Source organism: Vicugna pacos, chromosome 5 (genome assembly GCF_048564905.1).
Source record: "Vicugna pacos chromosome 5, VicPac4, whole genome shotgun sequence".
Taxonomy (NCBI): Eukaryota; Metazoa; Chordata; class Mammalia; order Artiodactyla; family Camelidae; genus Vicugna; species Vicugna pacos.
In genome coordinates, this window is record NC_132991.1 from 3181160 (window position 1) to 3253248 (window position 72089).

Consider the following 72089-nt stretch of genomic DNA (forward strand, 5'->3'; position numbering starts at 1 on the left):
TTCGCCCAGCCCTTGACTCCCACACTCAATAACCCAATTCATTCTATCAACACCCATCTCCGAAGCTCACACGTGGAGAGGGCAGAGCAGTGGCCCTTCTCAGGGACCCCCAGCCTCCAGGCTCCATCCACATCCCCCTGGTTATCTCCCCCCTACCAAAACATGACCCCCCACCTCGGGATGGGAAATCTGCTTTCACAAGCTTCCCACCCCTGTCTTTGTGCTGTAAATTTCACATGCTCAGTCTTTCTCTTTCAAAGAGCCAGGCTCATACCATAAAAATCTAGGCTTTCCAGACTGTGTCTCTGCTCCGTGTTTCAGGGGGAAATCAAACCATGACACTCGGTATATTAATCAGCGCTCTCCAGAAAAGAACCAATAGGATGTCTGTGTGTAAAGAGATTTATTATAAGGAATTGGTCCATGTGATTATGGATGCTGACAAGTCCCAAGAGCTGAATGAAGTTAGCAAGCTGCACACCCGGGAATGCTGCTGATGTAGCTCTAGTCCAAATGCCAACAGGCTTGAGACCCAGAAAGCACTCATGTTTCCATCTGAGTCTGAATGAAAGCAGCTGTTTTGCCCCTTTCCTGTTTGCCCATCCCTGTTCCCCCCAACATTGAAAGAACCTAATTATAGGAGCAAGATCGTTAAGCAATTGAAACTAACTCCTGACTTATGTCTCCTCAGTACATATCACGCCTCACCTAAACTGTTGTTCTTTCCCTAGATAAACAGTAAGAATGAAGATTAAGCAGTTAAAGAATGACTAGCTCTTCACCCTCAACGGCCCCCTTAGCAATCCTGCGGGCAGATCACGTGGGCAGGATAACCTCTGAAGAGAGAGTCAGCCAGTCTGCATGTGATGGAGATGATGCAGAACCCGACTTCCTGCCCCGATGGTTCACCCAGATCCTTCCTCCCACTTTTCCTTTAAAAATTGTCACAGCTGAGCAGAATCTTTGGGGTTGGTCTCTGGACACGAGTCCACCTTATCCCCAGATTGCCGGCTCTTCTGGTTAAAGCATCCTTCCTTTCCATTGACACTTGCCTCTCAATTACTGGCTTCTCAGCACCAAACAGCCAGAGTTCAGTAACACAACGTCAGGAAAGAACTGAGGTCCCAGCTCCAGGCAGCAGGGCAGAAGGCATTGACACCGTTGTGCTGTTCAGGTCCTCAGCTGACTGGTACAGCGCCCCCAGGGGGTTGGGCTGGAGGAGCTGCTTTCCTTCGTCTGCCAATTCCAATATTAGTTTCAACTCCCTCAGAGACCCACCCAGAGTAATATTTGACCAAATGTCTGGGCACTCTGTGGCCCGATCAAGTTCATGTATAAAATTAGCCATCACACCAAGTTCCAGGCCCCACATCTGCTTCTAAGCACTGGGGGCTGGGAATGGCACGCGGAAAGCAGCCACTTCGGGGGAATGGCACAAAGAGCTTCAGTAATCTAACATTATCCTGCTGCACGGATGCCCATCTCTGGGATTTTACATGCAGGCTTCCCCCAGCCAGAAATTCCCTCCTTCCTCTTTGTGGTTACCCTAGTCCGACTGACCACTCAAAGCCCAATGTGTACGCTTACTGTCTGAATCCTCCCTCCCCAGAACAGGTGGCAGGTGGGGCTGATGAGGGGTAGTCTCTGCCCAAAGCTGGGGGTGACCTGAAGCCCAGAAGTCAGCGTCTCGCTGGATCCTGATGGCAGGCGGGGTGGGCCAGGGATGTGAAGGCAGGCGAGGAGAGCCCACAGAGGGGCATGGGTACCCACTCAGGGCTTCCCCACTCCACAACACACACTTCTAGGGCCAGAATGCACCCGAGACATCTTTGCCTCCCGCACCCCCTTGGAAGACACACAGACACCACTTGTCAGCTGCCATCAGCTGGAGACCCCTCCTGCCCTGTCAGAGAAAACAGAAAGCACTCATTTGTAGGGCTGGGCCGCAGGTAGTGGTTATCTGCAGTCTGACAGCCCCCTTCCCCGTGAAATGCATAATGCACCCTACGCACTGCTCAGAGGCAGATAAAAATAGCTTTGAATCAAGAGCTAGTTTCCTTATTTCGTCTCCAAGGACAGATCAGAAGGCTGGACCGCATGTGGGCAAATCAGTTTTGACTCTTGACAGGAGGTTCAATGCTTTTCCCCCACAAGCACGGAAAAGCCGGCCAATGTCGATATCTGAAGCTGAGTGAATAGGCTGGAGCTGTGTTTCCTCTTTTCTTGACCCACTCCCAGGCTTCCAGGTCTCTGCTCTCCTTCTGTAGACAGATGGGCTAAGCCCAGACATCAATAGCAGAGAAGTCCACGGGGCCTGCCGGACCATCGCGGCTGTCAATGATGATAAACTAGCTCCACTGGAGACATATCTGCCCGTATCTCTGCCACCCAGAGCAGTAGTTCATTTCACAGGTGGGGAAACCAAGGCTCAGGGAGGCCACGCTATTTGATCGAGGATCCGTGCTAAGTCCAGCTACCCTTAAAGCTTGACGTCTTTTAGGACTCTGCAGATGTGGAACTACAGTCCTGGGTTGGCCTCCGGGCTCCTCCACTTAAAGCTGTGCCATGTGGATCCAGGCTGTTAATCTGTCTGAGCATCAGTTTCTTCATCTATAAAATGAGAATCAAAACTACTTCAGAGCTTTTTGTGACTCCAAGGAGACCGTGTAAAAACCTTTGTAATCTGGACATTGATATGTAGACACACTGTTATTATTCCTTTTTTTTTTTGTCTAAGGATGATGAATATTTAGACACTGGTACCAGGTTTGCAGCTGACCAGTGCCACACCAGGTGCAGACAGAACATAGTTGTTATTCTTACAACTGAGCACTTAAATACAAGGTGCTGCTCACCAAGACTGTAGGAGACATGTGTTATTACTATTCCCACTTTACAGCTGAGGGTTGGGGCACAGGAAGGCTAAGGCCTTGCGCCTAGCCGGGAGGAGGCGAAGTCATCACCGGAACAGGGGCAGCTGGCCCCAGAGCGGGCTCAGTGATGTCCAAGCACGGCGATGGTTACCACGGATGTATTTTCCTGCACTGAAGACTGTTAGGGGAGATGACGCCTTTGCAAGAGCACCTTCGCCTCCCTTCAAATCCTCCCAGAAGTCTATTCTACTTTCTAGTACAATTCTCAGTCTGGAGGGAAAAAAAAAGATCTGATAAAGAAGTCACACCAAGGTGTGTGTGCTGCTGATAATGGCTTAGTGTGTAGCCGGCACTGGGAGGTTTGCATCCAAATCAAAGCCTGGAAGGACCATGTTTAATTCAAAGTGTTTAATCCCGACATGACAAGCAGACAGAGGGTCAGCGCCCAGTCAACTGCCTCTGCAGAGCCAGCCCGCCCCACTTAAGCCCAGAATCTCTCACCAGGGGGCGGGGGATGGGGAGGGAGCAAGGCAGGAAGAAACGGGTTCTGGGTTTAGCTCACTGTTCTGGGCGCTCACCCCCAACAGAGCAAACAGTACACAGGATGTTAAGGGGCAAGTCGAAGTACACCCAGGCCTCATGATACAGGAGAAATAGGGCACAGGAGGATGGGCATGTTCCAGGTCTCAGCTGAGTCCCTGGGACGCACCTCACTAAGTGAGGGTCCTTGCCTTCATGCAGGAAAGAAATCAAGAGCAAGCCACTGTAGAGATAGATTTATTCAGAGAGATGCACACTCCATAAACAGAGTGCAGGATGTCTCAGGAGGCCAGAGAAAGACCATGAAGTGTAGGGTTGTTAGTTTTTATGGGCCGAGTAACAAGTGGGAGGGTTATTCCAACTATTTGGGGGAAGGGGCTGGGAATCCCAGGAGCTGGATCATCACCCACTTTTTGACCTTTTATGGGCAGCCTTGACACTGTCTGGGCACCTGTGGGAGCGCCACTGAGCAGCTATTGTATTACAATGAGTGTACATTGAAGTTCAAGGTCTGCTGGAGTAGAGTCTTCCGCCATCTTGGTGCTGAGTGCTGCCATTCCTTTAATGGCTGTGCCCTGCCCCCATCCCTGCTGCCTCACTCAGACCAGGCCTCTGGTTCCTAATGAAGGCGAGGACATGGGAGGGGCCTGAGCAGGCCTGTCACGACCTGGGGCAGAGCTCCCCATCCCCCAGCAGCTCCTAGCCCCACCCCTCCAGGTCAGCACCACGGAGAGCATCCAGAGATCCCTTCCTCTGTGAGATGGCGGGACTGCCTCTCTCCTGGACGGTTATGAAGGTTAGATGAAGTGCGTGTATAGAGGTAGTGACTGCAGATCACAGGTGTTCTTTGTCCCCTCCACCCCCATGCAGACTCCTCCCCACACACCCATCCTGCCTGCCCCCCATAGGCTCAAACACCTGCTGCTCTCACTGCACCATTGAGGGGGTGCTAGACATTCAGCCCAACAGCCTTCACCCATGCCCTCTTTCTTTTAGCCAGAACAGGTGGGCAGCCCAGGTGCACCCATCCCCTGGCAGGCAGGGCCAAGAACACAGGTGCCCATGGTGGGGGATGAGCAGAGCTGAGCTCAGGATCTAACCTGAGACCCAGGAGAAAGCTGCCTTTTAGCCAGGGAAGAAGCTGGACTTCCCCGAGGAGTGCTGGGACTGGCCATCTTGAGCCATCTTCTTGTTGACAGAGTATTGATGGAGAGAGACAAGCAAGAGGAGGAGGGAGGGGCAGGGACCTCTGAGATGCTGTCTTAGTCATCTCTGGCCACCATCACAAAACTCCACACACTAAGAGGCTGAAACATGTCGACTGAAAAAAAAAAAAAAAAACCACAACCTCAAAGTGGACAATTATGTTTTACTCAGTGGACATACTGAAGACTTAAGCCCAGAAGGCAACCTCTCAGATCACTCTGAGGGACTGCTCTGAAGAGATAAGGGGGTGCCAGGATACATGGGAGTTTTTGCAACAAAAATCAGGTAGTCAGAATATCAGAAGATTACTGTCAATTAAAGAAAAACCAGACATCTCAAGATAATGAATTTAGCACTTTTCTATGTGTGGGGAGGTGCAAGAGTCTGGGCTCATTGAAATCCTTCCTCTGATGTGCACTTAGCTCTCTAGGATCAGTATCCTGTTCTTTCCCATCCTGAGCCCCCTCAGTGTGCCCACTGGGGGAGGCTGCAGTGGCTGATGGCTTGGTGACCACAAAATCCTTTGTTTACTAAGATGGCAGGCGACAGTCTTCATCTACAAACAACAGGAATTGGTTACTTTGTCTGGAGGCTGGAAGGCCAAGGTCAGGGTACCAGCACCAGCAGATTCTGGTGAGAGTTCTCTTCCGAGCCTGCCCTGCTCTCTCTCTGGTGAGGAACGGCTCAGCACTGAGCCCGTATGTTGGGGACTGAAGTCTTGTGTCCCCTCAGAATTCATCTGTCCCAGGTTTTGGCTGAATTTGGGGGTCAGAGGAGGTCATGAGGGTGGGGCCCTCACAATGGGATTAGTGCCCTTATAAGAAGAGACACCAGGGAGCTGGCTCTCTCCCTCTCCCACCACCAGCCCCCTGTTGGCTGCACCTTCCCTCTCTCCTTTCCCCTTGCCTGGTCTGTCCTAGTTTGGGGGAGAGGAAAATTTGGCCCTACAAACTTACCTTTGGGGAAACTTCTCTCTGAATCCGTTTCTGCCTCTTTCTTCTTCTCAATGGGAAACAGGGGAGGGGAAATAGTTTGGGGTGAGTGGGGGGTAATCCTACCAAGAGACAGGAGCAGAGATAAGGAGAAGGAAGGCCAGGTCAGAGCCCAGCACACCTTTATCCCAGACAGTACAGGACGGGAGGACAGCTGAGAAAGGGCAACGAGACAGGGGGATGGGGAGGCCAGGGTGAGCCTGGTTGCCCAGAAGCTGAGAGATGAGGATGTTTAGAGAGAAACAAGCAGAAGCCAGGCTGCTGGGTAGGAGAGAGCAGCACAGAGAGGTTGGACTTGGCAACTTGGGGGCAATGGTGTCCATAACAAGCCCTGGTTCCAGGAAGCAGCAGAAGGAAAAATAATTCCAGTGGGATGATGAATGAATGGGGTGTATGGAAGAAGAAGCAGCCATTGGGGAATCATGGGAAATAAAGCATCAGAGAAGCTGGACGGGTTTCCAGGAGCTGCATGTGCCATGCTGAAGACCTTGGAGCATCACCCCAGGAGACGTCGGCAGGGCTGGGAACGTTGATTTGTCATCTGTCAGCTACTTGCCAGTTGGCTGGGTCTGTCATCTTCATGTTTACACATCATCTCTCATCAAAGAATATTTGCAAGTTACAAATGTTAATCGAGGCTGTCTTTCTTGTTTGTTTTTTGTGGATATACCTTTTTTCTGATTACAAAAATAACATATGCTTAAAAAAAATCCCATGATCAAGTAAAAGCATAAAATAAAACATAAACTACTGTCTCAAACATTCCTTCTAAAATTAACCGTTGCTTGCTGTAGATCCTTCCAGACCTTTTTTTCCCTTCATCTTTACAGTTTTATTTTTAACAAAAATGGAGTGATATCGTTTATACATTGCTTTGCACCTTTTATATGTAACAGTCCCGGACATTTTTCCACCTCAGTGCATGGACATGGTGATCACTTTCAGTGTTTTAATATTTTCATTACCTCTAAAAGAAATCCTGTAGCCTTTACTGATAGCCCCCCTTCGCATCTCCAGCCTCCCCTCCCAGCCCTAAGAAACCACTAATCCACCTTCTATCTCTGTAGAGTTAGCTATTCTGGACTTTCATATCATGTAGAATCATATAGTACATGGCCTTCCACTGAGCAGGTTTTCAAGACTCACCTATGTGTTAGTACTTAATTCCTTATTATGGTGAATAATATTCCTTTGGGTGGATACATCACATTTTGCTTGTCCATTCATCAGTAGATGGACAGCTGGGCTGTTCCCCCTTTTCACACTCGTGAGTAATGCTACTATAAACACTTATGTGCAAGTTTTTGTATGAACGGATGTTATCATATACGTGAAATAGTATCTCACTTTGGTTTTGATTTGCATTTTCCTGATGGCTTTTGCTATTAAGCACCTTGTCATATGCCCATTGGCCATTTGTATATTTTCCTTGGAGAAATGTCCGTTCAAGTCCTTTTCCCCTTTTCAACTGGATTATTTGTCTTTATTGTAATTGAGTTGTAAGTGTTCTCTCTATATAAAGATACAAGTCCCTTAAACATATGACTTTAAATACATTCTCCCATTCTGTAAGTTGTCTTTTCACTTTCTTGCTGGTGTCTTTGAAGCACAGAAGTTTTTCATTTTTTAACATTTTTTATTGATTTATAATCATTTTACAATGTTGTGTCAAATTCCAGTGTTCAGCACAATTTTTCAGTCATTCATGGACATATACACACTCATTGTCACATTTTTTTCTCTGTGATTTATCATAACATTTTGTGTATATTTCCCTGTGCTACACAGTGTAATCTTGTTTATCTATTCTACAATTTTGAAATCCCAGTCTATCCCTTCCCACCCTCCACCCCCCTGGTAACCACAAGTCTGTATTCTCTGTCCATGAGTCTATTTCTGTCTTGTATTTATGCTTTGTTTTTGTTTGTTTGTTTGTTTTTGGTTTTGTTTTTTATATTCCACATATGAGCGATAGAAGTTTTTCATTTTTATAAAATCCAATTTATCTGTTTTTTTCTTTTGTTGACCATGCTTTAATATCTAAGGATATTTTGCCAAGTTATGGAATAACAGAATTATGACAATTTCCTATGCTCTCTTCTAACAGTTTTATAAGGTTTTAGCTCTTACACTCAGCTCTTTGATCCATTTTGAATTATAAAAATCACTTTTTGGGTATGTATATAAAGTGTGAGGTAAGGGTCAACTTCATTCTTTTGCATGTGGCCAGCTAATTGTCCCAGAACCATTTGTTGAAAAGATTATTTTTTCCCCATCAAATGGTTTTGGAACCCTTGTCAAAATCATTTGACCATAGATGAATGGGTTTATTTCTGGATACTCAATTCTGTTTCATTAATCTATGTGTCTGTCCTTACACCAGTAACCCATTGTCTTAATTACCATTGCTTTGTAGTAGGTTTTGAAATTGGGACATGTGAGTCCTTGTATTTTTCTCTCTTTTCTCAAAGTTGTTTGGCTATTTGGGACATCTTATAATTCCATGTGAATTTTAGAAGTATCTTATCAATACCCACAAAGTAAACAGCTGGTATTCTGATAGGGATTTTGCTAACTCTGTAGATCAACTGGGGGAAATATTGTCATCTTAACAATATTAAGTCTTCTGATCCATGAACATGGTATGTTTTTCTGTTTATTTAGATCTTCTTTAATTTCTTTCAACATTTTGTAGTTTTAAGAGTATGAGTTTTGTACTTCTTTTATTAAACTTATTCATAAGCATTTTATTAGGAAGGGTGGCAGCTCAGTGGTAGAGCATGTGCTTAGCATGCGTGAGGTCCTGGGTTCAATCCCCAGTACTTCCATGAAATAAATAAAATCTAATCACCTGCCCCACCCAAACAAGCAAACAAAAATAAACAAACATGAGCATTTTATTCATTTTAATGCTATTATAAATGGAAGTGATTTCTTAATTTCATTTTTTGAATGTTCACTGCAAGAGTATAGAAACACAAATGATTTTTGTATTTGGATCTTATGTTCTGAAACCTTGCTGAACTCATTCATTCTAACAGCTTTTAAGTTGATATCCTATGTTATTTACTATTTTCTAGGAACAGAGAAACATTTACTTCCTATTTTCTAACATTGATGCTGCTTTATTTCCTGTTCCAATTGCCCTGGCTGGACCCTCCAGTATGGTGTTGAATAAAAGTGGCAAGAGCAGATTTCTTTATCTTGTCACTGATCTTGGGGAGAAAGCATCATGTCTTTCCCATTAAGTAGGATACTAGCTGTGGGTTTTTCATAAAGGCTCTTTATCAGGTTGAGGAAGTTCCCTTCTTGTCTTACTTTGATGTTTGTTTTTATGATGAAAGAATATTGGATTTTGTCAAATGTCTTTTCTGTATCTATTGAGATGATCACATGGTCTTTATTTTTTATTCTATTGATATGATCTATCACAGTAATTGCTTTTCACGTGTTGAACCAACCTTGCATTCCTGGGGTAAATCCCACTTGGTCATGGTGTATGTTCTTTTATATGTTGCTACATCCAGTTTGCTAGCATTTTGTTGAGGATATTTGCATCCATATTTATAAGAGATGTTGGTCTGTAGTTTTCTTATGATGTCTCTGTCTGCTTTTGGGATCAGGGTGATGCTGGCCTTGAAATTAGTTCACAACTGTTTCTTTCTTTTCTATTTTTTGGGAAGAGTTTGTGAAGGATTGGTATCAATTTTTCTTTCAATGTTTGGAATTAGAATTCAGTGGTGAAGCCATCTTGATCTTAGCTTTTCTTTGTGGGTAGTTTTAAAATTACTAATTTAACCTTTTCACTTGTTATAGATCAATTCAGATTGTATATTTCTTCTTGAATCAGTTTTGGTAATTTGTGTCTTCCTAGAAATTTGTACATTTCATTTTATCTGACTTTTTTGGCTTACAATCATTTATAGTATTTCTTTATAATCTTTTTTATTTCTGTAGTGTTGATTGAAAAGCTCCTCTTTCATTTCTGATTTTAGTAATGTCTTCTCTCTTTTTTCCTTGTTAGTCTAAGCTAAAGGATCACCAGTTTTGTTTATCTTTTCAAAGAGCCAGCTTTGGTTTTACTGAATTTTTCCATTGTACTTCTAGTCTCTATGTCAATAATTTTCACTCTAATCTTTATCATTTCTCTCCTTGTTTGCTTTAGATTTAGATTGCTTTTCTTTTTTTCATGTCTTAATGTGGAAGATTAGATTATTGATTTGAGTTTTCTTTCTTCTTAATATTAAGCATTTACAGCTCTAAATTTCCCACTAAACACAGCTTTTGCTTCCTCTCATAGATTTTTTTTTTGATATTGTAGCTTCATTTTCATTCATCTCAAAGTATGCTCTGATTTCCCTTTTGATTTTTTTCTTTGGCTCTTTGGTTATTTGGAAGTAAGTTTAAAGTTTCTCAAACTTTTTCCTGATATTTATTTCTAATTTTGTTCCAGTGTAATTGGAGACCACACTTTATATTATTTGTAAGCTTTTAAAATTATTGAGATTTGTTTTATGGCCTATGATCTATCATAGAGAATGTTGCATGTGTACTTGAGAATATATATTCTATTGTTGTTGGGTAGAACATTCTATAGATATCTGTTAGGTCTATTGGGTTTATAGTGTTGTTCAGGTCTTCTATTTCCTAGTTAACTTTTTCTTCAGTCCTATTGAGCTACTATTGAAATACAGCACTGTATAAGTGTATGATGTACAGCATACAGATTTGACTTACATACATCATGAAATGATTACCACAATAAGTTTAGTTAACATCTATCATCTCATATAGATACAAATATTTTTCCTTGTGATGATAACTTTTAGGATTTACTTTTAAGTTCCATAGATAGTATACAGCAGTGTTATCATGTTATACATGATATCTCTAGTACTTATTTATTTTATAAATGGAAGTTTTCACCTGCTGACCACCTTCATCCAATTCTCCTTCCCCCAAGTAACCACAAATCTGGTAACCACAAATCTGATCTCTTTTTCTATGAGTTTCATTTTGTTGCTGTTTTTCTTGCTGTTTGGATTCCATATATAAGCCAGATCATACAGTATTTATCTTTCTGTGTTCAACTTATTTCACTTAAATAAGTCATAATCCCCTGAAGTTCCATCCATGTTGTCACAAATGGCAAGATTTCCTCATTTTTTATCAATGAGTAATATTCAATGTGTACATGTAGCATAATTTCTTTATCCATTCATCCATCAGTGGATACTCAGGTTGTTTCTACATCTTGACTAATGTAAATAAATGATGCTGCTATAAACATGGAGGCACAGAAATCTCTTCCACATAGTGGTTTTGTTTCCTTTGAATATATTCCAGAACTGGAATTGCTGGATCATAGGGTAGTTCTATTTTTTATTATTTGAGTAAACTCCATACTGTTTCCCGTAGTGATTTTCAACAACTTATATTTCCACCAACAGTGCACAAGGGTTTCCTTTCTCCCACATTTGTTATCTCTTGCTTTTTTGATGCTACCCATTCTAACAGGCATGAGGTAATATTTCACTGTGATTTTGATTTGCATTTCCCTGATGATTAGTGAATTTGAGCCTCTTTTTTTGTACTTCTTGTTCTTGTTAACCTTATGTCTAGTTCAGTCCATTGTTGAAAGTGGGTTATTGAAGTCTGCAGCTATTATGTTGAATTTCTGTCTTTATTTCAGTCAATTTTTTCTTTCTGTATTCTGGTGCTCTTTTATTAGGTGCATATATGCTCATAATTGTTACATCTTTCTGATGGATTGACTGTTTTTTCACTATAAAATGTCCCTCCTTATCTCTAGGAATATTTTCTGTTTTAAAGTCTGTTTTGTCTGATATCAGTATAACCACTCTAGCTTTCTTCTGGTTGCTTTTTGGATGACATGTCTCTTTCCATCCTTTTATTCTCACTCTATTTGTGTCTTTAAATCTAAAGTGTGTTTCCTGTAGACAGGCAGCATATGGTTGAATTATATTTTGTTATCCATTTGACCATCTCTGCCTTTTGATTGGATTACTTAATTCATTCACATTTAATGTTATTATCTATATAGTTGGATTGACATCTGTCATTTTTACTTTTTGTTTTCTATATATATCACATCTTTTTTGTTCCCCTATTCATTCTACTGCTTTCTTTGGTATTAAATGAGTATTTTCTGATGTAGCATTTTAATTTCTTTGATAATTTTTTCACCATATTTTTTAGAATTTTTTCTTTTTTTTTTTTAGTGATGGCTCTAGGGTTTACCCTGGGTAGCCTAACTTATCAGAATCAGCTTCAGATTTTCATTGGTTTAATTCCAATGAGCTATATGGAAATTATACTCCTATACAGCTCTATTCTCTCTTCCTCTTTTTTGTGCTATTATTGTCATGTATATTACACCTATTAATGTTCTAGACCCAACAATAAATTGCTATAATTATTACTTTACTATCTGTAGTTACTTCCTTAGCCCAGTGCAACTCAGCTGCCGCCCACCTCCTTTGTACTGTTAATGGCAATATTTTTTTCTATGTGTTATATACTCTACATTATAAACATATTATTTATATAATTGCTTTTTAAATCAGTTAAGAAAGGAAAAGAGAAAAATATGCATGTATACTGTCTTTTATAGTTATGCAATTGTTGTTTCTTTTTCACGTCTGTCTGTCTCTTTTGTACCCTTCTTTTTCCCTCACCCTGACTCTCCTCCTTTGGCCCCCTTTCAGGCATCTTCAGACCTCTTTGTGACATTCAGGACAGGGAGCATCCAGGTCATTCCCCCAGCAGCCATGGATGGGGACACCCACCAGAGCAGGAAAAGCAAGGAAGCCATGGTGAGCTTTCTGCCTTTGGGGTCTGCCTGGAAGGAGTCACAAAAAAAAAGGACATCATGGTTGAGCTTCAACTGCATCAGGACTGGACAAAACATTCTACATACAAGTTCATTATCCTCCCAACTGCCTGGCCAGGAAAGTGTCATCATTCCCACTTTGCAGATGAGAAGGGTTAAATGACTTGCTTGAAGTCAACAGCTGAGATAAGATTTTAACACTTCTGTCAGACTGCAGTGTTAGGGTCCAACACGCATCCCAGGATGTTGCAGGAAGTGCATGTTTTATCCACATTCAGGCACAGTCCTTGAAGGAAGGCCAAGGTGTGTCTCCAGGATGTATCCTGAGAAACCCACCTGGCTTTACTCTATTTCTCTGATAGAAAACAATGATTGGGAGGGGAAATGTTAGTTGCTGTTTTTAAATGATAACTCCTTTTACCATCCCATGATAACGAAACTCTTTTCTGAAGGGGGAAAACTGAATCATACCCATTTCCATGAAGCTGAGCGGCATCACCTCAGCATACAAACGGTTCTATTACTTTTCATTGATCATTAAAGGCTTTCTTCTCATTATAAAAATAATACAAGCATCAAAATGGAAGTAATATATAATCCTTCAGAGGAAATTTGAAAAGGCAGAAAAATATAAAGAAGAAAATATAAATCACACAAAACTCCTTTATTAAAAAACAACAAGTATGACTATTTTGGTGAATTTTCTTTTTTTTTTTTTCTAAGTCTTTTTGTATCAGTCAGACATGTGAGCATGATGTCCAGGCCCTCCTCCAGGCCCTGGGGGGATGATAGGCCAGTGACAAGGAGAAGCGGAAAGATGGAGAGCAGGGCAAGGCATGGTCCCTGCCCTGGAAGAAACTGATGAGCAAGGAGTAGACTTAGAATTTCGGAAGAGATGCAGTTAGCAATGTTACAGTTCAAAACCAAAGAGAATAAACAAACCCAGAAGAAAACATACACTGGCTCAGTCCGTTATCAGTTCCAACATGAGGGCTCTGACAAGAGTGTGCAGATTCTGGGCAAAGCAAAATCCCAGAGACTCCCTGGAGCAGTCTGCTCTGAGCTGGGCTCAGGTTTTTCTGCATCAGCTGTGCCAAGTGGTTTAGGGTGGAGCCGGGGAAGGGGCTGGGGGCAGGGGCACAGGAGGGGACAAGTGTGAGCAGCAGAGGGGAGTAGTGATCAGCACTCAAGTCCTCCCCCAAGGAGCTCGGGTTCCGGCCCCTTCCCCGGGCTCCGCGCAGATCATCCTGCAGGTCCGCTGACTTCCCCGGAGCCTTCCAAGACTTCTCCTTTTCCTTGAGCTGCTCACACACAGCATCCTCCCCCGGGGTACAGACCCACCACGGGGTGAGTCCGCAGTGCCCGAGCACCTCCATGCCCAGCCCCCGTGGACACCCTGTTGTCCAGTCCTGGCCACCTCCATGCGAGAACACTGAGCTGAGACTCCCCCAGGTCCCCAGCCGCCCCTTGCCAGGGCTCCAAGACCTCCATCCTGTGGGCCCTGCAGCTGGGGGTGCTTTTTCTGACCCAGGGCTCAGATCCTTTGTGTGCTTAGCAGCTGAGCCTAGAACAGACCACCAGCAGGACCCAGACCTGGCCAGGGAAGGACGGAGTCCCATCCCCAGGGACACGGGGGCCCCAGTGCCATTGCAGGGCACCTTCATTCACAATCACACCAAGAAGGCTACATCATCCCATAATAGCAGATGTGGACACAGCAACAAAACTAGCTTGCTTTCTCTGCCTGCAAATCTCTTGCATTAAGACAGATATTGAAATAAAGCAGATAAGGCCTTGATTTAGGGGTGGGGTTAAGCTTCAGGGCCACCATCGCAGAGCACCTGCATTGTCCCTGCCTGGGGACAGGATTCGGGCAACGGAGAGTGAGAGGGGAAGGTAAGTGCGTGCGTGTGTGCATGTGTGTGTGTGTGTGTGCACTGACACTAGAACCTGTAGGTGTGGTGGTATGACTTCAAGTGGGAAGAAGATTGCGGGGGGCAGGGGGTGCAGCGCAGGGCCAAGTTCCACTAGTTGGTGGTGTTGACACTTTCTAGAAGCTCAGCCTCACTTTCTTCATCTGCAACCCCCTGGACTTTGGTGAACACACAGATGTGAGTGAAAGCAACTTTTATGAGAACTTGCCAGTGACCCTCCTTGATGGCAGGGACTATGTTTTTAGGCCTTTTTATGTCCCTAGAATTTAGAAGACTGCTTGATCTGTGGGAACATTCTATATAACTTTATTTCTTAAATGATGATCGTGTCTCTATGTTTGGCTAAGATCAAGTGCAGGATCTGTTCTTATCAGTTTCAGATAGTGAAGATGATGATGGTGCCTTTTACAGACAGTGGTGGTCAAACATTTTACAAAATTGTATTACGGAAATGTTCACTTTCAAGCTTTTTTTTTTTTAACAATGTGCCATGTATTCTGAAGAAATCTTATGTGGCACTCACAGAAGCAAAGTGGCACGCATTCGGGGGAAAGGTCCAGAGCCCACCCTACACCCTTTTGTCCCCAAGCTGGTCCCGCAGCATCTTCAAGGAAGCTTAGGGCACAGTTTTAAACATAGTTTCAGGAACAGTTTGCAAATTGCTCTCTTAATTAGAAGACAGTATCTTAATGGAAGAACTGGGGCTTCGAAATGCAGCCCAGGGAGGGGGGTTTCAGTCTCTCCCAGGACCTCATTTAATAGCCACTTAGTCCTTCCTCTAAACCCAGCCTCCCCGGGAGGAGAGGGGCCTCAGCAGGGAGCATCAGGGGGACAGCAGCTGCCACTCACCAGCCTGAGCGGAGGCCCTTATCTTGTTTAACGCTCAAGGCACCTTCAAGGTCAAACACCCTTAGTGTGCCGATTTTGTAGATTAAAAGAGAATGAAAGCTTGGGGAGGTGAACTAACTTGCCCTAGATCAATAGCTACTAAGCAAAGGGCTCAGAATTGCACCCGAACCAAAGCCCACACTTGTGATCACTCCGTACTGGCGCCCACTGGGGACACTCAGACAGACCCACAGCAGAAACACCCAGATGGGAGGAAGGGACAAGCGCGCCCAGCTGGAGTGTCAGGCGCCGACAGCCCCCCTGCTCCCCCACCTCCTCCTTTGGTGAATGGGGGTCAGTGATCACAAAACTCCCCTCTTCTACCTGGACGGGAAGCAGGACGTCAGGCAGGCAGGGCGGGGTGGAGGATGGAGTTGCCCAGCTTTCATGCTGAGAAGCAGGGGCACCCTGGGGTCCCCCGTCTGTGGTCCTGTCCAGGTCACCAGGCCCGAGCACGGGGAGGACCCCAGTGAGGAGGTTGGGCTGGGCACCTCCGGCCCAAGAAAGGAGACCCGCCCACGTCCCCTGAGAGCAGAGAATCGGACCTGGTGAGGTTGGGGGGTGGGGGTGGGAGGGACCCTGCAGCTCTTCTCCAGGGAGTCGGCCAAGCTCCCACTGCAGGATGAGGGACATGGCTGTGGATGTCCTGGGGCTGCTTGGCTTTGCCAGGACACCCTCTACCCCTCCTCCCATCCTTCCCGCCTCCCCCTGCAAGTTGCTGGGTGGAATTCCTGCTCTTGCAATGCGCTCACTACGTGCCAGGCACCCTGCTTGGGGCTGGGTGGCCAGCAGACACCTGCTTACAGGGACAAAAGACAGAGGCAGGTCCGGTGGGGAGGGGGCCGGCACTCACAGGATGCTGGGTGCTGCTGGGAGGGGGGGGGCATGGTTAGCAGGGAAGCGAGGGCCCTCTGAGGACACAACACGTGCACAGACAGACACCTGAGGAGTTCTCTGCAGCCCCCAGGACTCGGCTCTGCCAAGCCTAGCCAGGAAGCCACCTGGCCCTGTGTGCCAAGGGGCCAGCAGGCTTCAGGGACAAACAGTAGAGCCCCTGGGCTGAGTCCAGGAGGACGGTATGGTGAGACCCCTTCGCGTCCCGGGCCCTCCAGCAGGGGAGGGATTGGAGTGGGCGCAGCCCCAGAGGAGAGAGGGGCAGAGGGCCGACAAGCCCGGGGCCTGGCAGAGGGGACACTTAGACCCTTCCCTGGCCAGTGTCAGTGTAACAGCCCCTTGCCCAGACCGCTCAAGGGAATTAATCCTCATCCTTCAGAGATGCCTCGTGAACTGAGAATAAAGCCTGCACCACATGAAAGGCCACTGGTCCCCTCACCCCCCACCCTTGCCTTTTTGGGGATTTAGAGACTCACCACACCCCAACAATGCATGCCTGCTGCCCAGCCCAAAACAGGCCTGCCAGCGTGCTTGCAGGCACCCGGCGCCCTTTCCTCCCCACAGAGGGGACGTTTTGGGGACAGGTGTGTTCCATGGGAGCTTATTCAGAGCTCAGCTTGGCTCAGGCCCTCCAAGGAGCAGGGACCCACAGCAGGACAGGAGGGAGAAGCGGGGCCAGGACAGGGAGCGAGAGAGACTTGTACCATGTTCAGTGCCCTTTCTGTTGGGCCCCTGCCCCTTCACAGTGCCCCCACCAGCTGGTGTGGCCTGGGAGCTCCGTGAGGTGGGGTGTGATGGTCCCTCCCCAGAAGGCGTCCGGATGATGTGGGAATTAGCTTGTCCAAAGGCCTACTCTGGGACATAGAAAACAAACTTATGGTTACCAGGGACGATAGTGGGTGGGGAGGGATAAACTGGGAGTTCAGGATTTGCAGATACACACTACTATACATAAAAGAGATAAACAAGGTCCTCCTGTATGGAACAGGGAACTACAGTCAATAGCTTGTAATAGCCTATAACGAAAAAGAAGATGAAAAAGTATACATATGTATGTATGACTGAATCACTCTGCTGTACACCAGAAATTAACACAACATTGTAAACTGACTATACTTCTATTAAAAGAAAAAGAAAAAGACAAAGGCCTACTCTGCACCCAGGCCAACACCAGACACCTCTAAATGCACAGCCAGCCCTTGCCCAGGGCCAAACCAGCTTCCACTCAGGCTAGTCTAGGGCCCTGCAAATGCAGAGGTAGGATCCAGGCTGGACTCCCCAAGGCCCGTCTGGCTGGGTGCAAACACTCAAAGGAGTCAGCGTCTCTTGAATGGGTGTGGCCAGGATGCTGTGAGGACACGCCCCTTCTCCCCTCTGGGTATCTCCGCACTGCAGCCCTTTGCCAAGACAACAGTTATGAGAAAAGAATAGTTCTGTCATCTGCACTGAGGCCAGAACATTCCACACAGACACAGAAAACCACCTGCAAAACCCGGTTAGGGTTCACTCTAACATAAATGTCCATGGAAGTCACCACCCCTGTTCGCAGGAAACGCAATCATCCGTCATGTGTGCATGATCAAGAGGTATCACTTTCCGCCTTCCAGCACCGTATCAGTCATCTCCCCTAACGGCCGGGGAGCGTCTGTGGACAGCGTGACCACCCACCCACTAATCTCCCCAACCACATCCTTCCACAGAGAGACATCGCCCCCAGAATGAGGAACTGTGCGGCCCAGAGCCAGCTGCACAAGTCAGGAACAACGTGACACCTCGAGAGCAGCTCAACTGAAAACCCACCACCACCAGTGTCTTGAGGCAACAGATCTTCCCACGAAGCCGCAGGTGCTTTCCAGCCGCAGTGCAGCCAGCATGGGTTCCCAGTCCTGGCAGGGCGGAAGGCAGGAAACAGGTGGAAAGCGAGAGAAGGGAGCCAGCGGAGGCCAGCTGAGACCCCGGGGCTCTGCAACCTCTCGCAGGCGTGGCTCGGCTGTGATGCATAGACATTCAGAGCTGGAAGGAAACTCGGAGATCGTTTGCTTGAATCATTTGTTTTGTTTTCTCAGAGCAAACTGAGACCAGAAGGGGGACGACCTTACAGGTTCACCAAGGGACCACCCTGGGAGGGCAATTCACATCCCTTGCCAGCACCTCCTCAGACAGACACAGAACTCCGGATCTCCACCCGGAGGCAGGTGCAAATGCTCAGTAAACATCCCAGGTAGGCAAGACCCCACGCGGGTGCCCTGCCCGATCACAGACGGCAAACAGATAAATACACAAGTAGTTACTAGTAAGAATTGTGATGAAAAGCACATGGGGCTGAAAGACTTTATTCCCAGGGGACCTAACCGAGTCTGGGACAGGGGACCAGTGAAGACTTGCCTACGGAGGTACCAATTAATCTGAGACTGGAAAGTTAGCCAGACAAAAGGTGGGCAGAGAGTTCCTGGGAAGAGGGTCTCCCCTCCTGCTCCCTCTGGTCCTCTCTTCCTCCTCCCCTAAGCAAGCTGCTGGCTTCAAACCAGGTGACCGCCTCGCTGGCCTTCATGCCCACCGGGTACAGCCATCACTTTCCCACACCCAGGCCGCCCGCAGCCACATCCTCGTCTTCCCTCTCACCCAGCATCTCCGGTCCTGCCCCAGCCTCTGGGATCCCAGCCTCCTCCACACCCATCACCACGCATGCTGTGGGTTCCTCCTGCCCTTGACCTTGTGACCCCATCCCCAAAGCACCAATCACAGAGCTGGACACATTACGGACTTTCACGTAAGATGAGGCAGGATACAAGGGAAACTCTGGGCCATCCGGTCTGCCCGGCCAGCAGCCCACAGCAGCCCAGCCCAGGCGGTGAGCTGTGAGGCTTCTCCACGTGAGGACAGAGCCATTTCAGAGCCTGATCCCTGGAGATGCTTCTCTGACTGGTGACCTAAAATGTGACCTTACTGAAACTCCCTCCTCCTGTCTGTTCTCCTTTCAAAGCTTTGTGAAGTTCCTTACTTCCATTTTTTCCTTTCACCAGAGCCTCAGGAGAAAAGAAATGACTTCAAGGCCTTGGCTTCCACCCTGAGCAGGTGGTGGAGGGTGGTCAGAGCAGGAGGGGATTTGACAAGAACAATCTCGAGCGCCCCTGCCCCAACATCTGGGCGCTCCCATCGGTCTTCGGGAAGACACAGCCCTGAGCAGGGAAGAGACTTGCCCTGGTTGACCTGTGGCAGGGCTGGAACTCTGGCTGTGGTCCCAGATCCGGGGCCCTGTCCCACCAGTAACTGCTCAGGAAGGACGTCAGGGCTCTTCCCGGGCCAACTTGAGATTCCCCATGCCAGGTCACAGAGAGCCCTCTGTCCAGGTACAGCGAGTGTGCCGAGCCCACATCCGGCCAGCACACATCCACGCTCAGTCTCCAGGCCCTAACAAGGCAGGCTCCACGCAGACGGGAAACAATCATCTTGTCCAGATCTGGTCTCCTCCATCTGCTGCCCCACGGACTCCCAGGAGTAAGGGCTACAGAGTGGTCAGCAGATAAATATCCTGCATACCAAGACCCCCTGCCAGGCCCTCTGATGCAGCCTGCAATCTGCTGACCCACCTGGGAGGACGGGAAAGGGAGCAACTCACACCGGCTGATCAAGTACCACAAACCATCACTCCAGCGCGGTGATCTGCACGTGTGAGGTGCTGATGAGCAAGAAATGTTAAAGCCAGAACACCTTCTTACGTGTCTAGGAGTAGAGATAAGTCACCTTGCAGTCCGTTTTTGTTTTCTGGGGAAACCACAGGAGTGGTCCCTCCCCGGTTAGGACATCCGTGAAGCATCCTTGCCCCAGGAAAAGCTGTAAGAGGCCCTTTTGTTTTCTGTGTTGAACAATCTCCAGGGAAGGAGCCTGGGGGAAAGGAAGGAGGGAAAGGAAGACATCACAGCCCTGCAGCCCAGAGTGGGTGCAGTAGAGCCTGTGCAAGTGGGCCCTGGAGCAGGAGGCCCCCACCGTAGCAGCCACTGGGCTGTGCAGGGCTTGTGTGCAACAGTGCCACCAAGTGGCAGCAACAGGAACCACAGCGTCTCTGGCTTGATTGGTCCCCCAGCTTTCTCTCCCTTGGTGTCTGAAAGCAGGCAAAGCCCCAGATTCTTGTGCAGAGCAAGGAGCTTCCACCCTTCCTTCTTAGGAAGGCTGATGTAGTTCATTGCCGTGTAGCCACGTCTGCCCATCACTCCCAAGCTTGTCAGGCCTTTCCAGTGTGATGCATCTGTCTTGTCTGATGCCCATAACCACCTAGGAGGCATCTCCATACTGTTGTCCGAATTTTGCAGGTGTGTGCCAGGGTTAACAACTTTCCCCAAATCACACACGCCAAGTAAATGGCAAGGCGGAGATTGGAACCAGGCCCCTCTGACTCCTGGATCACACGCCTGCTGCACCCCACAGCAAAAGCCAGAAGCTACAAAGCATCTCAGGGCCGCATTGCCTCCCCAGCTTCTCCAGTCACTGTAATTTCTTTGTCATTTGATTCACATGTGGCCCAGGCCCCTTGGCTCAAAGACCATATAGTGGCATCACGAGGCATGGGGTTTTGTTTTTGGTAAGTTTTTTTTTTTTTTTTACTCCCGTTTTGCTTAGCACAAGAAACCTGTCTAAACAATCAGCATAACTTTTGAAAATCAATTTGTATTCTGTCAGCCCCTAGTGTCGTTAACAGCCTCCTCTAATTCGGCAGTAATGAACATCTGGGAACACAGCAGCTGTGGGGGGAACGAGGTATAAAAAATCCCACTAAAACGACAGCTTGTTTTCCCTAAGCTAGATTGGCTCTGTGCACACGGGGAGAGGAAAACAGACAAAATGGAAAGCAGAGAGAGAGGAGGGGGAGGGGAAGGGAGGGGGAGGGGGAGGGAGGAGCAGTTACTCCCCGGAAAAACTTCACTGGGCCAAGGCCCTCAGTCCTCCAGCATCCCGGGCCACCTTCTCTGAGCCCGCCCGCCCTCTCTGGATAAGGTACCTGTGCTCTCAGGGAGCACTCTGGCCAATCAGAGAGGCCAGCAGTCCAGCATACAGATGCCTTAAGTCCTGAATCACAGTTTGCCCAGGGAGCAGAGGCAGAAGGGCTCACAGGTAAGGAAAGCTGAGGTCCTGGGGGTGCCAAGTGTGGTCGGGGGTGCATACCGGGTCCTGGAAATGGGGGTGACATGGATATTCTTTGGGCCACGTCAAAGATGGGACAGGTGTGGGAGGCACAGGTGGGGACCCAGCTTCAGGCCTTTCCTCACCAGCAGGATTCAGCAGGCGTCGGGGCAGACGTGTCTTTGCCCTCCTGAGACTCTTAGACAGGGAGCCAAGTCATCACGCTAAGATGACACGCTCCCCGGGGAAGGCGCTACTCCAGGTGGAACGGCCTTGAGTGATTTCTCAGAAAAGACTGGAGCCAGCAGAGCCTGAGGCCGGGAAAGCCTGACCCACAGGAGGCTCCAGGAGGAAGAGCCGATGAAGGCAAAGCTTTCGTAGGCTCAGGGAGAGAGAGCCCTGAGGCCCCGGCGGGTGAAAAGGAGGCAGGTGGGAATGGAGAGGCCACGATGAAGGGCCCACTCTGGCCCACTGGCCGCAGCTCGGGCCCTGAGGACCATCCGATGGTACCCAGGAAAGCAGAACGTGGCCCCACCAGGCCTTTCAAGGGCTGCTCCTCCTTCCACGCCCACCTCTCCCACTCCAAGGCCACTGCGACATTTCGGAGGGGTGGCAGCTGGTGGGGGGAAGGCTGGAAGGGACAGGATTCCTCCAGGGCTTTGTTCTTGTCTGATGGGGCGGAGATGGGAGGTCTTGTTTTGTTTCAGGGCCTTCAAGCCTGGAGTCTTCCTTTAGTGTTTCATAGTCTTATCTAAATCTAAAGTGCACCATGGGAGAGGGTATAGCTCAGTGGTAGAGTGCATGCTTAGCATGCAGAAGGTCCTGGGTTCAATCCTCAGTACACTTATTAAAATAAAAATAAATTTTCAAAACACCTAATTACCTGCCCCCCAATAAATTAAAAAAAATTTTTAATTTAAATAAAATAATAAAATAAAATGCACTAGCAGTGGGGAGAGTATAGCTCAGTGGCAGAGCATGTGCTTAGCATGTATGGGGTCCTGGGTTCCATCCCCGGTCCCTCCATTTAAAAATTTAATTAATTAATCAATTAATCCATCAATTAATTAATTAAAATGCACCTGCAGGCCCTTGGCACATGCCCTGCCCTGTGCTGGGCACTGTAAAAGGAAAAGGTTCCCCCGACCCCACCCCAACATTTTTATAACATATCTTACCTTACCCAAAAGGGTAGGTCCCAATTCTGAAAACAAAAAATGCAGGAAAACACAAAGAAAAAGAAGTGTCTATTATCCTGCTTCACTGGTGTTTTCCTGCGTGTATGGATGAGCAGGAATACGCACGTGTGGTGCTCTGCATTAGGTTTATTTCAGTCTATAGCAGCTGGGTTACTGCCCTTCAGAATAGCATCACTTTTTCATGAAGTGGAGCAGCGGGGCATGGAGGCACAGCTGACACTTTCAGGACCCACTGGAATCGGTTTGCAAGCGGGTGATGGATCAATCTGCACACAAACCCAGGACTTGGGAAGAGGGTGGAATGGACCCACCTCTGCTCCCTGAGACGTGAAATGAGGGCCACCTGCTTAGATTCAGAACTGCATTACCCTGGGGAAAGGCTCATCTCCATTAAGACCTGGTGTCAAAGCCAGTGGCAAGGGCCCAGGGGATCAGTGTTTGAGAACTGCCCCTCATCCCAGAAGCTGCCCTGGCCCAGTGATGAGACTTTGAGAAGCAGCAGTTCAGCACCGGATGGCGAGCCCAGAAGAGGTACCCCTGGGCAGGAAGCACCAGCAAAGAGGGCTTCCCAGCAGGGAGTACAGCACCCAGTGGGCCAGCAGAGGGTGGCGGTGGGGATTCCCAAAACAGTGGAGCAGGAGGGAAAAGACACGAGGTGTCTCATCACCTCTCTCACTTAGCGTCCATTTGTGCAAAAAAGAAGGTTATCAGAATTTTGATAGGGTGATGCTTTGAGGAGCATTGCCCTCTTAGCAACATTGTCTTCCAATCTATGGCAATCCATGGGGTGTGTTTTTATTTAATTAGAACCTTTTCAACCACTTTCAGCATGATTTACAGTTTCACTGTGCAATTCTTTCACCTCCTTGGTTGAATTCATATGGCCATCTCATTTGGGGTGCTGTAGTAACTTGAATTGTTATCTTGTTCACTGCTGGTATGTAAAATCACAACTGACGTTTGTGTGTTGACCTTGTACCCTGCGACTTTGCAGAATTTATTATTTCTAGGAGTTATTTTGTGGATGCTTTGGGGTTTTCTATGTCTAGAATTATGTCATCTGCAAATAAGGGTGCTTTCTCATCTTCTTTTCCAATCTGAGTGATTTTCTTTTCTTTATCTGTCCAAATACCCCAGCTAGGACTTTCAGTACAATGTCACCTAGAACTGGCAGATGTGGGTATTCTTGTCTTGCTCCTGATCTCAGAGGAAAAGCTTTCAATCTTTCACCAATTGAATGTGATGTTTGCTGTGAGTTTTTCATAAACACCTTTTATCATGTGAAGGAAGATCCTTCTATTCCTACTTTGCTGAGTATTTTTATCATGAAAAGGTGTTGATTTTCTTCAATTGCATCCATTGAGATACATGTTTTTTTTTCTTCCTTCATTTTGTTAATGTGGTATTTTACATTGATTAATTTCCTGTGTTGAGCCACCATTGCACTCTGGGACATGGAGTGTACAATCCTTTTAATGTACTGTTGGATTTAGTTTGCTAGTTTTTTGGCAGGGAGGGGTTGTGTCCATATTCATAAGGCCTATTGGTCTATAGTTTTCTAGAGGTATTTGTCCAGCTTGGGTATCAGAATCTCACAGAATGTGTTAGGAAGACGTTAAGGATTGAATTGTATCCATCCTCCAAAATTCATACATTGAAGCCCTAACCTTCAATGTAACTGTATCTGGAAATAGAGCCTTTAAAAATGTAACTAAGGTTAAATGAGGTTATAAGGGTGAGGTCCTAATCCAATAGAACTGGTGTCCTTATAAGAAGAGGAAGAGACCCCAGAGAGGAGAAATCACTTTTGAGGACACTGCAAGAAGATGGCTGTCAAAAAAAATAATAAAGAAAAAGAAGGCTGCAGTCTGCAAGCCAAGAAGAATGCTCTCACAAGAAACCACTCTTGGGGGCACTTTGATCTCAGACTTCTAGCCTCTAGAAATGCGATTAAATAAGGAACTGCTGTGTAAGCCACTCAGTTGGTTATAACTTGTTACAGCATCCCAAGTTAACTAATACAGGCGTATTCTCCACTCCTCTATTTTTTTAAGAGTTTGAGGACGATTGATGTTAACTTTTTTTAAAAAATTATAGAATTCACCAGTGAAGCCAACCTGTCTTTGTTGAGAGGTTTTTGATGACCAGTGCAATCTCTTTGCTCATTACAATCTGCTGAGGTTTTCTATTTCCTCTTGAGTCTGTTTTGGCAATTTGTGTGTTTCCAGGAGTGAGTCCGTTTCATTTCGTTTACCTAATTTGTTGGCATATAATTATTCATGGTATTCTCTTATAATCCTTTTACATTCTGTAATGCTGGTACAATGACCCTACTTTAATTTCTGATTTTAGTTATTTATGTCTTCCCTCTTTTTTCCTTAGTCTAACCGAAGGTCTGGCAATTTTGTTGATCTTTTCAAAGAAACAACTTTTGGTTTTATTGATTTTCCTTATTTTCTCTCTTCATTTAGCTCTATTCTAATTTTTATTATCCAATTTCTTCTGCTGGCTTTGGGTTTAGTTTTTTTTGTTTTGGTTGTTTCTTGAGGCATAAAGTAAAGTTGGTGATTTTAGATCTTTCTTCTTTTTTAATGTATGCATTTATAGCTAAAAATTTTCATCTGAGTTCTATATATATACTTTCACTGCATTCTATAAGTTTTTGTATGTTGTGCTTTTGTTTTCATTCATCTCAAAGTATTTTATAATTTCTGTAGTGATATCTTCTTTGACACATTGATTGTTTAAGAGTGTGTTGTTTGATAGAGAAGCAAAATGGTGGAGTAGAAGGATGCTCGTAGCTCACCCTCTCCCACAAATACACCAAAACTCATATCTACGGACCCATTCAGCCAACCAGAGCACCTGCCGAACTCCGACAGAACATCGCCCTCTTTGAAAGACAAAGACACCAAAAATCTGGTAGGAGAAAAGGAAAAAAGAAAGAAGAAAAAGCAAAACAGTGCAGGATGGGTCCCGCAGGGAAGGAGCAGCAAAGGAGGACTGGTGCTCATTCACTGGGTCTCCCCCCTCCAATGGAGAGGCCAAAGGGTTGGAGAGGGAGCCTCTGAGGCTCAGATCTTCCCCGAGCACCCCTTGACTGACAGAACTAAGTTAAATGGGCACAAGGGGTCCTCGTGACACCTAGCCCAAGATGCAAGCTGGCAGCTGGGTCCAGGATAGGCTGCCTGAGCTGGGCAGAGAACAGGGACAGCTGCACTGAGGCAGCCCCAGGGGACTGCAGGGGGCTGTGCACCATGGCTGGGAGGGGATACAGAGCAGAACAACCTTGGTCCCCTATAAATTGTGAAGAAAACAAAGCAACAAGGCTGATGCACCTTAGGGGGAGGGGCACCATAGCCTTTGTCTCCTCAGACCTGCAGCACCATTACTGGAGCTTCTCTCGAGAAGAGAGGTGGAGCGCAGCCACAGCCTCCATCTCCGCCTGTGCATAGCGCCCAGGTGGGGGCGGGGGCGGGGCAGAGAACTGAATCCACAACCGGGGGCTCCACAACCTCCTAGGCAGGACTGAGACTTGTTTACAGCCAGAGGCAGATAGGATCTTTCTGCCCTGGCACCCCAGAGACCTTGTGCTGCCAAGACAAACAAGGAGCCGAGATTTGGCACAGAGCAGGAGCAGGCTGTTCCGCGGTCTTCTCCGAGCCCGCCTACGGAGTGCCGACCCGAGGCAGAGCGGACAGCTTCACAGAGCAGTGGAGTGACCGGCGCCAGGAGAGGGCCAGCAGCCACCTGCCCTCCTGGCAGGAACGCAGCACCTGACCATGGTGCTGGGAGGGGGCATGATCCACCCACCTGCCTTGCCTAAGTGCAGCATCTGACTGTGGCATTGGGAGGTGGAGTGACCCACCCGCCCACCAGCCACAGTGCCAGAGAGATATGAGCAATATGAAGAAGCAGAGGAACCACTTCCAATTAAAAGATCAAAAGAAATCCCCTGAAAGCACGATCAAGGAAATAGACATTGATGGCCTACTAGATCAAGATTTCAAAAAAGGAGTGATCATAGTACTGAAAGAACTAAAAGAAATAGTGTTTAGAGATTATAAAATATGTCAAAAATGAAATAGAAGCTATAAAGAAGAACCAAGTAGAATTAGTAAACTCATTTGCTGAGATGAGAGCTGACCTAAAGGCTGTGCAAAGCAGACTAGATATTGCAGAGGAATGAATAAGTGACCTAGAAGACAGGACAACAGAAAGCACCCAATCAGAACAGCTGTGAGAAAAACAAATGAAAAACAATGAAAACAACATAAGGGACCTATGGGATAATATAAAGTATGCCAATCTACACATAATAGGGGTTCCAGAAGGGGAAGAAAGAACAAAGGGGATTGAAAAGGTATTTGAAGAAATTGTGACTGAAAACTTCTCAGACCTAAAGGAATCAGATATCCAAGTACAGGAGGCTCAGAGAGTCCCAAACAGGAAGAACCCAAACAGACCCACACCAAGACATATCATAATCAAGATGGCCAGAGTCAAGGATAAAGAAATGATCCTAAAGAAAGCAAGAGAAAAACAAAGAGTAAGTTACAAGGGAATCCCCATAAGGTTTTCAGCTGATTTCTCTACACAAACACTACAGGCCAGAAGGGAGTGGCAAAATATACTCAAAGTCCTGAATGAAAAAAAGATGCAGCCTAGGATACTCTATCCAGCAAGGCTATCCTTTAGAATAGAAGGAGAGATAAAGAACTTCACAGACAAGCAAAAACTAAAAGAGTTTAGCAACACTAAACCCACGCTAAAAGAAATATTGACAGGTCTACTCTAAATAGAAAAGAAGCAGGATGCTACAGAAATGAGAAACTCATAAAAGGAAAGGTGAAAACTACCATGAATTACAATAGAATAAACACAAAATTGTAAAAGAAGACATCTAAATCATTAAGAGTGGGAGAAGGAAGCAAGAAAAGACACTGTGGAAAACAATACGGAAATTCCTCAAAAGACTAGGAATAGACTTACCATATGACCCAGGAATCCCACTCCTGGGCATATATCCATAAGGAACCGTACTTTAAAATGACAGCTGCACCCCAATGTTCATAGCAGCACTATTTACAATAGACAAGACATGGAAATAGCCTAAATGTCCATCAACAGATGACTGGATAAAGAAGAAGTGGTATATTTATACAATGGAATACTATTCAGCCACAAAAACCGACAACATAACGCCATTTGCAGCAACATGGATGTTCCTGGAGAATGTCATTCTAAGTGAAGTAAGCCAGAAAGAGAAAGAAAAATACCATATGAGATCGCTCATATGTGGAATCTAAAAAACAAAAACAAAAACACATAAATACAAAACAGAAACAGACTCATAGACATAGAGTGCAAACTTGTGGTTGCCAAGAGGGCAGAGGGTGGGAAAGGACAGACTGGGATTTTAAAATGTAGAATAGATGGACAAGATTATACTGTATAGCACAGGGAAGTGTATACAGGATCTTGTGGTAGCTCACAGTGAAAAAAAAAGTGACAATGAGTATATGTATGTTCATGTATAGCTGAAAAATTGTGCAGTACACTGGAATTTGACACAACATTGTAAAATGACTATTACTCAATAAAAAGATGTTAAAATGGAAAAAAGAGTGTGTTGTTTAATTTCCATGTATTTATGTTTAAGAGGCTGTTGTTTAAGTTCCATGTATTTACCTATTGTCTGGTTTTCCCTCATTTTTTGACTTGTAGCTTTATTCCAGTGTCATTGGAGAAAAATACTTTTAAGGTTTCAGTCTTTTTAAAATTTATTTAGAGTTGTTTTATGGTCCTATTATAATTAGTTAACTTTACTGAAGACTTTTATTTCTTCATGCAGCTTTGATTTATCTTCTAGTATCCTTTCATTTCAACCTGAAGTACTCTTTTAGCATTTCTTGCAGGGCAAGTCTACTAGGAACAAACTCTTATATTTTGTTTATCTAAGAATATCACAAGGCCACAGCAATCAGAAACAGCTCACACAACCCAATAACAAAAAAACAAACAAACAACCCAATCAAAAAATGGGCAGAAGATCTAAACAGACATTTCTCCAGTGAAGACAGACAAATGGCCAAAGGATGGCCAAGAAAAGATGCTCAATATCGCTAATCATTAGAGAAATGCACATCAAAAGTATAATGAGATATCACCTCACAACAGTCAGAATGGCCATCATTAAAAGGTCTACAAATAATAATAGCTGGAGAGCATGTGGAGAAAAAGGAACCCTCCTATACTGCTGGTGGGAATGTAAATTGGTGCAGCCACTATGGAGAATAGTATGTAGATTCCTTTCAAAACTGAAAATAGGCTTATCATATGATCCAGCAATCCCAATCCTGGGCATATAGCTGGAGAAAGCTACACCTTGAAAAGACACATGCACCCCAATGTTCACAGCAGCACTATTTACAAAAGCTAAGACTTGGTAACAACCTAAATGTCCATTGACAGATGACTGGATAAAGAAGATGTGGTATTCTGTATATAGAAGGTATACACACACACACACACACATACACACACACAATGGAATACTACTCAGCCATAAAAAAGAGTGAAGTCATGCCTCTTGCAACAACATGGATGGACCTAGAGAGTATCATGCTAAATGAAGTAAGTCAGACAGAGGAAGACAAATATCAGATAATATCACTTGTATGTAGAACCTAAAACAATGACACAAAACAGAAAAAGACTCAGTCACAGAAAACAAACTTATAGTTACCAAAGGGGAAGTGGGGGAGGGACAAATTGGAAGTTTGGGATTAGCAGATACAAACTACCATATACAGAATACATAATAAGCAAGGTCCTATATAGCACAGGGAACTATATTCAGTAACTCATAATAACTTATAATGAAAAAGAATATGAAGAAGAATATGTACATGTATGTATAAAGCACAATGCTGTACACTAGAAACTAACACAACATTGTAAATCAACTATACTGCAAATAGATAGATAGATAGACAGATAGATAGATAGATAGATAGATAGATAGATAGATAGATAGATAGATAGATAGATAGATAGATAGATAGATAAATAAATAAATAAATAAATAAATAAATAAATAAATAAATAAATAAATAAATAAATGCAAGCTACAGTAATTGAAACAGTGTGGAACTGACACAAAAACAGACCAAATAGATCAATGGAACAGAATAGAGAGCCAAGAAATAAACCCACACACATATGGTCAATTAGTCTACAACAAAGGAGGCAAGAATATACAATGGAGAAAAGGCAGTCTCTTCAATAAGTGGTGCTGGGAAAGCTAGACAGCTACATGTAAAAAAATAAAATTAGAATATTTTCTCACATCATATGCAAAAATAAACTCAAAATGGAGTAAAGAGCTAGATGTAAGACCAGGGGCCTAAAACTCCTAAAAGGAAACATAAGAATACATTCTTTGACATCAGTCCTAGCAATGTTTTTTTTGGATCTTTCTCCTCAAGTAAGGAAAATAAAAACAGAAATAAACAAATGGGACCTAAATAAACTTAAAATCTTTTGCACAACAAAGGCAACCATCAACAAAATGAAAAGGACAAACTATTGAATAGAAGACATTGACAAATAATATGTCTAATAAGAGGTTAATATCCAAAATATATAAACAGCTCAAACAACTCAATATCAAAAGCAAACAAATAATTCAATTTAAAAGCAAGTAGAGGAAAACTGCCTGAATAGACATTTTTTGCCAAGAATACATAAAGATAGCCAGCAGGCACATGAACAGATGCTCAACATCACTTATCAGTAGGAAAGTTCAAATCAAACCACAGTGAGATATCACAACATATCTATCAGAATGGCTTTCATCAAAAGGCAAAAAATGATAAATGTTGAATATGGAGAAAAGTGGACTCTTGTACACTGTTGGTGGGAAAGTAAATTGATGCAGCCAATGTGGAAAACAGTATGAAGATTCCTCAAAAAACTAAAAATGGAACTACTTTAAGATTCATCCATTCCACTCCTGGGTATATATCTGAAGAAAATGAAAACATTAATTTAAAAAGATATTTGCACTCCAATGTTCATAGGAGCATTATTTACAATAGCCAAGATATGAAAACAATCTAAGTGTCCATCAACAGTTGAATGGATGAAGATGTGATATATATAAATACACACACACACACACACACACAGAGACACACACACACACAATGGAATACTACTCAGCCATAAAAAATTAAATTTTGCCATTTGCATAAACACAGATGAACCTAGAGGGTATTACACTTAGTAAAGTAAGTCAGACAGAGAAGGACAAATACTGTATGTTTTCAATTTAATGTGAAATTGGAAAAATAAAACAAATGAATGAATATAACAAAACAGAAACAGACTCACAGACACAGAAAACAAACTAATGGTTACAAGTAGGGAGGAGCTGGGGGGAGGGGCAAGATGGGGAAAGGAATTAAGAGATACACACTACTAGGTATAAAATAAATAAGATGAGGATGTAATCTACCGCACAGGAACTATTGCCAATATTTCATAACTTTAAATGAAATATAATCTAAAAGTATTGAATCACTATGTTGAACACCTGAAATTAATATTGCATTGTAAATCAACTATACTTTGATTTAAAAAAGAATGTCTTAACTTCTCATTCATTATTTTAAGAATAATTCACCAGATATAGAATTCTTGGATAAGAGGTTTTTTCTCTCTCATCATTTTAAGTACATCATTCCACTGCCTTCTGATCACCATGGTTTCTGATAAGAAACTGGCTATTAATCTTATTGTTCTTTGTACCTGACAAGTTGCTTCTCTCTTGCTGCTTTTCTCCTTGTCTTTAATTTTTGACAGTTTGATTATAATGTATCTCAGTGTGGTTCTCTTTGAGTTTCTTCTGCTTGAGTTTCCTTAAATTTCTTGAATGTGTATGTTCATATATTTCCTCAAACTTGAGAGATTTTCAGTAATATTCCTCAAATATTTTTTCTGCCTCTCTCTCTGTCACACACACACACACACACACACTTCTGGGACTCCCATAATATGTATATTGGTCTGTTTTATGATATCTCATTGGTTCCTTAGGCTCTGATCATTTTTCTTCATTCTTTTTTCCTTTCTGCCCTAATTTTAATTGTCCTATCTTCAAGTTCACTGATACTTTCTTCTAATGCTCAGATAGTATGAGGAACTTCTCTAGTGAACTTTTTATTTCGAATGTTGTACTTTTCAGTTTCAGAATTCTTATTTGGTCCTTTTCTATAATTTCTATCACTTTATTGATATGCTCTATTTGTTCATATGCCATTCTTATTTCTTTAGTTCTTTGTCCATGGTTTTCTTCAATTCTTTTAGTATATATAAGACAGTTAATTTAAAGTCTGTCTAGTCTAGTCTGTCTACTCTGGGTTTTCATGGGGATGGTTTATATCAATTTCTTTTTTTTTTTCTGTTGATAATTGGACATTTTGAATACTTAAATTAGTAACTATGGAGATCAAATTTTCCCCTACCCCATGGATTACTGTTTTTGCTTGTTGAGGGCTTCAGTCATCTATTTGTTAAGTGATTTTTCTGAACTATTTTTGCAAAATCTATATTCCTTGCTTTATGTGGTCACTGAAGTCTCTGTTCTTTTATTTCTGTGGTCAGACAGTGACCTGACAGTGATTTCCTTAAATGCCCAGATCCAATAAAAAAAAGGGAAAAAATAGATGTTCTGTCTCTAAATTCTTTCAACAGATGCTGCCCAGGAAGCTGTTCAGCCAGAAAAGTTGAAGAAATGGCCAGCATCTATGTTGGTCCCTCACCCATCAAGGCAGAGTAAAACATATGATCGCATTTTTTGAGGGCAAGTTTTATTGCCCTCACTGGCACCAGCAAGCGCACCAGGAAGGCAGCCCATCTTCCCCATAATTGAGTGCCTCAAGACTGGAGAATGGAGGGTGTAGTAGCTCTTACTCAAAGACCAAAATTTACCAAACTCTCTCTTCATTAAGCACTTCCTTGGATGATGTAAAAATTTGACTAGATTCCAAAGGTCCCAAATATTTGATTCTGACAGTTTATGAAAGCTCAGTAATTGTTTTGGTGAAGAGACCGATTCCTGAAAGCTTCCACTCTGCCATCTTCCATGACACTTTAACTAGTTGTTTCTCTACAATTTTTTGGATAACTCTTCTACTTTTTCCATGGCTATTTTTATATTCAGGCTTTCTGCCTCTCTCTTTTGGAAAGTTTTGGTCATTTGCACTTATTTGGGAAGTCATCTACCTATTGAGTTGTATTTAGCAATTGTTAAATGACCCTGTTTCAGTCTCTTCCACTTCTGAGTTGCTGCCCCTCCTTCCCAGCCCCTGTGCATCAGATTCATCTTTCCTCTCTGCTGTGAAGATGCCCCGCCCTCTTTGCAGCATGAAGTTAAACATAAAAGAAAAGGTTTTGTTTCTAATTATAATTCAATTTCTAAAGTTTTGCAGACTTTTTTTATTAATTAGACCAAGTTCAAGTTTAGCCCTGAGTTGGTCACGCTCCACTTACTTGCATTCCAGGAGAGTTTCCTGAGGGTTTGAGGAATAGAGTTCCTGGGAGGGGGTGTGGACTTTCACATTAACCCTGGGTCTGCCCGCGGGGAGCCGTCCTGCCTGCAATGCCATCCATCATGTGTATCCTCGTGAAACACATCGGGGCCAGCTGGACAAGCTAGCGATTTATCTCTTTGTTGGGGGTTTTCCAAAGAACCAGTTTTAGTATTAGTTTATGGCTTCTGGTTTCTAATTCATTAATTTCTGTTCCTAACTGCTAATTCCTTGGTCCTGATTTCCTTAAGTTTACTTTATTCTCCTCTTGTTAACTTGAAGTGAAAGCTTATTTTATTTGTTTCTCTTTTCTGCCTAACCTTGAAAGTGTTTAGGGTCATGAATTGGCTTCATTAGAACTTTGGCAGATCTCCTAGGTTTTGATATATAGGGTTTTCACGTTGCCATTTTCTTAGTATTCAGCAATTGTGGTTTCAAATTTGTCCTTAATTCAGAAGTTATTTAGGAAATGGTTGCAGTGTTTTTATGTTGTTTAATTTTCACATGGATAGAGGTTTTTGCTTTTACTTTTGTTATTAGTCTCCAGTTTCACCTCACTGGGTCAAAGTAATGACCTGTACTGTTTCTATTAGGAAGAATTTACTGGAAATTTTTTCTTGCCTATTGCCTAATGAATGAACTGCTTTTGTAATTGTCCCATGGGCACTGGGAAAGAGCATGACTTCCTAGTTTGAAGGGCACAGAGTTTGGTAAGTAAGTTTCAGGTCATCCCCCAGATTATACCACTAAGTCTACTGATGCATCCAGCCCTCAGACCTATGCTATAGTTTTTCACTATTATTCTGTTTGTTCACATTTTCCTTGGGTTCATGGGTGCAATCAAAGGGAGCTGGTGTCAGCCAAGAGGTTTAATGTTGCTCTGGAATGCTGCTGTTAACAATGAAATACGACTGGAAAAAGTCACTAGGCAAAGGAGAGCTAGCACATCCATAGAGAGCGGCAGGAGCCCTGCCGGCCCGCTCAAAGGAAGGTGACACCCCAGCCTGGGACCTGCTGCTCATGGGACATCCTTAGGCTACCCAGGGTTCTGATGCTGCGGGACAGCCAGCATGTTAGGAGATTCTCCAGATACCATTGTTTTGGACAACTGGTCTACAGAAAAGGCTCAGGGAGTTGTGCAGAAGTATGATACCAAGTTAAGGGAATTGAATTATACTACCAGCCCCTGCTTAAAACCACGCCCATCCTCCCCTCAGGCCTGCCCCCTTTATAGCTTTTACTTCTGTGTCCCCCGAGAAGCAGAACTAAGGAGGTCAAAAAGGAAGTTGTCAGTGTGACTTTAAAGGGCCTACTGGATCTTCTTACATTCACGTTACATAAGATGCAGTAAATTATCCAGGCTCCAGGGGATGTCCACTGACCAACCCAGGGTTAGATGAAAAAGAGGCACATTTTTACTACCTCTCACACCTCTGTTCTCCTTTCTTCCAGTCTTTATTGATCTTTGGAATTGTAGAGCCCATTTCTCTTTTGTTTTTATTATCATGAGTATCTTTTAATGACTTGTATTGAAATAGCAATAGATGCATGACAAATAAAGCAGGAAAACACAAATTCAGAGCATAATGGAACACCCCTCCACACCAACCGTGTTGGCAAACGTTACAAGTCTGACAGTCCCAAGGATCAGCAGACAACTCTCAGACTCCTCAGACACTGCTGATAGGAGCGCAAAGTGGTACAAAGACTTTGAAAAACAATCTGGCCTTATCTAATAAATTAAAAATAGGCTTGTCTTATGACCTCGAAATGCCGCGTTTTGATATACAGCCCAGAGAAATGAAAACGCTTGTGCACATATACAAGGATGGTCATAATGGAAATGCCATATCAGTCAAGCATCGGGCACAGCCGTATGGCCATCAGAAGTGAAGTGGATAAATAAATTGGGGTGTATTCATACAACGAAATGCTGCACAGCAAATCAAATACACTACAGTGCTACAGTGCATACAATTCTCACAAACATAATTTTAAGTGAAGCAGTAAAACACAAAAGAATACTGGCAGAACTGTGCACAATCTCCAATCCAATCCCCACCCCAAACTCCAGTCTTCTGTGCCCAATGACCCACCCACCTTTCCACAAACGTCTCACACTCAATGTACATGGCCTGAATTCTTGATCTTCCCCCTCAAAGTCTGCTCCTCCCATTACCTCGGTTAATGGCAATTCCCCCTTCCAGTGCTCAGGCCAGACACCCTGCATTCACTCTCACCTCCTCTCCTCCTTTCATGTCTGAATTTAACACTTTCTGGCTCCATTGCAGACTCTGTCCAGAGTCTGGCCACCAACTCCTCTGCTAAATGCTGGTCCCAACCACATCATCTCTCACTGCACCGCTGCAACAGCAACTTCAGATCTCCCTGCTCCTCCCAGCACTGACAGACAAGACTCTGACCCAACACGTTCCAGTCTTCTTGGGATCTGTATTCTGCTCCTCACTCACCCTGCTCCAGCCACTCTGGCTGCCTTCCTAGGCCTTGGATATGCCCAGCAGAGTCCTGCCTCAGGGCCTTTGCACCTCAATTCCCTCCATCTGGAGCCCTCTTCCCCTGTATACCCGTGGCCCCTTCCGTCGCTTTCCTCAGGTCTGTGTTCATATGTCAGCCTGGGTGTTGAGGCCTTGTGGGAACACCCTGTGGAAAACTTTCCCCTCCTCCTCCCCTCAGCATTCCCATCCCTGGGCCCCACTTTGGCTTGTTCATGCTGAGACAGGAGGGAAGGGGGCAGGGCACAGCCACTAGAGGAATGACACAACAATTAGCACCAAGATGGCGGAAGATCCAACTCCCAGTAGACCCTGAACTTCAACATATTCTTACTGAAATACAATAGCTGCTCAGTGGCGCTCCCACAGGGGTCAGGACAGTTTCAAGGCCGCCCATAAAAGGTCAAAGGGCGAGTGATGACCCAGCTCCTGGGAATCCCAGTCGTTTCCCCAAAGTAGTTGGAGCAATCCTCCCACTTGTTAACATGGAACATTACCGAGCCCATAAAAACCAACAACCCCTCACCACATGGCCACTCTCCTTTCTGAGTGAGACGCCCGCACTCTGTCTGTTAAGTGTGCATCTCTCTGAATAAATCGACCTTCACTCAACTGCAACTTGCTCTTGAATTCTTTCCTGCACGAAGCCAAGGACCCACACTTGGTGAGGTGTGTCCCAGGGACTCACCGGAGACCCAGGACGTGGCCCTCCTCTTGCCCCATATTTTTCTGTTTCAATACTGCTCACCACTTTCTGACGTGGTCTGTCGCTTACTTATTTCTGGGTTGTCGCCCCAGCCCACCACCACTTCTAGAACGTCAGCTCCACGAGGACAGGGATGTTTTTCTGTTTGGGGCATCAGCATCTCCCAATGCCCAGAACGCTGCCTGGGACAGAGTGCACACTTATTTTATTTTATTATTATTTATTTTATTTATGTATTTATTTATTTTTCTGTATTATTATTATTTATTTTAGCACAGCATCCCTAGAAATCAGAGCCTGAGATCAAACATGTGTGCCAACACTTCCAGAAGGCGAGAGTGAAGGCAAGAGATGTGAACCAGAAAAGAGGGAGAGCAAACCCTGACAGTGCTCGGCCAAGGGGGACCCAGCCTGAGGGCACAGTGGCTGCAGGAGGGGGTGGCCCAGGCCCCTAGGACACTCAGTGTGTGTTTGCTCACTGGCTGAGGTCCACTCCCCCAGGCACGAACTCGCCTTCATCCCCTCACCTCTCTGAGCAACCCCTGTGGGTCCCCTGGGACAGATCCAGGTAGGGAGCAGCAGAGATGGGGTTCGGAGGCTGAGCCCCACTCTTGGCCCCAGGGAAGTCCACGTGCTGGAAAGGCCAGGTCACCTGAGTGGCTCTCCAGCCCACAGTGGTGGCCTAACAACCACAGAAAGTCCAAGGGCCACCACCAGGACCACTAAGCCAGGAAGAGAAGGAAGCGAGTGGCTGAGGCCCTGCAGATCCAGGCCCAAGCGGAGCGTGGGGCACAGAAAACCCAGGCCTGGTGGGCAGCTCTGGAGATTCGCTATAAATGAATCCAGTCTTCCCAGCTGCCTTGAAATGCCGCCTTAATATAGAATAAATTGTTAGAGTTACTCATTTTCAACCATCATTTCGCATTATCTTCCGTTACTTTTAGAGACACTTTATTCTGTTTTGTGTTCCTATTTATAAAGGTAAATATAAGTCACTGTGTGCCTGAATGGCTTGGTCAAGTCAGGCCTGATTGCTTTCTGCCCGCACACTCGTGCCAGGACACCCCGGTTCAGGCCGGAATGGGGACCCTGACCCAAGCACGGCTGCCGGGAGAACACAGACAGGCGGCCGGCCGATGTCAGGGGGGTCTGAGGGATGACACGGAGATGCTTAGATGGGGCCAGATTTCAGACGGTGGGAGAAGGCCTGCAGCTGACATGGAGAACCATCTAGAAACAGGGAGAGGGGATCCAGCCCAGCGTGCCCACTCAAAGCTTCCTGCCACACCAGCGGACCAGAGCTCTTGAGCCCAGAAATTGGCTTTCCAGTCGGGGCATACATACTGAGGCCGGATGGGGAGAGAGGCAGGACCAAGAGACAGAGAGCGCGGGGCACAAGGATTCGGTGCAGTGACTGTTTTTATTTTCATCCAAGTCACACGTGCTGGTCCTGCTTCTCCTGGGATGAAACCCCTCCCTTCCCACCCCGGCACTTCCTCCTCCCCAGCAGGCCAGCGTCCACTGCACCCGCCCAGACACGCATAAGCGCAAGGGCACATTTTTCCCTGGGTTCCATGCCCAGGAAGGTGTGGCTGGTGAGGACCCTGGGTGCACACGCCCTGCTGAAAAGAAACACTCCGTACCTCCCCAGCCTCCCCCCAGGGCCCCATCAGCTTCCAGCTGCCAGGGAGCTCAGAGCCACATTCCAAATCAGCTCTCAGCTCCAAGAAATTACACAGAAAAGACAACATCTGCTCATTTGCCTGCTCACTTTTCTTGGGCTTACTGTTTTATCCTCCTTTCTTCTTTAATTTCTTTTTTTTTTTGCTTTTTTAAAAATAAACTTATTTTATTCTGTTTTTTATTTTTTTAATTCTTTTCTTACAGTATAGTCAGTTTACAATGTTGTGTGTCAATTTCTGGTGTACATCATAATGTTTCAGTCATACACATACATACATATATTCATTTTCAAATTCTTTCTCGTTATAGGTTACTGCAAGATATTAAATATAGTCCCCTGTGCTATACAGAAGAAATTTGTTATTTAGCTATTTTATATATAGTAGTTAGTATCTGGAAATTGCAAACTCCCAATTTATCCCTCCACCCCTGCTTCCCCCCATCGTAACCATAAATTTGTTATCTATGTCTGTGAGTCTATTTCTATTTTGTAAATAAGTTCATTTGTGTCTTTTTTTTTAAGATTTCACATATGAGTGATATCATATGGTATTTTTCTTTCTCTGTCTGGCTTACTTCACTTAGAATGATGATCTCCAGGTCCAACCATGTTGCTGCAAATGGCATTATTTTATTCTTTTTTATGGCTAAGTAGCATTCCATTGTATAAATATACCATAACTTCTTTATCCAATGGTCTGTCAATGGACATTTAGGCTGTTTCCACGTCTTGGCTGTTGTAAATACTGCTGCTATGCACATTGGGATGCAGGTATCTTTTTGAATTAAAGTTCCCTCTGGATATATGTCCAGGACTGGGATTTTTCTTTAATACATTCAGCCTTGTTCCAGAAAGAAACAGAAGTTGCTGCAAAGTTACACGTATAGAACAAGGAAATGTTAAGGTAAAATAGAAAGGGACCAAGGACAAAGCTAATGCAGAGAGGGCAGAGCATGGAAAGCCAGATGTCCCACCCCTGGGTGGTCAGCGCATCTCCTCTGCACAAGCATGTGCTCGCTCAGCCCCTCCCGGTGCCCAGGGCAGCCTGGGGAGGGTGGGCCCAGACCATTCTATGCAGACCAGGCAGGGGAAGGCAGCGTGGAGGCCAGGGCTGCAGTGGGTGGAGCACAGCCCAGCACGGGTCACAGACATTGACCTGAGGGGTGACAGCGCTGGCCAGCCAGCTAATGGAGGACAGAGAGTATTCCTGGGGTGGAATCAGCCCTGCCGTGTGGTCCCAAAATGAAGAGGACTCTGTGGAAGAGGCTCAGACCCTGGAGCCCAGACCCGAGGCGGGACGGCAGGGCCAGGCTGGGGGCTGGGACAGGGAGGTGTGAACTTGATCCTAGGGCCATGGGACAGCCTGCCAGTGCCCACGCGGCACCCTTGTTTACCATCTCTGTTTTGTAATTACTGTATTGTATGAGGCCTTGTGAATTGCCTTGAACCCTCTGTGGACAGAGGAAGGGCATTCATTAATTAACAGATTAATTAGTAAGTCCTTTCCCATCCATCCTTTACACCAGGGCCTGCTCACTCCCAGCACAGCACCCGACTTGAGCATCCGTGTGCTGGCAGGCGGTGGGAGAGGGGGAACCACTGGGAGGGAGAGGCTGGCAGCCCACCCCGCCCTTCTTTACCCCTAGGGGCAGTGCACAGAGGCCTGGGGCTCTGTAGCTGGACCCCACCTTCAGGAGAAGCGTGGCCACCTGCGCCTCCCCTACCCACTCGGCTCCCTACTGGCAGGACAGCCCTGCCTCCCTCCTCCTCCTTCCAGAGCCCCTCTCGGGGACTGGTCCCCACCAAGCTGCACTAGCCTCACCCCGTGCTCATCACCGTGCCTGCGCCCATGGAGGGTGTATAGGTCATCCAAGCTGCAGGGGCAGGGCAGAGCCCTCAGCATCCTGGGCCTCAGCCTCCACCGGGGACCACGAGGGACCTGCATCAGGCCTGGCCACGGGGCCTTGCTCTTCCGCTGCATGTCAGTCAGGCCAGACCCACCTGCCCTGAAGCTTCCAGGAGGGTTTCAGTCAGTGTGAGGCAGAAGCAGGCAGGTCAGAAGCACGCTGGTGTCACCGCTCCGGCTCTCCCTGCCAGGCCACAGTGGGCAGGGCCGTGTCCTCTTCCTGCAGCCACTGCCCCTGTGAGCAGCATCTCCCTACTGATACAGGAAAATGTGGACGAGAGGAGGGCCATGTCCCCGGTCTCGGTTGAGTCTCTGGGATGCGCCTGCCAAGTGTGGGTCTTTGGCTTTGCGCAGGAAAGAATTAAAGAGTGAGCCACAGTGGAGCAATAGTAGATTTATTTAGAGAGATACACACGCCATAGGCAGAGCGTGGGCCATCTCACTTAGACGGGTGAGCGGCCGCAAGGCACGGGGCTGTTAGTTTTTATGGGCTGGGTAACTTCATATACTAAGTGGAGGGTTATTCCAGCTACTTTAGGGAAGGGGCTGGGGTTCCCGGGAGCTGGCCCACTGCGCACTTTTTGACCCTTTATGGTCAGCCTCGGATCTGTCGTGGTGCCTGTGGGAGTGTCATTTACCATGTTAATATATTACAATGTGTATAATGAAGCTGAAGGTCACTGGAAGTCAAATCTCCTGCCATCTTGGGCCTCAAGGTCTACTGGGAGTTGACTTTTCCACCATCTTGGTCTTAATTGCTGCGTCATTCCTTGAATGGCTGAGCCCTGCCCCCTTCCCTCCTGTCTCACTACCACCAGGGCTTCCTCCAGCCCCAGGCTCTAGCTGGGACACTCCCCTCCCCGCCCCTCAGGCCTTGGTGATCACAGCTCCTAGGTTGCTCCACACTCACTGGTTCCTGCCAAGGCCACCCAGGTTGAGTGTGTCATTGCCTGCGGGGACCCTTTCTGGTACGTCTTTTTCTTTCCAAGCTGCCTTCCAAGGTTCTTTCATTGGCAAGGGAGAGAAAAATGGGTAAATCACATTAAGCCCTGGTGTCCAGTGTCCCCCAGACCATCCTCAGGCTCAGTGGCTCGCTAGAAGGACCCACAGGACTCAGAAGAAAGGCTATTTACTCACAGGTACTGTGTACAACAGGGAAAGGGTACAGATGAATGTCAGCAGAGGGGGAAGATGCCCTGGAGAAGTCGAGGAGAAACCAGGCGCAAGCTGCCAGATGCCCCTTCCAGTGCAGTCACATGGGGGCACACCTCACTCCCCCAACAACGCAGAGATAGGTGCAAAGTGTCCCAACCAGGGATGCTCCCCGCCCCCAGCCCAGGCAGGGCTCAGTCACATGAGCCTGCAGCACCTGGCTCGTGTGACGGGCTTCAGAGCCTGGGACTCCAGCCCCCCACCAAAGAAAATACAGTCATCCACTGGAAATCACATTGCCGGATACACTTACCAGGTCCAATGGGTGCAGCGCGGCCCGAGGCCTCAGGCACACGGAAGTACTCTGGCCAAGCAAAATACTCTAAGATCTCTGGAGACCAGCGTTATGTGGACCACACAGGGTTTATCCCAGGCCCACTGTTAAGCACAATGAGGATAAAGTGCCTCCCAGGACCCAGGGCAGGGCTGACAGGGGGCATCCAGAAAAGCAGAGCCGACAGGAAAGTCACCAGGGTTCCCTCCTCCATCGCACAGGGGCCACCTGGCCTCTCCTTCCAGCTTGTTCCTGCCCTGGGGTGTCCTTGTCTTCCCTTCTCCCTCCCAGCATCCTCCCCTTCTATGGGCATGTGGGCCAAAGGTGGCTGCCCCAGGCCACCTACCTCCCCTGTTCTCTTGGCTCGGGTAAAATCACAGTTGTCTGAGGCCCGATTCCTCCAACGACTGGAAGAGAGAGCCTGGTTGGACCAGCCTGAGTCAGGGGCTCACACCGGCTCCCATCAGCCATGGCCAGAGAGGCAGGTGCAGAGTGTAGATGAAAATTTTATCAGGGAACAAAGGATGTGCAGCCATCAAGTCACCAGCCACTACCACCACGCCTCGACAGTGAGCAGGAGGAAACTCAGGATGGGAAAGAACAGGATACTGGCCCTAGATAGTTAAGGTGCACATTAAAGGGAGGATCTCAATGAGCCCAGACTCTCGCACCTTCCCACACATAGAAAAGCAAGTGCTAAATTCCTTAACCTGAGATACAGGGTTTTCTTTAACTAACAGGAATCTTTTAATGTTCTAACTACCTGGTCTTTTGCGAAACTCCTACGTATCCTGGCTCTTCCCCTGCCTCTTTGGAGCAGTCCCTCAGAGCAATCTGAGAGGCTGCCTCCCAGGCTTAAGTCCCCAGAAATGTCCACTGAATAAAACATAGCTCAAATTTGAGGTGGTGCATTATTTTCAGTCAACAGTTGAAAGGTGGTGTGTGCTGGAGAGACTCCCCAAACACGTCCGTTCCACAGGCACCGTGCTCAGCACCCACACTGACAGGGGAGACCCAGGAGCTCACAGATGGGGGGGGAGAAACCGCACGCATGTCCAGATGGAGGAGCCCAAGGAAGCCACACTCCCGTCTTAGCCAGAGGAGCCATCAGCACAGCATCCTGGAACTGACCTTCTTCTTCAGAAATACCTGACACAGTCTCAGATGATCTGTCTGAAACGATCCAGGCTCATTGCCAAATGAGACATTCGCACCTAAATCTCCAGCATGGAAATAGCTGGTCTCAGAGAACGGGGACCTATCACTGTGGCCAGGAGCGACGGAGGCACCCAGACAACAGGGACGGGGCTGCAGACCCCTCGTCTTTTGGCCCCACGTTACTAGGACTTCCCCCTGGACTGAGGTTCACAGAAGGACCCTGCAAAAGGGTCCTCACCTAGAAGGAGGAAGGAGGCTGAGTAATAAACTGGACCAAGGACCTGTGAGGTCTCATAGCTCTCACTATGGGATGTCAAGGCTGGTACTGGAGTAAAGGTTGTTCCTTTTTAATGTATTGCTGAACATACAGAGACCAGAGGATGGATGCTCTCGGGGTGGACCATCCAGACTTGGAAAACCGCAGAGGTATGTTGAGGGTCCAGCGGCACTCCCTGCTGCCCTGATCCCGCCCAGTCACAAAGGGTGATGGATTGTACGTCCACAGCGCACTTGGCCATCACTGTCCCACTGGCTCCCGGAGGCTTCTGTGGCCCCCGATGCAGCCCCTCCAGCGCGGGGGTTGGGTCCTCCCCAGAGCCAGGGCAGCACTCAGCTTGCATTTCCAGCATCACCATCTTTCTCACCTCTTCCCCCAGGCCAGGCATTTAACCCCCCTGAGCTGCTGTTTATCCATCAGTAAAATGGATAGAATAATATCAATCTCACCAGGGTGTTACTTAGACAGATTTATTCATGCTGGCAATCGACTCAGAGCCCTGAAGATTAAAGCAATAGATCACCGGGAAATATTATCGCATCCTGTTGCCATAGAGATGGTTCCACTCTCTCGGCTCCTCCTCGGAGCCCCACACGGCATTAGGCTCCGAGGGTCTGGGGAGCGGAGCTGCACCGACCGGGACATTAACACTAACAACAGTGATAATTAAATTACACAGAGAGAGGAAGCCCATGAAATATGTATGGGAGAGAAATGGATCTGATTCATTTAGGCAAATGGGCCTGTTTTCCCATTAGAAATGGCTCCCCCGAGCCCGGGCTGGCTCCCCACTGCACTCATCTCTTTAGACAAGGCGTGGGGGCGGGGGGCCTTAGCGGGGGTGGGGGTTGGGCAGAGACCCAAGTACAAGCTTCCCGCAAACGACTGTGCTGCCAGGCCCAGAACAGGGGCGGTGGCCCTCAGGCAGGGCGGCCCCTGGCGAGACCCTTATCTTCCACTCACCAGCAACCCTGACTCCTTTCAGTGGCCTCTTCTTCAGGATGAGGTGGTACCAGGGTGACCCAGGTTTGTCGTGATGACTCAAGGGCACAGGAACGAGGCAGGGGCTTCGCTCAGCATGCCCCCCATGGGAGGAGGACTCATCCACCTCTTTGCATTCTGGCCTTTAGAACTGGATCAGGAAAGTTCTCTGCATGTTGTTGGCTCAGTGGGAGCAGGCTGTGGCCACGTGAGCTGGGCCCCTCGTGCAGAAGCATCAAAGTTAGCTGCGTTTCCCCACTGTCCCCCGAGAGTCCCTCTGCCCCCGGCCTCCCTGCTGGCTCAGCCCAGGACACCCCCTCCAGGCACCCACCCTGTCCTCCACCCAGAGTGGCCCTTCTCAGCACAGGCTCAGAGACACCTCTGTCCTGGGAACAGGGACCCAGTGTCTCTACCCCTCCATGCCCACTTCCTGCCCAGGATGGGAGTGAGCCTTGGATGGGAGGGAACTCTCAGATCCCAGAAATACATCACTGCCCTGCCCAGACCAGGAGCCTGAGGGAGGGCTGATGCCAGAGGGAGGGGCTGGGGCCCCAGCTTTGAGCTGGGCACACAGTGGGCGCTTAGCAAATGCAGTACCGACCCTAAGAAAAATGTCTCCCACCCCCCACCTCCAAAATTGCCCCCTGCCTCCAGGGACCTGCTCAGTTCAGGGCTGAGGGCCAGGCATGGACTGCCGGCGGCTACACAGGCCAGCTCTGGAAGCTTCTCTCCCCATGACAATGCCGAGCACCCTCACTAGCTCACCTGGGATGGTGGCCGGATGTGCCCTGGGCCACAGCCCTCCTGTGGTCTCCTCCCGAGGTCTGTCCCCCACAGAAGGGTCTCAGGGACAGTTCCAGTATCTGCATGTCTACTGTGGGATGTATGCATGTAAGCGTGGTCTCCCAAACCCATAGGAGTCCCTCGAGGCAGGCACTGTTGCTCTGCTCATTTCACAGGTGAGCAAACTGAGGCTCAGTGAGCTCAGCCATTAGTCCTCGGCTCAGAGCACGTGAGCAGGGGCAGGGTTCAGCCCTAGCTCTGCCCTGTCTCCCAGGAAGGTTTGTGTTGTTAGCCGTGTTGCCCACCTTGGAGGGCTCTGCGTTGGGGGCAGAGGGACAGGCAAGTGTCCTGACTTTGCCCCTTGCTGCACCCCACCTCCCTCAGAAGTCTTAGAGTCCTCCTCCTGCTGTGTGTGCCCCACGATGTCCAGGAGAGAATGGCTCTCAGGGCAGGGTCGGCAAGGAGTCACCCCAGGAGCCAGGTCTCCCTGACACAAACAGTGGAGAGGGAGGGAGGGTCCTTGCCCAGGGGCCACCAAGACCCACTCTGAGGTCCCTACAAGGCATCCCTTCCCTGGGAAGTTGCTGCCTGGGCCTGGTTCTGATGTCATCCTCCATGGTCTGAACGCATCTCAGTTTAGGTCTGTGTCCCTCTGAGACCAGGAGCTCCTCGTGGGCTGGGACAGAGGACAGAGCCTGGTTCATTTGGGGCCCAAGCCTACACCCCAGTCCTCCACCCCACCTCGCTGTCCCACACACACACGGTCAAACAAGCTTTGTCTGACTCAAAGCCCAGTGCGCTCCCCCCACCTCACTGAGGCTCAGAAGGAGCAGCAGAGCCCCTTCTGCGGTGAGCCTGGGTCGCGTTTCCACGGCTGCGGGGTCACCGAGCAGCGCACCGCCGCGCTCCCACAGCAGAGCATCTCGGCAGCATACCTCCGCCCTGCTGCCGGCCAGGCGCTGTTCTAGGCAGGAGAGCCTCCCGGAACAGAGACCAAAGCCCCACCCCTGTCAGACTCACAAAGCGATGACAGACAGCCATGCACAGCGGGTGACCAGGGGGCCTCACTGAGATGGTGACAGCTAAGCAAACATCTGGAGGAAGTTTAGGAGCTCATCCCAGGATATCAGGAAGAGGAGTACTCCAGGCAAGGACACAGCACGTGCCAAGGCCCTGAGGCCCAGTCTTCCCACTGTGTCCAGTACGCGAAGGGCCCTCTGATGCACTCCGGGTGCCCAGGTAGGAGCCTGGCACCTGCCCATTACTTCACAGTCCATGTCCCTGGAGCCCCGCAACCACCTGGTGGGGGTTAGCCCCATTTTGCTATTAGGGAAACTGAGGCTCACAAATCTTTAGTGGCTCTCAGAAGGTCACACGCTAGTGTGTGTGACTTGATCACAGGTCAGCCTGGTTCCAAAGCCTGTATCGTCCACATGACACACCTCACCCCACACTACTTAATGTGGTGCGTCCAGCTCACCTGGACTCACCCAGCAGGCCTTGGGGGAAAGGATGAATGGATGAATGAATGAATGAATGAACCCGCACCAAAGTACGCCTTGCAATCTGGTTGGGCAGGGGATGGCCCCAGGGCCTTCTCCAGAGTTGGCTGGTTGAACCTGGTGTCCCCTGAGGCTACCCAGCTGCCAGACAGCCTCAGGCCAAGCCTAAGGGAGCAGAACAGTGTCCCCAGTCAGCTTCCCTTTGTCAGCATCAGGACCAGGGTGTGCATCTTGGGGTGACCAGCGAGGGCTGCACTCACACCCTTACTGGTGTCTCCAGAGCTGTTCTGATCCACATCTGGACTGTAGCCCTTAAGGGTGGCAGCCAGGAAAGGCCTCAGGACCCCAGCCCCCCACCTCCCACCTCCACCCCATGGGGCACAGCCACACCAGGCTCCCGCTGGTTCCCGGCAAGAAAGCCCACGGCCAGACCCCAGGCGAGGCGACACTCTGCCTAGAATGCTCTGCGTGGCCACTCCTGCTTCTGAGACTCAACTCAAACGCTGCCTCCCCCAGGCAGCCTCCTGACCCCGGGGTTCCATCAGTGCTCCCCTTAGAGACACTGCCCGCCAAGGGCTGACTGCTTGCGCCTGCTCAAGGCCGACCTGGTGCCAGGAGCAGGCCCTGGCAGTGCCTCCCGCGCCCTCTGTCCCCCGCAAGCCGCCAGCAGGCTCTCCAGCAAGCATCTGGGGACAGAACTAAGCCCTCTCTGTGCATCTCAGGCAATATGCTTTCTCTTTCCAAGAGCGCTGCAAATCCATTTCCCTGACAGTGATGGGAAGGGGCATTGTCAGCGGTGGGGAGAGCACATTATGAATGACTCCACTGGAGTCCATTTCTAAAAGGAGGAAATCAATACGCTCTTCCCGGCACTGTCTGCTCCCCTCGCCTGACCTCTCTGCTCAGGCCCGAGCTGCTCCCGGCCACCGGCCTCTCCCCTTCCTTCCCAGAAGGGGCTGGCCCTTTCTCGGAACCACCAATGAACCTCAGGACACCGGGTGCCTCTTCCTGGGAAGGTGTACCCACCCACACAGGTCACCCGGGGAGAGGAACTTGATCTCCAGGGACATTCTGTACTTGAGAAACTTCCAAGGACCCAGCCGGGGGCCTCTGAAATCACAGTCAACGGTAAGCCTGCCATCCATCGCTGGAACCTGCCTGGCATTCACACATGTCGTTTGCAAAACTCATGGGAACACTAGGACTTCAGTCCCAGGATCTGCCCTCGGCCCTCTACCTGATGAGCTGGCAGGGAAACTGAGGCTCAGAGAGGCAAAGCAGTCCCCAGGACACACAGCTCAAATGTGCCAAAAGTTAGGTGCTAAGCCAGGCTTTCTGCCGACTCCAGAAGGCAGGGAGGGTCACACTCAGCCCTGCTACCACAAGCTGTGTGAATCCTGGACAAGTCACATAACGTGTGCAACTCTCCTCCAGAGCAGGGCTGGTGCAACTCCTCGGTGCGGTGATGGGAGCCTGTGCGGAAAGGGCCCGGCCAGCACGCGCCATGCAGGAGGCAGCTCGTTGCCCGCCCCTCATCCCATCCCACATCTGGTCTCTGTTTTCTCCCCTCCTGACAGACCTTAGGCCCGGCCGCATTCTTCAGGAAGGCAACCCTTGGTCCAAAGGTGTCCTGGGCCTTGCCCAGCCCTCCTCCTGCCAGGAAGCCTCAGCCTGTGTCCTCTAATCATGCATATTCAGTGAACAGTCTTGGCACTTATTAACTCTCCCTCGCTGGAAGCCAAGCCATTCATTGCTTTTCTGTTCTGCTTGGGAAGCATTTCAACCAACCCACTTTCTGCAGATGACATGAGTCAGTAAACAAGAGGCCAATGTCACTGGTAGAGACCGGGTTCCAGCTGGGCCACCAGCTGCGGTGTGACCTGAATGCCGGCCTTCCATCTCGGCCTCAGTTTCCCCTCTGAAAACAGAATGGGTTGAACCAGATGTGTCACCAGGGCCCCTCCAGCTGGGGGCGGCTCCTCCTTTCCAGGCGAGATGGGTTTCTGCAGGGCACCACCTGACCGGCCACAGCTGACAACCCTCTTTGAGTGATTTACCATCAAAGAGCCGCAGCATCGCTCAGACTATGAAACCCAAGGGAAGGTTAATGCTCTTCGGGATGTCCCCTCACTCCGAAACCTGCGTGGAGTTTTAGGGCTACTGTTGCAGGAAAATGGGGTGTGAGAGGATGGTCACGTCTCTGGCCTCAGGCGAGTCCCTGGAATGCACCCCACAAAGCGAGGGTCCTTGGCTCCACACAGAAAAGACCCCTAGGGCATGGGGTTGACCAGGAAAGTGAGCGTGGCTTAGGAGATACACATTCCAGAGGCAGAAGGCGGGCCATCTCAGAGGGCGAGAGGCCCTGAGGTGCGGGGGTGCTCAGATTTTATGGGCTCAGTAATTTCAGGTGCCAAGAAGTGGGAGGATTTCTCCAACTGTTTGGGGGAAGGGGTGGGGATTTCCAGGAACTGGGCCTCCACCCACTTTTTGGCCTTTTAAGATCAGCCTAGGAACTGTCATGGCGCCTGTGGGAGTGCCATCTACCAGCCAATGTATTATAATGAGACTATAATGAGGCTCAAGGTCCACTGGAGGTCAGATCTCCCGCCATCCTGGGCCTGGTTGGTTCTAACTAGTTTACGTCGTGTCCTCAATTTACTGCTACTAGTTGTACCCTGCCCCCTTCCCTCCTCTCTCACTACTGTCTGGAATTTAGCTGGTCACTGGAAGAGGAAGCAGGAACTCTGAAGGGCCTGATCAGACAGTAAACACCCAGCCTGGAGGTTACACTCATCGCTTCTGCTCACAGACAAGCCAGAACCGGCCACCACACCCCACTCAGCCATGAGGAAATCAGGCGGTTCCTCCTTTACATGCCTGGAGAGCTGGCCCATCAGGAGGCAGCCCACTGGCTGCCCCCCGACACCCGCATTACCCAGGCAGTTACCGCGTTACTGGGGCTGCCTGGTGATGAGAGATGGGGAGAGAGGAGAGGTGACCTCAGGCCCGCACAGAGCCCTGGGCAGAGAGGAAGGGGATGTGTTGGGAGATGTGCAGGCTGGTGGGGAGAGTGGGGGGTATGTACCCCAGGACTGGCAGCCGGGGTCCCTCCTCATGCCCTGCCCTGAACATCCTCATGAGGGTGCTGTGAACGGGGCAGCTTCGTGGGGTACAGAGCAGGAGAAGGAAGAAGACCACGCTGGCAGGCAGGCAGCCGGGATCCCAGAAGTTCAGTGGTCTGGGGGTTATGGAGGCTCAGAGGGAGGGGGTAGGGGAAGGCAGAATTAAGCCTTGAAAGTTACTGCGGCTCATATGGCTTCACTCTCAAGCAGGACCCTGCCAGGACCTGGACACCCCAGTACCCTAGAGCAGCCTGGGGCAAGGGGGAGGGTCTTCCTAACAGAGCTGCACACACAGGCCAAGGACAGACAGCCCTACACAGGTACAGTGACTACCTTAGGGCCGTATTTTCTGCATCTTTCAGCAATGCCAGCCTCAGGCAGAAACAAATGTCTGCCCGGGACTCAGACACCATTTATTCATTCACCCTGTGCTCATTCAATGAGCCAGGGGGCCTGGTGTGAGCTGGACCAGTTTCTGCCTGCCCTCAAACACTGGACGTGGGGTTGTCCCAGAGCTCTGACCCCCCCAGCCCTGACCCTGCAGCCTCTCCCCCTCCCATCGTCTGATTACCAAGGACTCTGCCAGCACCAGGCCCTGGGACCATGTGGGTGGAGCCCACACTGAGCTGCTGCCCACCAGCCTGGCAGGACACGCATCTCCCCCGGAGTATCTGCCAGGGGACATCTGACTTCGGCAGCAGACCAGTTACTGCTCTTGAGACAGGAAGGAAGGGGGCAGGGCACAGCCACTCAAGGAATGACAGCAATTTAACATCAAAATGGTGGAAGATTCACCAGAATGGTGGAAGATTCTACTCCTAGTTGGCCTTGAGGATTAAGAGGTTTGACTTCTAGTAGACCTTGAGCTTCATTATATGCTTATTGCAACAGCGTGATCAATAACAGGCCCGCAGGTGCCATGACAGCCCCAAGGCTAACCACAAAAGGCCAAAGAATGGGCAGTGCCCCAATGCCTGGGAATCCCAGCCCCTTCCTCAGGGTAACTGCAATGGTCCCACCTGTAGGCATGTGAAGCTACTGAGACCATAAAAACTGGCAACCCCACGCCTAGTGGCCTTTTCGCTTCCTCCCCTGGGGAGACGGCCCGCACTCTGTCTGTGGAGTGTGCACCTACTTTACTTTAACCTGAGCACCCAATGCCCACACCTCTTTCCTTGCCCTTCTCTTGCCTTACACTCTATGTAGTGTGTGTCTCTCTAAATAAATCTACCTTTACTCAACTGTGGCTGGCACTTGAATTCTTTCCTGTGTGAAGCCAAGGACCCACACCTGGCGGGGCACGTCCCAGAGGCTCCACCGAGACCTGGGACATGGCCCTGCTCACGCCCCACAGCCGTGTTCCTGAATCTCTCTGACTCTACAAGTGAGACAGCAGTGGCCCATGCAAGCTTTGTCTTGACCTTGCTGGCAAATTGCTCCCCGGGGACTCAATCCATCTGACCTGGCTCAGGAGGAAAGTGAGGACACAGGGAGCAGGCATCCTTCAGGGAACCAGGAGACCACCCGGCCCAGGGCCTCCATTCCAGGAAGCTGACTCTCCCTCCTGGAGGCTCTGCTTCTGAGAAGCTGCCTCCGCACCCCCTTCACCCCTGCTCCCCTTCCCCACAGCCAGAAGGCCTGGTCCTCAGTCAGCTGCCCCCAGTAACATATGGATGGGTTCCCAAGGGCCAGTGTCACCCCCTTGGTGCTCTGAGCCCAGCACAGGCTTGAAACGGGGCAGGACCCGGCGGGGTCCTCCTAGGTACAAACACTTTCCGTGTCCTCTCTTTCTTATTTGTAGGAAGCAGGCCTCATTCAGCTTCTTTGACCTTCCCTGAATTCCAAAGGGCAGATTCAAATCAGTTGCAAATCAGTTGCTAAAGAGGGAATGCAGAGACAAGGCAGGAGCAGTCAGGAAACAACAGTGCAGCCTTGGGGCAGGTCCTGGTTCCTGCTGAAGTGCCATATATAACAATATCTTTGAGTTCTTCTGCAGGAACCAAGGCCCCACCCAGGTGGAGGATGACAACTTCAGGCTGAGCACAGGACTCCCGGAGCCCTGCCTGCTTACCTCCCCACCAGCCAATCAGAAGGGAGTCACGCACCCTGCAGTCCTCATCTCAAATTTTGCTTTTAAAAACTTCTCCCCCAAACCTTGGGAGAGTTGGGGTTTTTTGAGCAAAAGTCACCCATTCTCCTTGCTTGGCCCAGCAATAAACCTTTCTCTGCTCCAAATTCCAACATTTCAGTTTGGCTTCACTGTGCGTCGGACACATGAACTTTTGTTTGGTGACACCTTGGCCTTCTGCCAACCACTCCCACCCCCAGGGCCTGCTAAGAGCCCTGCCAGGCTTCACACTGTGGCACCTCTAAGATTGCCCCTCCTGGGAGCCTGGTCCCACCTCGGCCTTGGCTTTGGCCTTTTCATGGGCAAGGCAACTGTGCCATGGGGAGCCTGGCCCGAGCAAATGAAGAACAAGTCCCCTGGGCCTGAATGGGGGGATCAAAGACAACTTGAGGGCAGGCCGGTGAGAGTTGCTAGTGGCACTTTGATTTAGAATGCACTGTTGTCCCACCTTGGGGATTTCTCCACCATAAGACACAGAAGTGGAGAAACCAAGGACCCACCTGCAGTGTCACTCCCGGTTGCCCCAATTGTGGGACCTTCCCTCTTCATATTAATGAAGCCACAAAGAGCAGAAACCCTACAAGTGATGGGAAGGGTCATCGGGATGGGTGAAGAGTGGTGCTGAGAGCATCAGCTCAGGAGGGGACGCCATGGTGGTGACTGGATGTGTATCCAGGACAGCAGGCCAGCACAAGCTGTGCCCGCCCCCAGGGGCATGGTGTGGCCAGCAGGAGGACACCAAGTGTGCGAATCTGCTAAGGCTGCCAGAACAAAGTGCCATAGACCAGGAGGCTTAAACAACAGACATTTATTGCCTGGAGACCAGAAGTCCAGAGTCAAGGTGTCAGCAGGGCTGGTCCCACCTGGGGCTGTGGGGAAGGCTCTGTCCCAGGCCTCTCTCCTGGGCTTACAGACGCTCATCCTCGCCCTGTGTCTTCACACGGCCTTCCCTCTGTGTGTGTCTTACCTCTTCTTCTCACAAGGATTCCAGTCCCATTGGATCGGGGCCCACCCCAATGATCTCATTCTAAGTTGATTACCACTGTAAGGACCCTAGGTTCAAATAAGGCAAGTTCGTGTGCCCAATGCATCATGAGGTCAAAGAAACTGAACAGATGAGAGTTTGGAGCAGGGAAAGGTTTACTGCAGGGCTGAGCAAGAAGGATAGGTGGCTTATGCCCAAGAAAACCCCAAACTCCCCGAAGGGTTTCAGCAAAGCATATTTAAAGGCAGGTGAGGGAGGGGGTTGCAGGTACCTGATCAGCTCGTGCATGATTCTCTGATGGGTTGATGAAAGAGGTAACAGGGCGGTCAACACTATCAACCCCCAGGCACCAGAAAATTTGGGGACCACGTGCCCTTGATCATCAAGTAGTTAATGTCTTCCCTTTGGCTGTGGTTTTAAGCATCTGAAACACTCAGGAAATATACCTGAGATACTGTTATCTGGGTCCTTCAGAGGATACGGGGAGGGGTCTGTCCCAGGAAAGCCCCCCAGGGTCCTGCTGGGTTACAAGGTCCCATGCTGACGTGCAGGGGGTTAGGACCCCAACCTATGAATGAAGGGAGACAGTCAACCCACAACACCAAGCCTGAGGATGGCAGGAAACCTGCTGGGGGCTCCTGGGGGCCGCGCACAGGCCACAGGCCACCAGGGCAGCCGGCCGCCGCTCCCTACCGCCACCCAGGAGGCAACAGCTGTGAGGTGGGGGGAACCCGGAGCCAGCCAGGCCCCAGCAACCCTGTCATCAATCAGCAGACAGCTCCCTGCCTGCTTCAGGCTCTGAAATAACACATTGATTTTTGAGCCAAGGCTAACTTTAGTTACTGGCGATGTTGCTAACAGGGGAAAATCAGTCATCATCATTAGAACAGATTCCAAATGAGCGAGCCAGCCTGGGTCTCCCTGGGACTTGGGCGGCTGCTTTTTCCTTTTTTTTTTTTTTTTTTAATTGTCATGGTTTGCTGACATAGTCCTTTCTGAACTGAAGCAGCATGAAGAAAGCTTTTACCAAATTACGACACGTTACCATGTGGGAAATATTAAGGCATTGATTACTCTGCTTATCTAGGGCTGTTTTACAAACCATCCCAAGAGTTAGTGGCTTAATGCAGCACATTTTGTTATCTCTCACTACTTCGTGGATGGGGAAATGGGCCGGGACTCAGCTGGGGGACCCTTCTGCTCGCAATGACATTGACTGACTGGGGTTGCTTGCTGGCAGAATGTCCCACACCTAGCCCAGGCCCCTCCTGTCATCTCAGGGCCTCCCAACACAACCTCCCCCGTGGGGCCACCAGGCCTCTGTGATGGCCCCGGGCTCCAGTGACAGGCAGTCTAGACAGAGATGCTGGGGTCCAGGCCCCAGTTCCACACCAGAGGTGGGGGAAGTGCTTAGTCCCTTGGTAGGTAGGGGGGTGAGGGGAACACCTTGGAGAGGAGCCAAGGGAATCAGCACCAGGGGGACATCTGGGGCAGAGGCACCCAGCTGGCAAAGCAACCCATCACTCACACTGGCTTACACATGTGCACACATCACACACACACATACGAACACACAGTGACACTCAGAGGCTCTCACACAGACTTACACACATAATGTCACCAAAGTGCAGAGCACTGGACCCCTGGAGGACCACCACACAGGAGACATGAAGAAGAATCATGTCCTCAAGAATTATTAACTGGGCACCCACTGTTAGAGCAGGCAGACAGCTAGATACAAGCAGAGAAAGGGGGACACAGGCCAAACGGCAGGGATTGGGCAGAAAGGAGGGGCAGGGGCCAAGTGCAGGAATCCTACATCACGTAAGCACCAGGGGTCCCTGGGCAGAGAAGGGAAAGCAGGAACCTTTGGGCTGATAAGAGGTCACACATTTTGGGATGACAAGTGCCCTGGAGGCCAACAAAGAAAGATGGGGAAAAGGCGGGAATCTCTAGTGTCTAAGTGTAACTGTTTGTTCATTATGCCCTCATTTCAATAAAATTAGCCTCGCAGATTAGAAGCACCCATTATGCACCGACGCCATGACACCCCAGACTAAATAAGGACAAAAATCCCTCCTCCCTTCAGGAAGATGGAGCTGGGATGAAAATCAGGGAATAGGACCCCAAACCCTTCCCTCCCCAGTGAATATTCTGCCCATTCATTTTTACACCCTATGTAACCAACTTGCCAAAAAAACTCAGGGCAGCTGCTCACCTGAGCCTGCCCGCTCTCCCCTTGAGAGTGTACCATCCATCCCTTAATAAATTCTCATTTTACTTTCTTAACCTCCGTGTCTTGTCTCTGAATACTTTCAGGGACAGGACAAGAACCTGGACACCGGCTACCTCTACCAGCAACACCACCATGTGCCAAGCCTCCACTATGTGAATAAAAAATATTGCCTGCCATATCGGTAAACAAAGGATGTTGCTACCATCAAGCCATCAGCCACTGCAGCCACCCACAGTGTGCACCCTGAGGAGACTCAGGACCGAAAGTACAGGATACTGGCCCTAGACAGGTAAGGTGTAGATCAAAGGAATTACCTAAATGAGCCCAAACTCTTGTATCATCCCATACACAGAAAAGTACTAAATTCCTTAACTTAAGATATCTGGTTTCCTTTAATGAACAGTATGACTTTGATGTTCCTGGTCTTTGTTGTAAAGACCAGACTACCTGGTCTTTGTTGCAAAAACCCCTATATAGCCTGGCTCCTCCCTTACCTCTTTGGAGCAGTCCCTTAGAGCCATCTGAGAGGCTGTCTCCCAGGCTTGAAGTCCTGAGAAAATCCTCCAAATAGAACATAATTCTCAACTTCCAGGTTGTGCTTTTTTTTTTTTTCAGTCAACAACTGGGTGCTGGGAAACAGCAGAGGAGGAGGAAGACAGAGGACGTGGGTGGGAGGAGGTGGTACTGATCTGACGCCGGCACCTCCTTTTCTCCTTTAAAGATATGGCTTCATAATTCGTGGACCACAGAGGCACAAAATGGCACCCATGGGACATCCAGCTAGCAAAGAGTTTATCCCTCGAGTGGCTTTTGTATCTTTTCAAAATTAGCTCTCAATTTTTAAAACTCAGGTGTCACCACATAAAATCTAGATTTCTGGTTTCCTTTATAAAATCGAAGATCTTCAAACTTGTGTGAGGCCAGCCTGAGTGCTGGGTCCACCCAAGTCCCACCAGCTGGCCTCAGGCCTAAGGGGGCCCTTCCAGCCCCCAACCCCCAACCCCACCCCAGTGCCTGGAGGAGGTGACCTCTGCGTATAAAAAGGCAGCCCTTAGAAATCGTCTGCCCAACCTCTCATTTCCTGCTCAAGAGTCAGGCTGGGGAGGAGGTGGCCCTGTCTGCGGCCACACAGGGGAGCAGTGCAGGGCCACTAGGCCCAGCCTCCACTCTCCTCTCCTTGGGGCCTCACACAGCTTCAGGCCCCGGGTTCCTGCTCTATGCAGCCCAGGGGCTTGACCCAGGTTCTCCAAATTCCACCTCAAAGGAGTGGACTCTCCAAATGCTGGACAGCCTGGGACAGAAGTTCTGTCCCCAGGACCCCAAAAGGCTCCAGGAAGAAGGTCTACCTGGGGGCCAGGTTGATGGCATGCTCCTCTCTCCTCTGTGTCCCAGGGGCCCTGTCTCACCCCCCAGACTCTCCCTGGGCCACCCGCCTCCCGTCCCCACCTCTCCATGCCCTCCCTGTTAGCACCCAGCAGCTCACTGAGCCTCATCCGAGGCTGGTATTCAGAGCAACCAGGGTGACCCAGGCCCCAACTCCTGTATGAACAAAGGAATTTTCAAACCCCACACAGAACAGGTGACATCGGGTGACGACGCCTGCCCTCAGCTTTGTGAGGATGACAACACCGGCTACGATCTGACACCTGGTAGGTGCCTGAGAGATGACAGCTGCGGGCATTATTATCATCAAGTGAAAACTCACTTCCTCTCTTTACTAAATTGGGCCGGCGCTGCAGAGTGGAAGACATTCGTTAATTCCACCATATGTCCCAGTTGGAACCAGAGCCTGAATCATTACCACTTGCCAGAAGGAAAAAGAGAAAAGGGTAAGCCAAAAAAGCAAAAAGTTTTTTCTTGACTTCCTACACAATGGAGCAGTTGTCAGGCAAATGTCTATCCTCTGATTCTGATTCTGGGGTATTCTGGATGGCTCCATCCCCCACCCCCACGGTTTTCATTTCAGCAATCATCTCAGCCCAGGCCCAGGGAACATCTCTGAATCCCAGTTACAACTGTGCGCTGGTGGTGATCCTTCAGACGAGGCGATTCCCTGCACAAACCTTCACAAAGCAGCTGCCTGCTGTCGGGCGGTGACGGCCACATCAGAGCTGAGCCCTCAGGTCCCTGCCCGGGCGGCTCAGGGTGGAGGGGAGGGGTGGACAGACAGCACATTCACCTGTGTGGCGCCCTCTCAGGGGACCCCTGGCAGAGCGCTCTAACAGCACAGAAGTGGTAGGGCCCCTGCAACTGTGAGCAGCCAGGGCTTGTCTCCACATGGGGCCCATGGACCAGCGGTGCGCAGAGAAGGCAGTGAGGCAGCAGCCTCTCACCTGCACTATGGGAGGCGGGATGCTCCGCCTCCACCACCGGGAGCTGGCAGTCAGCTGCTCAGGAGCAGTCTCGTCCTTAAAGAAAAAAAAAAAGGCATATGTCCGGATGTTGAAGAAGCGGACCAGTGATAATCGAGTCACCTATACAGGGCATGATGCCTTGCACGCGCTCCGCAGAGCGGGGGAGGGGGGGAAGGATGGAGTACCGCTGCCTCTGAGAGGAGAGACAGCTCAGACCCTCTGGGCCTCGCTTGTCTCTGTTCCGGATCTGTGTGCTCTCTGACCAACTTCCCACAGATGAAAATGGAGTCCCTGCCCTTGTCCCTGACTTTCCTGTCACCTGAGCGTCCCCACCAGCATCCCCAGGGAAGCCACCGGCATCCACACACACATGTGAGGAACCAAGGGTTGATACACTGGGTGGACTTTTACCCAGTGCCATACAGGAGGCAGTGGACAAGTTCTTTCCTCTTCTCCCGCCAGCCCAAGGGATAGCCCTGAGGCCCAGGGCACAGCTTCTCAGGGGCCCTGGACTCAATCAAGCACAGCACAGTGGGTCAGCTCCTCTGGTCTCCCCCTCCTGCTTGGCCCACTTCCCTGGCCCTCGGCCTGCACTCTGGGCCTGCACTCCCTAAGAAAAGTGTTCTTTACACGGAGGAATCACATAGCATCATCAACACAGGAAACACATGGGAGGTGTGATTCATAGGACGTCATTGCTGGAACGGCCTTCAGGGCTACCTCTTTCAACCCCAGACCCCTCCTTCCATTTTACAGATAAAGAAACTGAGGCCCACGGCCATTAAAAAGAATAAAATAAAGCCATTTGCAGCAACATGAATGAACCTGGAGAATGTCATTCTAAGTGAGCCAGAAAGAGAAAGAAAAGTACTATATGATATCATTCATATGTGGAATTTAAAAAAAAAAAAGACAAATGAACTTACTTACAAAACAGAAACAGACTCACAGACATAGAAAACAAGCTTATGGTTACCAGGGGAAAGGGGTGGGAAGGGATAAATTGGGAGTTTGAGATTTGCGGTTATAGACTACTATATATAAAATAGATAAACAACAAAGTCTTACAGTACAGCACAGGGAACTATATTCAATACCTTATAATGAAAAAGAATGTGAAAAGGAATATATGTTTTTATGTATATACATACATAAATCACTAACTGAATCACTATGTTGTACACCAGAAATTAACACAACATTGTAAACCAACTATACTTCAATTAAAAAAGAGAAGAAGAAAAACTGAGACCCAGAGGTGAGAAGGGAGTTCCTTGTCCGAGGCCACACGATTGGAAGCACAGCTAGGGCTAAAGTCACATCATCTGTCTGCCTCTTTTAATGACCCCTTGTGTGAATTTATGACAGGGCCCAAGGAAGACAACGCTGGAACAAAGGTGATGACAAGCATTTAAATGGAGTTGTTTCAGGTACCTGGAGCTCCACAAGGTGAGGATGTACCCTGGGGCAATGAATGGATCTTCCTGAAGCTTCTCAATTAAAATTCTAGCTCCTGACTTTGGATGTAGATTTGTCTTCCTCATTCTTCTCTGCTAAGTGCATCGTGCACCCTGGGAATGGTGTATCAGACAAAATTCCAAAGACCTCCGGAGGAGAGGTAAGAAGAAGATGAGCTGGTTTGGGACTCCAGGACCGAGGAACAGCACAGTGTCAGGAAGTCTTGCGTTTCCCCACCCAGCGGAAGAAAGAGACCCAGGCCTGGTATTTCTCAGCCTCCAGCCTGGCAACAGAATGCAGCCCAGGTGGGCTCACACCTCCTCTGTATCCATCAGGAGTCTCCACCCCTGCCCCACCACACATACATCATTAGGCAAGCCCAACACGGCCAGCAAGACTGATCAATTGAGAGATCCGTCAAAAATAAATGGCAACAGAAGTGTCCTCTTTCCCTGAAGAGCCCGAGACTCGCTTTTCTGCTGAGAGATACCAGGGAAGGTGGTAGTCAGGGCCAGCATGAGGGGCGATCACAAGCAGCTTAGTCCAGAAAGCTCTTTGTCCTTTCCTGACCAGAAATGCCTGGGCAGGTGCACAAGGGGCCCAGCTCCAGCAAGCGGTCTGGTCTGGGAAGCCTTTTTGTCTATAAGGGCCTAAGACCCTCTTCCCCCACTCAGAGATACCCAGACAGCCACGGAGCAGCAATAGAGTGGGGGTATCACTCCCCTCCCCACCAAGAAGCCCTGGGCAGCCTGGCCTGGGAAAACGCCCACCCCTCTGGCAGCACCAGCCGGGACTCATGGGAGACTCAGTGGCGCAAGATAAGCCAAGCAGACCAAAGTGACAGCACAAAGCCTCGAAGTTTCACTGGAACCACAACTGACAATAGCAGATGGCAAACTCAACCTAAACGGGGCAACTGCCTCCTAAAATAAAAAATTACGTAGAACACAGGGTCTCCTAATGTAATAGATAAAATATCCAGGATACAATAAAAAAAATTATCCATCGTACCAAGAACCAAGAAAATGACAGCTTGAATGAGAAAAGACAGTCAACTGACGAAGTAAAATCCGTATTTTATGGCAAGGCAGGGGAAATCTAAACATAAAAATTTTCCCTGCCCCTTAGTGTATATCACGCATCTGTGTTAACCAGACCTCCCTAGGAGATAACATTCCTGTTTAATCCTGTAAGGGGTCATGAGATGCATTACTCGCATTGTACATCAGATCTGGATTGTGTAAACCGTCAATACGTCATTAGATGTATAACCCTTTGCCTCAAAAACGTATACAACTGTGCCTTGATCTCCAACAGGCAGAGCATCCTCAGAGCTTTCTGAAAGACTGTCTCCAGGTTAAATTTTCTATGTCTTTCTTAGATTGGCTACTAATTAATTTTTCGTCAACATCTGCATGGTGTAGTCAGCAAGATATGGAAGATGCCCACTGGAGGACACCAGGAATCTAGCCTGAACCAGCACCCGGTACCCACATGAGCCCTTTAAACCCCACTGGATTCTCGGTATTCCTCAGATGTTCTGGTGAATTCTCCTGATATCTGGATCTCATTGTTTTCAAGAGATGGACCTCAAATTTTTATTCACACTGTTTTTACTTAAGACTTGGAGTCTGAAGGGGCACCAGTGCTTTCCCTAGGCAGGGACCTAGGGGGATCTGGGCAGGGGGCCCAGGGAAACATAGGTGGCTGAGTGTTTGTTGGATTTGGCTTGAATTGAAAAAAAAAAAAAAAGGTTGATGTATGATCTGAACAAACTGTTTGCTAGTGAAATGAGAGACTGAATTATTCACCTCCACAGAAAAGGGACATCTGCTCTTTCCAGCCAAAAGGTGTTCTCAGGCAACCAGAGACCTAGCCGAAGTGTCTGAGGATCAATCCTTGTGATGTGTTGTGGTCCTGCAGGGAACCACACGACAGCCTTTAAGCAAACACTGCTCTTCCGGGGGTTGGGGGAAGGGGTAACAGAGGCTGATAACCTAGCATTCCAAGCACCCATGGCAGTTTTGGACTATGAGAGGGAGAAATCAAGACACCTAAAAGAGCCAAACCGACCCAAAGGAAGCCCTTGAGGGGCTAGACTCAGACGCAGCACACATCCGATTCACCACGCTGTCCTCAGAAAGTCGTTCAGATCACATCTCATATCTGAATTAGACTATCAGATCAATCACAGGAAATTGTACCTCAAAGGTCAAACAGCTCCTGGATGGACAGACAGCTATGGGAATACCAGCTGAGTTTACGCATAAGACTTAATGAACTGATATTTGCAAGTACTCACTTAATTGGTGTCGAATGAAATAAATGCACAGCCTAAATGTTGACAGTTCTGTTTTATTTGGCGGGAGGACTCGACCCAGGATGACAGCTCCTCAGATGGCTCTGAGGGACGGCTCTGAAGAGGTAGGGAGGAGCTAGAATATATAGGAGCCTTACAACAAAGACCAAGTAGTTGGAACAACACAAGATTACTTGTTATCTAAAGAAAACCAGGCATCTCAAGTTAAAGAATTTAGTGCTTTTCTATGTATGGGAGGAAGCAAACATTTGGGCTCATTGAATTCATTCCTTTGACAAGCACCTAGCTATCTAGGGCCAGTATCCTGTCCTTTCTTATTCTGGGTCCCCTCATAGTGCACCATTGTGAGTGGCTGCAGAGTCTGGGCTGCAGGCTTGTCTTCACTGGGGGGTGGTGGCAGCCACTGATGACTTGATGGCTACAGCATTCTTTGTTTACTGATATGGTTTGCAGTATTTTTTGTTCACATTGGGAACTAGAGGGAACCTTGCCCTGAAATAGCCAAGATGAGGCTCTCTGGCATTCCAAAGCTGATTTTTACAAGCACAGCTAGAGAAAGCTGGCAGAAGGTAAGAATTCTTTCCATGTCAGTCAGTCTCCTGGATCCCCACCTGCAGGGTCTGCTGGAAACAAGCATGGTAAGAGTTTCCCCTTTTTCTAAAATTAGATTAGCAGGAGGAAATATCTGTAAGGCTAGCTCCTTGGTTCTTTTGAATTAAAAAGACTTGTAAACTGTTACATTTTGGAGAGCTCTCATCTTAAACTATTTTACCTATTTTAATTGGCGTGTAGAAGCCCCCAAAGGCTTCAAAATACCAAAAGAGCCTCACTGAAGGATTTATTGTAGAAGGTTAACGAAAGATTGATGACATAAAAGGTACCTAAGACAAAAAACTCTATGATGTAACCACTGCTCCCCTCCATCCTCCTTAATTGAGTACTCATTCTAGTAATCCTCCCTCTGAATTGCCTTTCGACTCTGAAGAGACTATTAAAAGGTTACCTTTAGAAATGAGAACATCTGAGGCTGCAGGCAATCATCCTCTGGTCAAGGCCAAACTGAGAATTTCTTAAACCGGGGGGTGTGGGGAGCATCGGGGGCGGGGGACAGGTATACTCAAAAGTTTTTGTACATAGATTATCAAGATGGGAGGCCACTGATCAGACTAAACTCTTAGCCATAGCTGATATTCAGAGCCTGATAGGAATTTTTTTCGGTCTTCTCCCCTAAGCTAAATAAGAGAAAGAAAAAAATCCCAATCTCAGTGGATAGGTATGTAAATTCTTTGATATCCTGTAGGTTACCACCAAATTCTCTGAGGCATATAAACAGCTATCTTTGTTTTACAAACCTGTTCTTTATTGGTGTGGCCTCAGAAATCAGTCAGAGCCCAGCAATCCTTGTTATCCATCCCAAACCTTCCTTTTTTCATCTTAAGAAGTGTGGATGAAAAATATTGCCAGCTGTATCAGTGAACAAAGGATGCTGTGGCCATCAAGTCATCAGCCACTACCCACCCCCCTCCCCAGCAGTGAGCAGAGGGAACTCAGGACGCAGACAAGCAGGAGGCCTGGCTTCTGCTCCCACCCTCAGTGGTATATCCAGAGGGAAGTCAGGATGGGAAAGGACAGGATGCTGGCCCTAGCAGCTAGGTGCACATCAAAGGAGTGATTTCAATGAGCCCAGACCTTTGCTCCTTCCCATACATAGAAAAGTGCTAATTCCTTAACTTGAGCTATCTGGTTATCTTTCATTAACAGTAATTTTTTGATGTTCTGACTACCTAGTCTTTTTGCAAAAACCCCTCTATATCCTGGCTCCTCCTCTACCTCTTTGGAGCAGTCCCTCAGAGCGATCTGAGAAGCTGTCTCCCAGGCTCAAGTCCTCAAAAATGTTGACCAGATAAAACTAACTCTCAAATTTTCGGTTGTGCATTTTTTCAATCAACAGAGGATTGCAAGTATCAAAAAATTCTGGCCTTAAGGGAAAAAAAGTCCTAGAAGGAGGGAGCGTGTCTCCTCCTACACTTTGAGATGCAAATATTCCACCTAATCTTCTCCAGGAACTCTTATCTAGAGCATCTTTTTAAAACGCAAAGCTCAGAAAGGAACTCTTATCAGAAGAAAGAACAAAATGGGGTAGGTAATTTGGAATCTGATTCGTCAAGGACAAATAGAAATCTCAAGTGTCTTCTCCGTAAGTATTAGTAAAAAAGGGTTTAGCCGTCTAAACAGGTGACTTTGGTTTGTTCCATCTGCCAGAAACCAAATTTGAATCCAACTTCTTTTGTAACTGATGGGTTTTGTATTATTGTACCTGATTTATGAATGAAATTTTGGAATGGGAATGATGGGGTCTCTATATCTGTTTGTATGTTCGTCTGTGTTTACATGTGTGTGTGTTGTAGATGCATGGTATTGTCAAAATTAATTGGTAGAAGGGCTCTATTTAATTGGCTTAAAGGAAATTAAGCACTTACAGAAATACTTAGAAATGTAAAAGAAACTTACCAAAATGAATTTTAGGATCATGTGATCTAGGATTAATTTTTAATGAATGAAAACAAGTTTAAGTTTGTTGGTTTAATTAACACAGATGTGTCTTTAGAGTCATCAACATTAAGTATAATACTTCGTGCCTTGTGAACGAAAAATACTGCAAACCATATCAGTAAACAAAGAATGCTGAAGCCACCGAGTCATCAGTGGCTGCCACCACCCCCCAGTGAAGACAAGCCTGCAGTCCAGCCTCTGCAGCCACTCACAATGGTGCACTATGAGGGGACCCAGAATAAGAAAGGACAGGATACTGGCCCTAGATAGCTAGGTGCTTGTCAAGGGAATGAATTCAGTGAGCCCAAATGTTTGCTTCCTCCCATATATAGAAAAGCACTAAATTCTTTAACTTGAGATGCCTGGTTTTCTTTAGATAACAAACAATCTTGTATTGTTCCAACTACTTGGTCTTTGTTGTAAGGCTCCTATATATTCTAGCTCCTCCCTACCTCTTCGGAGCCGTCCCTCAGAGCCATCTGAGGGGCTGTCATCCCGGCTCGAGTCCTCCCACCAAATATAACATAACTCTCAATGTTTAGGCTGCACATTTATTTCAGTTGACAACCTAGATTTACTAGAAATCAAATAAGATCGTATTCCTGTTACAAAATTTATCAGCAAGAAAAATAAGTTGATATGACAAAACTTCTAAGTAAATGAGATTTTAGGTGAACTCTAGGAATAATTATGTCTTAGGGCATCTACTTGAAAGCAGTTTCTCCAGGTTTTTGGTAACTTGAAACTGCTAAATTAAGTTAAATGGGGATTCATTCAATATTCAGATTTTTTTTCCAGATAAGATATTGGAACATCAATTGCTAAACCAGTCTAAGTTTACCTATTTTTGTCTTTTTATTAAAGAAAAACTAGAGATGTTTGGATTCATTAGATACATCTTGTTCCCCATTAAGGAAAGAAATTAGGTAATAGATTATGTGTATAAGTTTGCCAATCAAGAAATGTCGGTATGACAAACAGTTCATAATTATTTGCTTCTTGATTTTCACTAGAGATTAAGATTTTTAAGAGTTAAAAATTGTAATATATGTAATTGGGTATGCAAGGAAAGCAGGATTATTGCTGAAAGATCGGACCCCGTCCCTGACAAGCCAAATAACCCAGAGACAAGATCTTGGGAGCTTAGAGGAAGAGACAATTTTATTGCTTTGTTGGGCAAAGGGTACTGACAGCTGGCTAGTGCCTTCAAAACTGTGAGCCCACCTTGAGGATGGGGTGGGGTGGTTATGTAGTCATAGCTCAAACAATAAAGTATCGACAACAATCAACAGAATCATTTTCTCATCAGAAGACTAAGAATGGCATCATGATGCCTCCAGGTAACCAATTCTCTAGAGGCCAGCGGTTAGATCTCTTTATCTCATAAGCACTCAAGGTATAGTCTTCTTAGTAATTCAAGCTATTTTATAAGGTTACAGTCCTGTGAACTTCTCTTTGGAGAAGGACTCCGAGACCAAGCTTGATTATTACTTTCAATTACTGGAATAAAGTAGAAACAGTAAGATCAATAACTTTAGTTTTAACAATGGGCCTGGGACTGTGAGTAGCAACCGGTCAGTGGACTGTTATAAGGGCAAGCATAAGAATAAGCAATCTGTTAGCCTAAGTGTGGCCATTTTATTAATCCTCCTTCAGGATGTGTGTTTTCAGTAAAAGAAGGTATGAGGAATGAAAATGCATTTTTCTTAAGGGAAAATAAAGTAATTTTGTCCTGAAGCTGGTTATTTCTAAATGGGAAAGAAAACAAAGGACAAATTAATATGGATAGAGAAAGTTGTAAAAGGTATGCTAATGGTGGGGGGATCTTTAGAAAGGAATTCTATGTGTGGGTCAAGACTGGCTAAGATTAGAATAAATTTAATTGAGTAAATGAATTTTAATACCACAGGTAAAATAGTGCAAAACCTGAATTTGATTTCTTTCTCTGTTAAAAGGACAACATTTTCTTAGATTATTAATCTACATTTGATGACAGATTGTAAAGTTTCTTTACTCTTGAAGTAATCCGTTATAATTATCTGTATTTGCTTTTCAAATCTTTCATTGTCACCTCTTTAAGTGACTATTCTTTCGCAGTGACCTATGATCCTATTTGACAAAGTGTTTTAAAACATTTTTGATATTTTTGACAAACTCCCTAAAGATCGAATTCTAATTGAAGTTCTTTTGACCTCTGCTAACTTTGGGGTGCTTCAGAGGGCCCTGAAACATCTCAGAAATAGAAATGTTAAACTAATTAGGATTTTGTGGTATGTTAAATTACATGGGAAGTGTTGTCAAATGAGTGGTGATAAACTTCCTTAGGTTATATTGCAAGGGCAAATGTCATTAATATAAATGTTTAGAAATTTCTAAAAGCTGAATACATTCTGGTATAATTTCATTTGTCATAATTCTAGTTATCATCTTAAATGTTGTATGCCACAGCACTAAGCAATAAGCTTATCTGTCAGTTGCACTGTAATCATGTCTTTAACCTTGCCTATTTAAGTCTTTCGTCATTTATGGACAGTTACTGCTGTCCTCTGATGCTTTTGCAAAAATACCTCATCTTCAGGTAGACTCATAGAAGGAACCTTTTGACAAATACTGGTTTCTGATAACTTGCAGATTATACTGCTGAACTGGGTAAGAAATTAAAGAAATCTAGTAGCCTAAGGGCTTCACAAACTGCTAGTGAGGCTGTTTAATCCTTATTTTCCAGGTGTAAGGAAATCTTTCCCCTCAAGCTAATTATGACTTACAGCACTTAGATAATTATGCCTTTGTAAGTAGAATTGAAACATTTATCTTTTCTTTCTACCTGACCCCTCCAGAAATTGGGAAATCTTAGGTTCCCAATAGGCTTACCAGGAGAAGAAGGAAGGCCATCTCCTCGGAGGTACAAAAATCTCAGGATATTTTGGAGACCTCAGTAAGAGAGGAATTCACCCAAATCTACAGATAAAACAGGCAGAATTTGATGGAAAACCCTTAGCATGGCTTTCCTGGCCTTGAGAAGCCTTTTGGAAGTTCAGTTTGAGATTTCTTATAAAAAGTTCCAGCACAGCCAATTTAGAAGAGCCTGTATGATCAATTACACTTCTGTAAATAATCAGGCTAAGTTTATTGAAACGAGGTTTATTTTGCAAATAAATTAGTATTAATTTGGATATATTTGGTAGAAATGAGGGTAATTTTAGAGAGAAAAATTATGTCTCAATGGATATTAAATTCTAGTGTTGTTAATTGAGGTCTGTATTTACAGGCTAAGACTCACTTCCCAGATAGCTCCTTGTTGCTATGTTACATTATTGTAAGGTTTAATTGAATTATTAAATGGATGTTCTAAGTTTATTTCTGACGTTTATCACAGTTATCTATTTTTGAATGAAGATCAGATGCCCCAAGACCTGTGATGAGGAGATTGTGCATGCTGGAAAAGGCATTGGATTAAGAACTCTTTACAGCCACTATACCAGGCCTCCTCTCTTACATGGGCTGCAACTTCTGTTTCTGACACACAGCTTCAACTAACTAAGACCAACACGACCAGACCAGGATGGGAAGATGACATCTGAAGTACACAGCTGACCCAAGATGCCAGACTAGACGTGTATACTAATTACTTTGATAACTGCTCACACCTTTGTTTATGAACCAAGTGCATTTCTTCCTTGAGTTCAATCACATGAAAGCCTCAAAACTCAATCCAAGTAAGAGGATCAAGACTGCAGGGCGGGAGGACATGGAGCTCGCTGTCCCACCTACCCCCGGACGAACACATCAAAAATACATCTACATGTGGAACAATTCTCACAGAAAACAAACTGGAAACCAGCGAAAGATCTCTCATACAGCCAAAGCTGCAAAAAAGATCTCCACATAACTGGGTAGGATGAAAAGAAAAGGCATCAAGACAGGACTGGTCTCCTAGAAGGGGTCTGTGGAGGAGAGACAGTCCACACAATCAGATCCTTGCCCTGGGGAGCTTCTTTGCCTGCTGAGAGGACCACTGGGACAGACAGAGGCGCTGAAGGGGCCTGGACTCTGCTCCCAAGGAGTGCACGCCTGCTGGCTTGCTAGCAATCAGAGCAGACAGAGACCAGTGCAGATGGCTGCCAACCCATCACATTTCCCAGGCCAAAACATACACCAGGCAGGCTGCTAGTATGCACAGCAGCTAGGCGCTGTCTCGGGCGGATGGGCCCTGGGGGAGGACTTGGTTTAGCTGCATGGAGGGTCTGGGGTATGGTCCAGGCCAAACCTCAGAGCCCCCCATCAGCACTTCTGTGGTGGGGGTGTGTCCAGCCACAGTAGGCTTTGTGGACATGCACACCGGGTGACCTCACAGAACACATCTCAGGCAGACAGCTCCTGGGGATGAATATGCAGCAGCTTGTTTCCTGGTGGGAGGGCTCCGATTATGCCCACCCCACGCCACAGCTTGGAGCTGGATCTGGGATGGACAGGAACTGGGAGAGGCCTGCCACAGAGGCAGCCCAGATCCCAGGCAGCAGGACAGCCACCTCGATCCCTGCAGCCTAGTGCTGGGTCTAGGATAAACACAACAGAGAAAGGGACATGACCTTAGGCTGCTTCTGGGCAAAAGTGAAGATGGGTGACTGCATGGCAGTGTGTAGGTTTGCTGTGACTATGGGGGCCTCACTTGCTTCAGTGCTCACCTCCTTTGGGACACAGCATGCAATGAAGGGCAACAAAGCCTTATAGAAACTGACCCACAGGGCTTCCACTCCAACAACAGGGGAGCAGGTTCTTCCCCCGACGGGGCTGTGGCAGCCACAGAGCTAAAAGGAGGCCCTGCCCAACACCCAGCACAGGTTCTGGTCACCACAACACCAATCATACCCCCTGTGAAGGGGATGATGACCAGCACGCTCTGAGAAACGACATGGCAGGAACCATACCAAAAACAGTTCTCACACCAAAAATATTGGACTCACATAGTCAACATAATTAATGATGCTCCCACATGAAAACAGCCCTTCACAACCACAGTAGATAACTGTTTCTTCTAAGTTCACGCAGACAGAGAAAGTCAAGTAAAATGAAAAAAACAGAGGAAATACACCCAACTAAAAGAACAAGAGAAATCTCCTGAAAAGACAAATAGTGAAACAAACCTCCCAGTCTATTAGGCCCCAAGTTCAAAAGGGAGGTAATACAAACGTTAAAGGAATTAAGAAAGATTATCTATAGGAATGCAGATGACTGTAACAAGGAACTAGAAACTATTAAGAAGAGCCAATCAAAATTAAACAACTCAATTGCTGAGATAAAAGCCAATCTAAAAGCAACAAAGAGAAGACTAATTAATGCAGAAGAATAAGTGATCTGGAAGATAGAATAATGGAAATCACCCAATCAGAACAGCAGACAGAAAGACAAATTGAAAAAAAAGAAGTGAAAGCAATAAAGAGAACTATGGGATAATATAAAGTGTGCCAACCTACACATAACAGGGGTTCCAGAAAGAGAAGAGAGAGAAAAGTGGATTGAAATGTATTTGAAGAAATTATGGCTGAAAACTTCCCAAATCTAAAGAAGGGGACAGATATGCAGGTATAGGAAACAGAGTGTTCCAAACAAGATGAAGCCAAACAGGGCCACACCAAGACAAATCATCATTAAAATGGCAAAAGCTAGAGAGAAGATTCTAAAGGCAGCAAGAGAAAAACAGAGTCAGTGAAAGGAAATCCCCATAAGGCTGATTTCTCTGCAGAAGCTCTGTGGATCAGAAGGAAGCAGCATGATATATTCAAAGTCCTAAAAAAAGGAAAACACTGCAACCTAGGATACTCTACCCATTCGACATCATTTAGAACAGAAGGAGAGATAAAGAATGTCTCAAACAAGCAAAAACTAAAAGAATACAGCAATGCTAACCCTACCCTAAAAGAAATATTAAAATCTCTTCTCTAAGTAGAAAAGAAGCAAGAATCTAGAGGAAAAGAAAATTAACAAAAGGAAAGGATTAGATTAACAATGGGAAAGAAATAGGAAAAAATAACAATATATAAAAGGATTGAAGATCACTTGAATAAGCCAGTACACAGATAAAAAAATAATCCCCCAAAATTGTAAAGCTGATTATAACTACAATTAATGGCAAAATCAAGGACATCAAAAATCACAAAAAGTGTGGAAGGGGAGTTTAAAAAAATGTAGATAATTTAGAATGTGTTTAAACGTATATGACTACCAGTCCAAAGAAAGGAGATAAAGTCAACATACTTGAAAAACAGGGTAACCACAAATCAAAGCATACAACAGATACACAAAAACCAGAAAGAAAGGAACTCAAGCATAATACAAAAGCAAACCAACCCAAAAAAGGAAAAACAAATGAAGAAATGAGCAAACAAGAGCTACAAAATCAATTGGAAAACAGAGTTTGAAATGGCAGTAAGTATATACCTATCAACAATTACTTTAAATGTCAAAGGACTTAATGTTTTCATCAAAAGACATAGAGTGGCAGCTGGACGAAAAAACAAGAACCTACTCTATGCTGCTTACAAGAGACCTACTTCGGGGCAAAAGACAGACACATATTGAAAATGAAGAGATGGGGAAAAAAAGATGTTACATGCAAATGGAAATAACAAAAACGTAGGGGTTAGCAATACTCATATCAGATGAAATAGACTTTAAAACAAAGTCCATTAAAGGAAAACAAAGAGGAACATTATATAATGATAAAGAGGTAAATACCAGAAGAGGATATTACACATGTTAACATATGTGAATCCAACATAGGGACACCTAAATATATATAAAAATAGTAACAGACATAACCAGGAATACAATAATAATGGGAGACTTTAACACCCCACTGACATCAATGGAAAGATCCTCCAGTCAGAAAATCAATAAGGCAACAGAGATCCTAAATGACACAGTAGACCAGCTGGATTTGATTGATATATACAGAACCCTACATCCAAAACCAAAAACCGGAAAAAGAAGACACATTCTTCTCAAGTGTGCATGGAACATTCTATAAGACAGACCACAGACTAGGTTCCAAAACAAGCCTCAACAAATTTAAGAGAATAGAAATTATTTCAAGCATCTTTTCTGACCACAATACGAAACTAGAAAATAATCACAGAAGGAAAAAGAAGGAAGAAACAATTACATGGAGACTAAACAATATGCTACGAAAAAACCAACTGGTCAGTGATGAAATCAAAGAGGATCAGAAAATGCCTTGAGACCCACCAAGACACACACCCTCAGTAGAGCAGCCCTGCGGGGTTGTTGGGCAATGGGCTACACACCCAGCCACACGTGTGAACACCTTGACAGGCCCCACCGCAGGGCCCTCTGCCCTCACTTGGTAGGAAAACAGGAGCTCAGAATCCCATGGGTCTGGGTTTGACCCCAAGCTCTGTTCCCAGCTCTGGTTTCCTGGTCAAGCCATGGCCACTCTGAGCCCCAACAGTGTCATCTACAAAATGGGGCTCTGGTTCCATCTTCCAGGGTTCTTCCCATGAGACCAGAGATGGCATCCATGAAGTAGGTAACTTCATCTTCATGTCACAGATATGAAGCACCTGAGGCCAATAAATGTTATCATTTACAAAACACCACATCACACTCCTGCAGAAGTAAGGTCAAAAGTGGAGGGACAGAACAGACACACATTACTGTACATAAAATAGATAAACAGCAAGGACCTACTGTTTAGCACAGGGAACTATATTCAATTTCTTGTAATAACATAGAATAGAAAAGAATCTGAAAAGAAAATATATATGTGTGTATGTATATGTATAACTGAATCACTTTGCTGTACACCTGAAACTAACATGGTAAATCAACTACACTTCAATAAAAAAATATTTTTTTAAAGTGAAAGGACAGGGGGATGGGAACAGGGTCAGTTAGGGAGGGGGAGGGGGGTCCTGCATCCCTGCCCTGGCAGTTTTACCCTGTGTGTTTCTTCCACGTGTGAGTCATTAGTAACCTTTGTGTGGAAGCTGTGTGCATCAGAACACACTTACATATGTGCGTGTGCACACACCCAGCCAAGATGGAATTCAAATCTAATCTTTGTTAAACAGAAATTTTCGTTTTTCAAAACCCCAGCCCCACATTCTGCAGTGGGCAGAGTTCTCGGAGCTGTCAGGGAGAGTGAGAGGCGGAGGAGGTCAGGGGTGCGCCAACGAGGCTGGGACAGAGGTGGGTGGGGCCAGGGTGGCCCACGGATGGTCCCACCTCTGCTCTGCCTGGGCCCCGCAGTCACCCCCATCCCTGGCACTTCTTCCAGGTTCACTGTGGAGGCCTCCCACCCACCACCAAATGAGCAGCCGTGATTTATGTGTCCAGGGCTAGTCGGTGGGGGGGCATGTGAGAGGAGGCACCAGGAGGGCAGTTTCCGAGACTCCCCAAGCCTTGAACACAAGACCATGACCAGGGGCATAGGAGGTAATTGATGCGCCTCCAGGAAAACCACAGCAGAGCAAGTCCTTTTTCTATACGTGAGTCCAGGCCCTCCTGGAAGACTGCCCCAGCCAGGCTCTGTGCTCAGCACAGGGAGACAGGAGGGCAGGGATTCCAGGTGGGGTGAGAGCAGACCCCGGGAAGGGGGCATCTGAATACCACAACCAGGCCAGTATAATCAGAAGCCCAAGCAGCCCTGGTAACCTGACCTCAAGCACTGATGGAGGGATTGTGTTAAAAATTCCTAGATGGGCAAGATGCCCCCAAGACCCCTGTCACCACCCCACTGTCCTCTGGCAGCTTTTAGAGAGCACTTGGGAAGGGCTGCTGCTGGGTAACGTGGGACTGGCCGGGCGCACCAACACCCAGCACCACA

The 72089-nt window shown here is 47.2% G+C and overlaps 1 long non-coding RNA gene across 1 annotated transcript; it reads left to right on the plus strand.

Annotated features, from left to right (window-relative positions):
- The first annotated feature begins 14341 nt into the window (after positions 1 to 14341).
- LOC140696551 (uncharacterized) lies at positions 14342 to 20534 on the plus strand. The gene is made up of 3 exons (XR_012073012.1): positions 14342 to 14360; positions 18247 to 18401; positions 19204 to 20534. It is a non-coding gene; the product is annotated as an uncharacterized lncRNA (long non-coding RNA).
- The last annotated feature ends 51555 nt before the right edge of the window (positions 20535 to 72089 follow it).